Source organism: Argopecten irradians, chromosome 9 (assembly GCF_041381155.1).
Source record: "Argopecten irradians isolate NY chromosome 9, Ai_NY, whole genome shotgun sequence".
NCBI lineage: Eukaryota > Metazoa > Mollusca > Bivalvia > Pectinida > Pectinidae > Argopecten > Argopecten irradians.
The window spans coordinates 25,097,102-25,169,190 of record NC_091142.1 but is presented as its reverse complement, the minus strand read 5'-3'; the positions used below and the strand labels follow the sequence as shown (position 1 = coordinate 25,169,190).

Genomic DNA, 72,089 nt, shown 5'->3' with positions numbered 1-72,089 from the left:
GACTTTGAAGTAAAAAAAAATTGGTAAAATTTTGCCTCTTTACACAACGTAGTAACAACAAATTTTTCAAAAAGGTCACCAAATGGATAATTACCTAAAACTATATATAAAAAAAGCTGCAAACAATAGAAGTATTTTCCATGTACATTATGTAGCAACTTGTCACATATAGGGGCAATTGTATGTGTAGTCTTTTTGGGTTTTTTCTAAATCACAAAAACATTTTTGAAGATTTCAAAGAGACTGAAACCTCACCAGAGAAGACTCTCTGAAGTGTTTGAATTCTGAACATGAAAAATCTACTGAACATTTACTTTACATATACACTTGTACAAATGAGAGGCCGAAAATGATTTTTGACAATACTGCCAAAAATCATTTTACTAACATCTACATACAGTCAGCCATGAATCGAAGTAGTGGTCAACAATTTCATTTCACATTGGTACTTATAAAATAATTTCTGCTTGTATGTTTTCGTTTATACATGCATGAGGCATAACAAACAAGACTTTTACAGTGCATACATTGTGTGTTATAACTAATGTTTACAAGGGATCATGCTTTTCACAGCTTAATTCATCAAACCTTATGGTTTTAAATAGATTAATGTAGAAAACAATAGCATCTCAACATTTCCGCCTCGTTATGGCACATATAACTAAAGGTTGTCGGTTCCTCTCTTTATAGACATGAGTGTGTTAGTGCTGTCTATAAAGACCACTCAAGGGACAATAATTAATTTTCTCTTTGTTACAGGCTCTCTGATTGGTCTATTCATTTTTTTCATTCTACGATGAAAAAAAAAATCCCGACGTTATCATGATGTCACAATAGAAGTATTGACGTTGCGTATTGATTTGGAAAAAATAATCCCTGGGAAAAAATCAATGGAATCGTACGTGTAAATGTATTTCATTTTATAAAGTAGCCTGGGAAATTAATTATAAGTATTGAAGTCACTATTTTTTAATTTCATAGGGGTATGAAATAAATTGTGTTTGCAAACGTTTGTGAGAATCCGCTACGCAGGTATTTTTTACAAATAGGTAAGTTTGATGTTATGAAAAAACAAGGTTTTCAGTAAAACGAATAATCGTTTATAATGAAATAAAACCCATTTCCCGACGACAACACTATTTAAGAAAATAATATAATTATATAAACATTTGCACTAAGAGAAAATATGATGAATTTGTATACCGAATTTATGCGCGCATCCACTCTCCTCATTTTCTAAGCAATTTTACACTCTAATAACGAATTGCCAAACACAGTACGTTTTCAGCTCTCTTACCCCCAAAGGGAGTGAAAGATTATATTAATCCCTTTTAAAGGAGAAGAGGGTTTTTTCAGAACTTTTCCTTATTTCACGGAAAATCCTGGTAAACTGCTGAAGACTAGTAATATATAAGTGAATCGAACACATTATATAAAGAGATACGAGTCGTATGGCGTTTAGTTTATAGCAAACGCTCTGTCGTTTCGTTGAGACATAACGCAGTGAATATATGGATGTCCTTGGACAGTACAGCTTGGTTTCGATTAAGATTATGATAGCATCGCGTTTTATCGAGTTATTTACTGCATTTTAACTGAGAGATTATTAACGAAAAATTAAACCATTTACAGTAAAACACGGTTATCACGAAACTATGGGGACACATAATAAACATATGAACTGAAATTAACGGAGAATGAAAAAAACGAGCACGTGGTTTTTCTCCGGGCACTCCAGTTTCTTCCCACTCAGGACCCCTCGCGCGCTTTCATCCGTACCATCGAAAGTGATGTATATAATTTACATAACTTGTTTTGCAATCGATGTAAAATTATTAAAGCTTATATTTATAATGAAAAGCACTGCGTTATAAACACGAAATTTGAAATCGTGTGCTATAAACATGGTTTGCTGTTCATGTTTCCGTTTGCTAACATCATTTTAAAAGCTACTAATCACAACAGTGCGACTAGGAAACACGGCACCCGAGTGGTTAAGGATGTACACCTCTGAAAAGTCAATGTTTTCCAATATTAAACTTGTTTTCTTAGATTTTTGGAAATAGGAATTCATACCATAGAAGAAAATAGAAGGTAAATCTTGTGTCTGTGTGCTCGTTTTGGAGCACTTGCCTCCTCATTTTTTTTTTTTTTTTTTTTTTTTGCAGCTATTGGATTTCTTGGAACCCATACACCGTAAATCAAAGAGGGATTTGTTTGATATGTATGGATGTTTGCAGAATTTATTGTGGTCTTCTTAAAACATTTAACATTTCAATATGGAAAAGGTTGATCTTTCGAAATCAAACAGAAAAAATGGGAGGTCCGTGAGCTTATGTTTTTGCCCCGTTTAAATATTTTTTATATTTTTCAATATTTTATAGTAAAAAATAAAAGTATTAAAAGTACACTAAATTGTAAAAATAAGGTGACAAAAATGTATTGTTATTATTTCCCACATTTCTATTAAAATTTCAATTACAACGAGCCTTGTTAATATTTACTGCAAGAATTAGCTTGATACAGCAACAAATGCTGTCGCAATGATGTTTTAAGTAGAAATACGGGGCGAAAAGACGAAAATTATCATATGTTAATTTCGTGGCGAAAAGACGAAATGGCACAAATCCGCCACCGTAACAAACCTAAAATATATTGCTTCGAAGATGGCGAATTAAAAAAAAAGAGTTTAAAACAAAGTAAAAATAAAATAAGTTTACATATAAAAAAAAATGCAGATTGGACTTACCTTATATCTGTATTTTGCAGTATTCCTTGATTCATGGCGTCTTCCATAGCGATAGTAAAGGCACTTGCCGTCCTCTGAAATGACAAGGAATAGCTCGCCCATGCATTCATCCATATCATGCCTGCAGTAACATTAAGTCCAGTTGAGTAACCAACGCATAAAATGTAAAGAATATAAAACATCTTCCATTTAATGTGTTCTGTCATGTTGAAGTATACAATGTATCTAATTATTACAAGTAGAGATGGTTTATGTAAGGCATAGAGTAATATGCCCTGTACTGTCTGTATCCTTTCTGATGCTATCGTTTATACGCATGGACAAAACGTTGTTATAGTCACACGCTGGGTACCGTCACATTACAAAGAATAGTATGATAACTACATGACGGTCTATGAGAAGCCGAGCCATGAATGGCTAACACAAATTAGAGGGAATTGACAGAAACATGTCGATCTCAATCCATTTAAAACTCGGTATGGCTACCATAACAAAAATGATTTTGATAGATACACGTCGGTGGCAGGTAAGAGGAGGGATCTGATTGAAACACATTGATCACAGACGAATCGGTGTGTGTGTAGGCTTGTTATTGAAAACAGGTATTTAACAGATGTAGGCTGTTCTGAGGTGGGGAGGCGTATGACAGGTGTGTTGTGAAGGATATAAGTGATGATATGTCTGTTATGTACAGATAATTACTATACCAACTAAAGGCTTGTTTCAGCGAATCGTAAGAAGTTTCGCCATGCCCAGTGCTTACTCAAATAAATGTGTGGCAATACCCGTTCATCAAATAGATATGCTAGAATAAAAAATACTTTAAATATGAATGCAGGAAAATATAAAGTTTGCAACCAAAATTCAGTTCATAACCTGATGAAGAATTGATTTACGATTTAGAATAAGATGTCATTGATTTTCCAATGGATTAATATTCAAAATCTTTCTTCATAGTGGTATGAAGAAAAAGAATCGGCCAATCGGAAAGGCGGATTTCGTATGAAAAATGAATTGTTTGGTAATGATATCATAAAAGTATGTAAATAATGATCACTGAACAATTATTCAGAAAAAAACATCAGTGAATGTGTATTTGTTATCATTGGTCCGAGGAACTGAACTTTATGTCAGCTTTAAGACCACCCATATTAGACATAACCGCTGTTGATGTGACATAAACTCAGTAGTTATATAATAAGTGATATTTTATTCTATAATGAGTTCATAATTGAAATGATATGATATCAATTGATTCTTAACCAGTTTATGATTTTATTCACTAAATGATGTTTTATTTTTGATGATATTACAAAATGATTCATCTAAATCAGAATTGCATGTGTCGGCAAATATACGTTTATTTTCTCCTTACCACGTTTATAAATATATATATATATATATATCAATCTGCTAAAAGCTGATGTTATTGCGATAGAAGCAGGCCATACATCATCCATATCCATGATTGTTGAATATGGGATTTATTCTACGCTTGTTATTCATTTATTTATTTTTTTATAAGTCAAAAAATGTATTTACTAAAGCTTTTTGTGACTTTTTCAAATATAATTCACGCGTAAGTAAACACTTTATATATCCAACATCCAATGTTGTGTTATATCTTTTTATCAAATTTTAGCAGAATTTAAGTATTGTAAAAATTCTAAACACGTGATTTAGGCGTCTTCATGATAGAAGAGTTTACTGAATAATTTTCAAAAATTCTCAAAATTAGGAAGCCAAAATTGTTCACACGCTCTTACTATTTCGCATGAACGCAATATTCAGTTCGCACGTCAAAGCATTGCGTTCGCATGTAAAAGCATTGCGTTCATACGCAATAGTTATGCCAACCCCCTCCCCCTTCCCCGCATACCCTGCAATGTTTTTCAGTCACCTGAAATAGTATTGTGTTACCACGTAATGTTATTGAATGCTGTGGAGTTCAAAAGTATTGTGTTTATACACATTAACTTTACATGTCATATCCTTTCCAACTTTTTTTTCTTTCCTTGAAAAATTCTAAATCAGTTAGATAGTTTCCTGTTAATGTAATATCAGAAGTATTTTCGCTACGAAGTAATGTCTATTCCTCACAGTATACAGAGAGCACCAAGTGCATGTATTATTGATCGTCGACCTTCAATTATTGGAATAAATACCGAAAACGCAATAGACAAAGTCTAATCACAGAGGGTAGATCAAGTTCAAAACCATCACTTTGATATTACGGTTAATGAACGGACATGGTATGACAGAAATGAAAAACAATACAGTAACACAATTAAGTGTACAAAAGGCATCGACATATCGCCACATGGTATACAATACAGATTTAGTCGAATCGAAAACTTAATTTCACTATACATATATGTATTATTTCGTGAAAGTTACTGTTGTTTATTATTTTTCCACTTCTGCCCTTGGCCTGTAGGAGATAAAAGAAAGGTATTTTTTTCATCGGAAATATTTTGATTAACCTAAATAATGTATGTATAGAAGGTGTAAACCTGTATGACTATTGTCTGAGGAAGACTTTGAAAAGTTTCCAATGCATGGAATTAGATTGAAATCTAACTATTATTAAAATCAACGGAATAAAAAAAAATAAAAAAAAATAATTAAACTACAGTGATTATGTTTATCAAATGTAACTTAGTGAACTCTTATTCCGTCTTTGCATATTGCAGAGTTAGCTCCCTTGCGGGTAGGTATCGATTGTTGCGTCATTATTTTAAGAGCGCAATTCACGTCGTTTTCTCCGAAAAGTATGACGTTACAATCGCAAACACATGCCATCACAATCGATACCTATCCGCAAGTGCAGATAACTCTGTAGTATGCAAATACGGAATACTGTTACTGTAAACAAATTTTCTTTTCGAGTTTGAACAATAATGCCTTGTTGTCTGGTAGATCTATATTTCAGAAAATTGAAAGGCCGCAAAACAGAAAATAGCATACCTATGGCCAAATTTACAATATACATTTTGTACATGTAGTTAAATACTTAATCATTAAGGTAGCTCCATACTTTTGGGAAAACCATGTCATTTTTCCTTACAGGTCTTATTTTCTTGCATTTTTCATGCAGATTTCAAATCAATATGGAAAATTGGGTGTTCTCGAAATATTTGACCTTGAAATATGCCATCCATACAAATTTTGCTGGCCGAAAATAGAAAAATTAATAAAAATATGTTTTCTTTAATATTAGGGTGAATGTAGCCTCAATCCTGTTGATGTTCCGTCCATAATTTCTAACAATAGAACAACATACAAAAGTATTGTTTTTTTTATAAATTTTCGTTATTTCCAAGGACTGTTTCTTTACGTAATTATCATGTTTTGCCGTATTTTCGCCCCTAAAAAAATCAATGAATAGGCAAAAAAGGAAATGAAAATCCATGTCAGTTTCACATTATTTGTATATGATATGCCCAAGGAGATATATTTTTCAAATATCATATAAAAACATGGAGTACTCCATCAAATTTTCACAATTTTGTAAGCTTGAAGTTTGTAACTAACAACCATACCCTATTTCATCCAAGGCTAGAATAGGTCATGTCCTCAAATCTGGTGTTTTAAGGAAATCCGTGAATTCCGGAATTTCGGTCCGTACGGGTCCCTTCTTACAGTGTATCATTTACAATTCATCATTTATAGCAATTTATTTGATCTTTATGCTTTCTACCAATTTATTTACATACACTAGGCCTATCATACAATATTACTTTGAACTATATATACAACGTATTTTGGATGACTCTAAATAACGGAACTGTTTTCACTGGGACCTTTTGAACCAAGGCCTGCTGTTTGACCGTACACCGCCCAAAAGAGAGCGACTGTATCATCATCAAAAATGGGGCAATTAATCAAATTCCTAGTTGTAATTTATATACAAAATCAAAGAAATCATCATCTATAACCCATGAACAGTAGATATAGATGCAGTCGAGGAATAAATACCTCTTATCGCCAACTGATTACGTTGAAGCGTGTTACCATGGACGCCGCCATTTTTTACCGAAAGTAGTCCAAATTGGTTACTACTTAGGTCCGAGTCTAGTTTCGGAGAAAATGACGAGGTGATCCGATTGGTCCGATTGCATTTATAGCGACGAACGTTACACCCGGTGTTTGAAAATTCCATTCGAATTTACGACAGGGACCGCAAAAACTTCAGAGATAGCTTCAAATATTCACTTCATTGCTTTTATTTGATTTATTCAATGATTTCAAACATTCAGTATTAAACGTAAACAATTTTCACCTATTGAAAAAATATTCATTAAGTGGAATATAGTAGCATATCGAAAACCATTCTGGAATTCAAAACAACCCCGGTAGCTTCCGGTTTAGCGTCAAGTATGGACCTACCTTAAATTGTCTTCTTGGGGGATTTATGGTCCTATAAATCTCCCAGGAATGCAAACAAATTCAATAACGCGTGTTAGCTCGTTATCAAATTACTCGCTGCCCCCGTCAGTGAAGTTTCTTCTTGTGACGTCATAAGGTTCTCCGACGTCATAAGAACTCCCGATGTCATTCGCGGTAAAAAAAAAGTCCATGGAAAAAAACAACATAAAGTCAACAGTACACTTTCAACATTTTAAACAATATGTCCCATCTTTAGTATATTCAACATTTCAAAACCAAAACTACAAATATTGTTGCGAAAAACATAGAACAATTGGGGGTTTTCATTCTGGTAGAATATAAGTACGCACAACCGTCATGACGTCGCTTATATCAACGTCACAATACATGTTATACATATTACTACACCAACGGGAGTTATAGGAGAATTATGACCTCATAAATTTCATTTTTTGGTTGGTAAGGTTATATAAAAATGTAGTGTCAGTCCCGAGCAAAAGGAAATATAAGGTAATCATAAATCCCTGCTTATCTAGTCTGGTCTACATATGGACTGACAATGAAGCAAGGTCATAGCTGAATATTAATTGATATTTTTTCTGAAATTGAATTAATGAAAGGTTATTAATTATCTTTTATGTCCCTTCTTTGATTTCATACTAATTCTAATACGAGTTCCTGAATTGCCGATGCTGACGTTGCGTATTGATATCGAAAAATAATCCCTTGATAAATCAACTGAATCGTCAGTAGTCAGAACAAATGTTTATGTTGTAGTTTCTCACACTACAGTTTTAATCTTTTTCATACCCTAATGACTTTGAAAAATAGTGACACCAATGCTTAATGGCACGCTTTCTTCCCGAAACGGCTTTTGATTTTCAATTTTTCTCCCTCTATTTTCATACTATAAATTCGACTGATTCGCCTATTCTTTTTCTTCGCACCTCTTTGAAGGAAACAAACGATAATGGGGCATAAAGCACGTGTTCATGACGTCACGATAGAGACATCGACGTTGCGAAAAAATAATCCACTGGAATACCAATGGAATTGTATGCTTAAATGTATTTTATTTTACCAAGTAGTCTACAAAATTTAATTATAAGCATTGATGTAACTATTTTTTTTATTTTATCGGATTATGAAATTTCGCTTTTTTGTTGTTATGTGCAGTAATTGCTTACTAATGCGCGGTAATTAGGGCGAAAGCGGGAAATATAATACGACTCGGGTATTGAAAATTAACATCAAAAATATTTTAAATGGATTCGACATCAGGTTACGTCTATTTAAGCTATTTCCACCTTATTTATTTACGCATACATCCTGCATCATTATGTAACTTGTCATTTGGACTAGCATACTTAGCTGGTGTAGTCAGGTTTCCAGACCACACAAATTTTAATCACTATAACTAAAGAAGGAAAATGTCATAAGATTTACTGGATTACACAGTGATTAGAGTTAATTACTTTATCCCGCCTCAGACAAGGATCTCATATTCCTATTGGTTAAAATGACGTCACGTGATATCCAAAATATAGTCGTATTAGGTTAGTATATATCGTATCAGGTTTGGACGAAAAAGTTATCGTTCTTTGCCCCTAACATCATTAACAACAAGATGGCGGTCAAGTCACGCTTCGCGACGACGGTACTCAAAGAGATGGAGACAATCGGCAACACTTATTTAGGATTATTTAACAGAAATGGACCATGGCATCGCATTCGAGTATTCAATGAGGTGAATATTGTTTTAAGTCGTTTTGGTTTCCATACTCAGTCCATATTAATGCATTTTGCAGTTAGTTCATTGAAAGGGTCGTCGACGGGATAAATTCGTTACACAGTTTGTTAGTGACGTCACTAACAAACTGTGTAACCAATAATCTACAGATTTATTTTAATATGATATCAGTTCTCTATATTTGACTTTAACGGTAATAATGTGTTATAAAACACGTGCCTCAAGGCATGTATTGTATTATACTGCTGTAAAGTTCAATATTTCTTTTATTAAGTATTTTCACTTGGTTTTATATATATGTTACGTCATAATGTTGAAATGACGTCGAAGTATATATCGTCATATCTGATTGGCTGATTAAAAACGATTGCGTACAATTTCCAAGAGAAAAGTCCCTTAAGAAAATTGGAATTTCGAAAAAAAACCCAAAAACAACCCAGATTTATGTATAAGTACTATCTGGAATAGATTTTATGTTATGGATTAATATCCGAAAAATGACACACTTAATCGGCACCATGTCAGGGTCATTTCCGGCAAGTCGCTAACTCGCACTGATAGAATTTGAGAAGTAATTCAAAATGAGGCGACCATCTTTGACTTCTGATCGACTCGGAAAAAAAATCAAACTCGAATGTTTTTTTTTCAAATAACCTTAAAGTCCCACGCTTGCTGTCATCATATGAATAGGACCTGCACGCTTTAATAAATAAACACAAAAGAACTAAGGCTGTAATCCTAACATCCCTATTTAATATGGCAAACGTATTGTATATACCCCCGATTATCCTGACTGTTGCGGTGTGAAATCACACCACAAACGAATGTGTTTAATTGCTTCAATACACAATCGACTATATATGTACTAACAAGCGTAACGATGCTGTCATTATCTATGTCAACTCGGACATTGGAGGACGTGTGCACTTACATCATTCCACATAACATTTCTAATTTGATTTATGAACTCTTTACATATAGCTGTTAACGTATATTTGTAGATGATGATGTGATGAAAAGGGATCTACACTAATGATTTTGTATAGAACATCATTGCTAAGACATTTCCATCGGTTACTGTAATCTACTGCTCTATAATCCACCAGAAAAGCTACAAATCACTTCTTCTACGTGACTTCTCAATGCAGGAAAGGTCTTTACCTGATGAGATAATGGTGACACGTGCTACAGCTAATAGTACGTTTGGGCGTGTATACAGTTGAGTGTAAGCTACTATTATAACATATTACAGCTACACGTTTGGGAAACTACGTCACACACATGGCCGCCATTTCAACTAACAGTGCACTACATTTGAACTAAGGGTAAAATTGAAGTGCACTACATCCAAACAGGTGATCGACGTCAAAACATCAACGCAGGTTATGTGCAATCTCCAAAGCTATACCTGATATAGAAAAAAATAGAGCAATGAAACGTATTGATTATACTACATGTTTTTATATCATCGAAGTCCAAAATATCCACCGCGGCATTAGAATCTAAATTAATTGATTCCCTATAGATGCCATCATTTCGAGTCGTTCACTCTCGCCTTTCTGTATCTGTATGTGTTTCGTCGTAGAACCCGTTGACCGTTTTTTTCACGACGGTAAGAGAGTGCCTAATTGTTATTGGCCTTGTTCTCTTAGTGCGGTATTTAAGGCACCAAAGGACTCCGCGCATGCCACATTATGTGGGAGGTGGTTCAACTGCATAATTGTCTTTACAAAGAAGAAATGTTTGTATTAATTTTTTGTACTATCCGCTATTTGGAGGCGGCTCTGTTGTTATTACACACTTGGTTTTAGATGATGTTGCTTCTGACACAGTCGCTGAAAGTCTTTGTTTTAATTTGACGTTCTGGTCTTCTTTTTGTTAAGAAGTCTTGTGGTAGTAATGTTGGCACCAACCCCTCAACCACTTTATATAACAGTATTAAACGGAGGGTATCTCTGCGTTCTTCTCAAGACTCAATCTGCAGTGCTTTTCTCATTTTTGTGGTGGTACCTGGCTCTCTGTTTTTGTAATTTTTCTTCATAAATCGTATACCTCTGTTTTGTATTCATTCCACTTTGTCTATGTCACATTGTTGATATGGATTCCAGATTGTTGCTCCATATTATTGGATGGATCTAACTAAAGTGATATAGGCTGTTCTTTTGCATAGTTCCGGAACATTTCTAAGGTTTTTACTCAGAAAGCCGGGCGTTGTGTTGGCTTCACTGCAGACTCCATTAATGTGTAAGCTCCATTCAGGTCGTTAGGTATCTGGAGTCCTAAGTATGGACTGTCCTTTACCTCCTGGAGTATGTGTTTGTTTAGCTCATAAAATCTTTTGGAGCGCTTGTTCATGCTCAGGATGTAACATTTTTTGCGTTATATTTCATGCCCTAGTTATTTGCCCATGTTTCGATATTGTTTAGGTCTGCTTGGAGTTTTAGGTGGTCGTTCTCCTTTTTGATGGTTCTATAGAACAGGCAGTCTTGGGCAAATAGACGTACAGATAATTTTACTGGTTGATCGTTAATATGGCATAAGAACATAATCTGGCCTAGAACAGTACCTTGAGGAACTCCTGAGTCGACTGGTGTTTCCTCTGAGCATACTCCTTCTACGATGGTTTTCATTTTTCTGGTGGTGAGGAAGTTTATTAGCCATAGATGGATGTTACCCTGAATGCCGTACTGGTGTAGTTTATATAATAGTTTGTCGCGGGGCACAGTGTCGAATGCTTTCGAGAAGTCTAGAATTGCTACATCTACTTGATTGCCTTTGGAAGTCATTTAGGGTGGTGATTAGTTGGGTCTCTCAAGAATATTATTTTCTTAAGCCATGGTTTAGGTTTGTTAAAATTTTGTTGTGTTCCAGATGGTTTAATATATGTCTGCAGATGATATGTTCAAGGATTTTGTATGTAACTGATGTAAGTGACACTGGTCTATAATTTTCTTGTAGGTGTTTGTCTCCTTTTTTAAGATGCTGGAGATGTTGGCGTTTCTCCAGTTTTCGGGTAGTTCTCCTGTGTCTATTGATGTCTGCAGTATAATTTTCAGTATGGGTGCTAATTTTCCAGCACATTCCTTAATAGCATTCGGTTTGGTATAATATTATCACTGTATAATACTGTCACTTACTAAGTTGGTTCCTTTCTTTAGCGATGAAATCCCCTGAGTCTTGGTGTTTGGATTTTACATATTTCCAGAAGGCTTTTGTGTTATTGTTGTTGAGTCCTTCTATGATGTTTGAGATGACTTAGTTGGACTCGGCTCTACGAAGGTGTCTTTTGCAGATCTATAGTTGGACCAGTTTTTGGTTTTTCGTGCCTGGTTGTAGAGTCTTTGTTCTTTTTAGCATTTTCCGTTCAATTTTCTTTATCCATACTACAGAGTATTTGGGTTTAACTTCTTTGCTTGGGATTTTCTTGTTCATAGTGTGGAAGGTATGATATTTGAATGAGTTCCAGAGTTTGTGTACATCTCCACCTTGTTTTTGTTCTGCCTCAATTGTACTTCTTAGTTTTACCAGGTCTTTGTCCATACTTTCCCAGTCTGCTTTGTTGTCGATGTAGAATTTTCTAGTAGTTGTGGGATGGTGTTTAACTTTTGTTTCTAGGTCTGTCATAATGATGTCGTGATCCGATATGCCAGGAACGTTTACCTATGACTTTACAGTGGTTGCGTTGGTCACAAATACCAGGTCCAGTAGGTTGTTTGCACGTGTTGGTAATTCGTAAATTTGGGTCAAATTGTGATCTTCCATTAAATTCACTAGATCTTGAGTATTTCTTTTATCTGGACCTTCGGATAGTAATTTTCCCCAAGATATGTCTGGACAGTTGAAGTCTCCTGTTAGCACAATTATATGACATACGACAAGAGTAATGTTATTCATTGATTGGGCTACTCATGTCAGGTCAGATGTATTATATTAAAAAATGGATTTTTTTCGTTTAAATACAAATTAAGGCATTGAACGCGATTTGAGTAATTTAGTAAGTTGTGCAACCAAATGTCACCAACCAACACTGTGATAAAATAAAGTCATTGAATTTTGACAACAGACTCCCGTCTATAGAATGTTCGCGAAAACTGAGCAGTCTAATCCACATATGAATATTTGGCAATGACGTCTGACGTTTATAAGCTACGACTTGACTTGTGTTGCCCATCAGGTTTGATAACTTACCAGTACGTTTCTCATTTACCGCTTTAGTTTTCGTCTCGGCAGATACTTTGTTTGTTCGTGAACTCACCACGTCAAACCACCTGATACCCGGCGCTGATTTATATACATTGCGATACGATTTTCATGGTGATAATGGTCACCTTTACTAAACCATTCCTAGATATATTGAATATTGTCAAATTTAAATGACTGTCATTTTAAAATCCAAGATGGGGGTTTAAATGACCTATATAAAAGTGCAAAATTTTCGTGTTTTTCAGCCCAAGGATTTGTAAGTAGGATCTCACTTATAAATCCTCGCACAAGCGCAATGTACACAGAGTAACGCCTCAAGATTCCCTGATCCTGATTTAATAGCTGTCGTTATACAGGTAAACACCAAGCACTTCAGAAGGCGATATCTCGGTACTGAAATGACCGATTTTGATGCGGTTTCCAACATTCTTGTCAGGATAACAAACCGAATAACATATCAAAACATAATGTTCCGGCTCGTGTACACTTTAAAGGTAGAAAGTAAAACTCCTCTGGTTTTATACATAATTTTCATAAACCACTCTCTGTATGAAGAAATATAATACCTGGTTAATAAAAAATATTTCGTCGGCTGCTAGCTAGTTCATATTATTTAACCCGAGGTAATGGAAATCAACAAATGTTATATTGCAAAAGTGCAATATAACACTTGCTGATTACCATCACCAATGCCCACATAATCATGAACAGAAACACGTTTCACCATTATTTAATTTGGTCACATAAATGAAAATGCACATCCATACAATGGAAATGTACATGTCTAATCATAGAATGGAAAAGTATAACCATATAAAGTTTCTATGCAATAAAATAATGACGTTTATGAATAACGTGAAGTGGAATCATACAATGGTAAAACTGAATAAAATAACGATAGAATCAAATCAAATAAAGATGAAATTAAATGATATAACGATAAAGAAAATAATACAATGATAACACCAAATAAAACAATGATAGATGTAAATCATATAAATATGTCACCAAATCAAATAATGGTGAAATCGATTGATATAATGATACAAGAAAAATAATACCGTGACAAATGATAATGAAACAATGGTTAAAGCAAATGATACATTGGTCAAATCAAATCAAATATAGATAAAATATATTAATACGATCAAATCATATAATGATAAAACCATATAATAAAATGAAAACACACATTCGTAGTCCACTAAAACACACACACAAACACAAAAGCACAAAAAGAAAACACAAAAATGAATAAACACAAAAAAAATCATAAAGGTTAACAAACAAAAACACATATACAATATACATGTAGAACATACAAATGCAGTTTCATTCAACTCCGTGGTTCAGCTTCGAACCATTACATCGATAATATGACACAATGTAAAAAAAACGACATCAACAAACAAATCATTGAGGATGGTCATTAAATTGGTTCGTTTGATGGTTTTACAAGATCAAAGCGGATTAATATTACACAAACGAATTAATCTCCGATAAGATACCATAAATTAAATCCAATCGAATGTTAAGTGTGATTAAAACTGAAAATCATTAGTATTTTTCATCCCATCTAATGTCATAGCTATCTTAAATCATACATGGACTTCATTCGTTGAATGTATTTTATTTGAGTTAAAATCGTGATAAAAACAATGCTATAGACATTCCGTTTATAGATCTTTATATTTGTTAGTTTTCTTGTATTCATGATTCCGATATTTTTATTTGATAATTGAAATGCGTATGCTGGTAATTGCTCATAAAACATAAACTTTTTGGAACTTCTAGTTTATCATTGTAAATATTCAATTCAATTTTGCTTGTAACGAGCATTTTCGTTGACTTAAAAATTTACTTTATAATCCATTAAGGGAAACATTTCGTCGCCGTTTGTAACGTCGCTTCTGATTGACGTCGTTACGTATTCAAAGAAAATAAAGTTTCAAAATGAAATTGTGATTTTAAAGATAATTTCTTTAGCAAATTGAATAATAAAAAAATTCAAATATTATTTTATGTAATGGATATAACTCAAGATTCTGAGTGTAGTCTCATCATAAATCGCTTCACAGTTTCGCTTCACGGTTCTTTTGAGTACATTCAGATTTGTGTGTAATATCTCCTAGCATAACGTAAAAAATAAACTTAATCCTAATTTAATTAATTTATTTGTTTATAAATCATTTCATTCAATTGATATAATCTCATTTAATTTTTTTTTGAAAATTATGTAACTAAAGTATTATTATCTTAATGTTACTATGTATATTTGATACTGTAATATTTGTTGGTGTGAGAAAACTCGAAATACTGTAAACCAACTGATTTTTGTGACGACTTAATTTCGCGTTTTCATACCAAACGTCATTTTCCCGCCGATTAGTTATCGCGATTTGCGGGGGAACCTTTTGCGGAGATATATTTTCCCGGATTCCTAAAATCTCGCAAAATACGCGAAAATTTATTTTTCCGGAATCCTAAAAGCCCGGAAAATACGCGAAAATAAATCGCACAGGAACATAACTTGGTTTTACAAGAGAGCGGAAATCTCGGCGATAAAATTCAGTAAATAACTCCCTATCTGGGACCCAGTCCAAAGGCAAGCTCGTGTATTATATATTGACGGTTTATATGAGAACAATGATGCAATATATTGTGATTATTACTCGATGAGCATGGGTATAAAGTATGAACTATTTTATCTGTGGAGCCGCCTTTCCAGCAACTAAGGGCCAGTCTCGTCGGGTTTATACAAAATAAATTTCTCTGCACACAACCATGAGGCACACCAGATCTAAATATACAACATGTTTAATCATCCTTTTAGTGGAAAAAGAAAAAGGAATTTTGAATATTCCCCATTTCACCCCCACCTTCAAGACTGGAACCCGAGGTTCAGAACGATTGGATAAACTTGTGACGACGGGCGGAATGTATGTTTTTTCATGTTTCAAATGTCTTCATTTTCTTACAATTTACTTTCTTTATTTTTTAGCTTTGACCCTATAAGGAAATCTTACCATAATCTTCATAAAATGCTTCTACGTTTTGTACACAAATTAAAAGTTTAACTACTTTATCGCCCTGATGACCGTCTGCGTACAAAGTAGCTACAAGTCATTCATCTTCACATGTCAATGCAAGATCATCCATTTTACTCCTTACTAGATCATCGACGTATGTCGGTATCGCTTGGTACGCGAAAGTGCAAGAAATTAGGAAGAGGGACGATTGGTTCATCCGTTTCATTATATACTGTTAATTTACAGTTTGCTCCTTTGAGGATATATATTGTAATATGGTGGTTGTGGTGTTCGGTATTCTCGCAGTTTGCCTCACCGAAGCATTATTTACTGTTATTTAGAGGTGTTTATGGAATCGAATATGGACAGGGTCATGCACATCGTCATGACATCGCTCCATCGTTCTACACGATATGGTACGATGACGCAAGGGTGTGGTGCGTTTGGCCCTATTCGGATTTAAAGTAGTATGCTTTTCACGTTTAACCCACAACTTTCTCCCATAAGTTATATATTGTACCTTACAAATGTGCATATCTTCCCCGTTACGTGACCCGTACAAAACGTCTACATGACAATATAATGTTACGGTATAAAGTTACAGATTAAAAGCACGTGGACGATGCTGCATTAACACGTGTCAGAAAACACTATAAATAGGACCATTTAACAAGATTAAAGGTAAAAGAATATAAGTCGGGTGATCACACTTAATTCAAATCTAGAGGATCTGCCAAACACATTAACGTTCGGTACCAATTACCTTGTGCATTGTGTGACCCAGCGTGTTTAATTCGAGAGATTGCTCTCGGAATGTAAAACTAATGGGATAACAAACCTTATTCGTCTTCATACAAACACACTATCTATAACAAATGGACTGCGTTCAACAAGTGAACGCTGTAACTACCGATCGGTCATTCCAGACGACGCTTTTGTCCGCGCATAGTTAAAACGTTACATATATCCGTCATTATGGTGTTTCTATAAAGATTTACCTAAATGGGTTCATTTACCTGTACATTAAGATATATTTCTGCACGGAATTATCTGTTACTATGGTAATATATTGGATTTCGCATTATTGGATTTTTCTACACCGCTAAATGCACTGACAATAAGAATTGATCATTGATATACAAGTCCGTAAGGTACCAAAGGTAAACTGTAATTAGTAATCCCACGGATGTTGGTGATCTAATTATTATCCTAAACACGATGTCGGTAATACGGTTAACAATTAATCAGTATTCTACCGAATGATTAAATACACATGTTGTTTATGCGAAATCGATGGTAACATGTGATAGATAGCTATGTAGGTTGACGTGTATCACAGGTTTTTGTAGTTGTATAACTGACATTAATTAATTCGGAGCTGATTTGACACGTGGTTTTGACGACAACAAGGGAAAAGGATTGATTGTTTGTTTTGTTTTGGTGGTCATCAATAGTTTTAGGGACGAACTATTATCTATATGTAAAGAATCGAAAACAAAATAGCCAAGGTTAAAAAATAATATTTGAAATGAATTGTAAACAGCTGAAACGATAACATTTCGACAGCGTCGACTTTTCATGCTGTGGAAAAGTTCACTGTACGTGAAGAAAACACAATAAAACGCAACATAATGCCGATGATTAGTTCACAAATTGTGACTGTGGTGATATTATTAGATGAAATAATCACAGATGTTTTCAAATTATTTTAACACGGTCTGGTTTTGCTTACGTAAGAGCTTAATTTGATTAATTCTGGCAGAGCAGCCATCATAGGCAGCACTATAACTGTCCTCCACAATCAACACACTTTCTACACCACCGCATCATGGCCATGGCTATTACATTTATAACACCAGGGTGGTGGCGGTACATGTAGTGTGACGTTATATATGAACGGTAATCATCCATACTTCTTCGGGAAAAGCCGGGACAAACCGATAGTGCATATAAACAAGAGGCCCATGGGCCTTAACGGTCATCTGACTCATGGCACAAAACAACAAAGTCACAGTATAAAGTATTGGTTAACGATTAATATAAACAATACAAGGAATTCCTTAGTTGAATATTTAAGTTTCTGAAAAAGGTAAATGTCATTTGTTGAACAAACTGTGTAGCCCTTCATCCAAATATAATCGAAACCCATTCAAGGATTAATATAAGGAGGAGTCAGATTTTAAAGCCAAATTTCAGCAAAGCTCCTATTTTGGACATCGGTCATACTATCCCCATGGGTCTTACCTCGGTCCTTTATAAAATATGATTGTCCTTACCTAAAGTTCCCCCTTCTGAATCAATTAAAGCCGCTATAGACCAATTTTCATTGAGATCGGAGACTGAAACCTTAAAAAGGAAGTGGGCCAGCTACCATCTTGGAATACCAAAATCTTTACGAAAATGTTTGCATATTGATTGGCATCAATTAAAACCCCTGCCGACCAATTTTCATTGAGATCGGAGACTGAAACCTTAAAACAGAAAGTGGGCCAACGGCCATCTTGGAATACCAAAATTTTTACGAAAATGTTTGCATGTTGTTCGGCATCAATTAAAACCCCTACCGACCAATTTTCATTGAGATCGGAGACTGAAACCTTAAAACAGGAAGTGGGCCAGCGACCATCTTGAAATATCAAAATCTTTACGAAAATGTTTGCATGTTGTTCGGCATCAATTAAAACCCCTATAGACCAATTTTCATTGAGATCGGTGACTGAAACCTTAAAACTGGAAGTGGGCCGGCTAAAATTAAGAAAATTTGCCCATTTGGGACCCCATCCCTTGCCCCTAGGGGTTGGACCACGCTCATTTACATCAAAGATGATTATCCTTCCCCAAGAATGTTTTACACTAAATATAGATGAAATCCATCCAAGAATGAAGGAGGAGTAGGATTTTAAAGCTAAAATTAAGAAAATTTGCCCTTTGGGGGCCCCACCCCTCAACCCCTAGGGGTCGGACCAGGCTCATTTATATAAAATATGATTGTCCGTCCCAATTAAATGATGTTTCACACCAAATATGGATGAAATCCATCCAAGGATGAAGGAGGAGTAGGTTTTTAAAGCTAAAATGAAGAAAATTTGCCCTTTGGGGCCCCACCCCTCAGCCCCTAGGGGTTGGACCAAGCTCATTTATATAAAATATGATTGTCCTTCCCCAATAATGTTTCACACCAAATATGGATGAAATCCATCAAAGGATGAAGGAGGAGTAGGATTTTAAAGCTTAAAATAAGAAAATTCGCCCTTTTGGGGCCCCACTCCTTAGCCCCTAGGGGTCGGACCAAGCTCATTTATATAAAATATGATTGTCCTCCCCCAATAATGTTTCACACCAAATATGGATGACATCCGCTTAGCGGTTAAGGAGGAGTAGCGTTTTAAAGGAAAAAGTTTACGCACGACGGACGGCGCACGGCGGACGGCCGACGACGGGCGACGACGGACAAATCACGATGACTATATAGGTCATCCTGACCCTTCGGGTCAGATGACCTAAAAAGCAAGCATGCCTATACAAACCAATGACGAGCCAAATAATAGACGACGGAAACTGTTACAAAACTAATATTATTTGTGAAAGATTAGCAATGATCGCAAATACAGCAGACGTTAAAAGACGTCAATATCGCCTATATCGGCAAGATAGACTCCCTACCTATGTGATACCAGCTGTTTATCGTTTGACCACTGGTCCCTAAAATAGCCTAAGACAACCCTTATAAATAGTAGTCTTCAATGTAAGTGATTAATAACCACATATACCTATCAACATGTTTTTATAACAGAAAAAAATCGCGAAGATCATGGTGTTTTTCCGGATGATAGATGAATGTTTACGTAACTTGGTTGAATATTTCTCTCGCTTATCTATACATTTTGAAAGGTACTGATGCTTCATGGTCTCGTAATAAGGTGAATTCCTCTTTCTTGATTGTCCAGCCCTGTCCACTACAATGTCTGGAAGTACGCCGACGTGGGTGATGAGCTCCTATCACGGAACCACTCAATTGTACACCACTGTTGTTCTCATAGTTAATGTTCATACACAACTGATGTTACTGGTGTTGCCTACTCCACTGCCCCTCTCTCTTCTTCCGCGGCCACATTGATGCCACATTAGTCTCTCTACAGAGCCGCCCTATCAATCTTCTCTCTGTATCAGTGATACCGATGATTCGCATGGCCTTCAGCATAGACTACCTAACTATGCCTCTAGAGGAAGACACCACATTCTCCGCCATCGATGTTTAAAGTCTGCTACCAAATATATTTGGTACCTGGCCAGTAGACGTCGTGGATACGGTCCTCCCAAGGTATTGTCAGCACCACCAGCCCAGCCTGCTTGGACAATAAAGACCTAATTTTAATTACTATGTCTGGCCATTGACTGATGATGGAAACTTCATACGACCATTCCGATCCGCTCTCAACTGCCAAACACCCGTTATACTCAACACTCCGCTGTCTCCCACACAGCCTTTCCCACTCAGTTCCCCGGCCTTGGCGAAATTAATTATTTTCAAGCAGTCCTTGTCATGATTTGGTCTCTTAGATTGTTTCTTTCTATATTTGTCCCTTCTTCAGTACTAGGCTTCTGCACTTAGATGGTTTTATTTTAGTAAAGGCCCAAACGATCATATCTTCAATTTCCTGAAGAGTCCATTTTGCCTGGATGACTATCTTTGTGCTGATGGCCATGCCATCCATAAATGCTCTCAAAGGCCCACTATCTTTGCGAAACAAAAAATTAAAAGTTTCTTAAAAAACAATAATAATATACGAAAGTGTATATTCATGTCCTAAACGGATATTATACACCAACAAAATGCATGATTCCCTGCGTAAACTTTGTTACCAGTGAAGATTCGTGTCGCTGTTTTGCCGTCTGACGCAGTGATCATCAACCGACGCGCGCGCGCGATAAATAGGACGACGGCGAGAAACATAAAACGACTCGCGTTATGAAAATGAGCATTTAAAAAATGTATTTAAATTAAAATGTTTAGAAGGTTATGGTAAGTTAAGTATTAACGGTAAGTTAATAACTTTTGTGATAGAATTATCAATTTCGTTTTACGTTACAACTTTAAAGGGACAATTCAGTCTAAGAGAACATTAAAATTATTGTATATCGAAAAAAAAACACCATTTATAACAAGAACTAGATCAGCCGGTTTTACTGTGATATGCCAGAAAAGCCCATGGTGGTGAAATGCGTATGAAACGTTCATTATCGCTCGCTGTCCGCCATTACACGCTGTAGTCGAACATCTTGTATGCCGAACCCTGTCCCTTGCACGTAGAGCAATGAAACTTTTGTCTATAACTGCTCAAATCGCTCTGACAGTAGTGTGTTTACCTTACTAGGTAAATTGTCTTGCCTAAAAAATCATTTTATCACCTCCTCAATGGTTATGTAGTTCATTTGTTTGACGTGTGTGACTTTGGCTCTGGTATGGGTGCAGCGTACATATTGCACCTACTTAATCGTATTGATATACGATTTGTAATTACAATGGTATCAATTAAAAAACTAAACAATAATGTGGAATTTGTCAATATTTTATGTTATATGTTTCATAAGAAATGTCGAACAATACATTTATGCCATATTTTGCTTCTTGGTTATTAATTAAATTACATCTGGTTACACCAGTTCTCATCCATGTCAACAACTTCGCAAGCCAAGGGTATTTTATTCCGATTCTCTTCCTACAACCATTGGCAGATCTCACTTCAAAACTAACATTTTTGCTATCAAATTCTGATTGGATGCGGCTAGGTTCAGACGACCAATGAAAACGCGGCTTTGAACTGAAACTAGTGGACCCATGGAAGGATTTTAAAAAATATATATATATTATTTTCGTGTTTGCAAATTCTTTTTTCTCTAGGAACGAAAATATTTGTTAAAATTATCTTCATCTGCTGTTGTCGTAATTATGATAGCGTTTGGGTTTTATTTGTTTAACGTCCTATTATGATTAATAGCCAGGGTGATGTAAGGATGTCAGATTTATTGGTGGGTGAAAGCCGGAGTACCCGGAGAAAAACCACCGACCAGCGGTCAGTATCTGGAGCTGCCCCATGCGGGATTCGAACTCGCGACCCATAAGTGGGAGCTTTTGGTAACATGCCGAGAAATCTTAACCACTCGGCCATCGCGGCCCCAATATTATTAAACTATTATATTTACAGTTTGCACTGACATGGACACATTAACCATGCTTTCTAGTATAATCATTATCAGTGTATAATGTTAGCATAACACGCGCGGCGATTCAATTGTTACGTGAATAGTCGATGGCGCAGCAACCTGGGGTCATGACCCAACTTTTGGTGGGAACATATGAATGACTCGATTCCAATCAGATGTTCAATCAAATGCGTTGACGATGACGGGAGAGAAAAAAATATGTGTATTTTAATAAAAAAATATGCCGCGGGAATAAATGATATTCATTTACTTGAAAAACTGTAAATATAAGGAATAGATGTTTATTTTGTTGAGGTTATGAGGGTATAATGATAATGGAGCCCGTGTAAATTTGAGGTTATGAGGGTATAATGATAATAGAGCCCGTGTAAATTTTATGTAACCCGGCTTCGCCGGGGTTACATAATTTACACGTGCTCCATTATCATTATACCCTCATAACCTCAACAAAATAAACGTCTATTCCTTAAACAATATAATTATTTTTTTTTCTTCTCCATATTTTTATGGGTTTTTTCCAGACTTTCTGACTGGATGATTCTTTCATTTCATAACTATTTATATATATTTTCACTACAGTCCCACTATGTTAACTTACCAGCAAAGTTGGCAGTCATATGAACTATGAACTTCAATGGCTTATCATGACGTTATTATAATTGTGACGTCACAATTGTCGTGCCAGAGATCACGGAAAACAGCTGTTCAAATAGCTGTTCAATCTTTGACGATAACGAATGATAAATTAAGCATTATGAATATTGTCTGCAAAGCTCTGGCATCTATATCCTTTCGACGGCCGGCAGGATTCGAACTTGACTCAATTTTGATAGTAGGTTATAACAAATGCCATCCATGAAAGCAGTTTGCATCTAGATTTCGGTTTGATGCCATTTTCACGATGATAACAAACAGCACACATACATAAAAAACAAGCAAAAACAGTCACCGGAAGTCCCCTAAAGGTCACCACGCACGGGCCGGGTCATGGGAGCAGAAACCTGCGCGTGGGACTTTTTTTTTTTTAAATCGGTGCTATTTTCCCCTTCCTTTTCCCTTTCTCTTTATTTTCTCTTACTTTGATATCTCTTCTATCGTTTAAGACCATCTGCATGTCTGTATCTTGATAATTAAGCTCACAGCGACAGGTTTCCGGGCACACACTAAAATCCGGATTTCAGACCTCATTTTTTACTTATTTAGGCATGTTCACAGGTGATTTGTGACGTCACTAATGCAATGACCGAATCGATATTGACATGCTATATAGGGATGAACATCTCCTTTTCCAAAAAATAGTATTTAGTTTTCAATGGTCCCAGTTGGGCTCCAGAAGGGTGCATCAAATTGGGCAAACGTTACGGCCGTCCAAAGGATATATATAGACCATAGATGTCATAGGAAGATAGTTGATGTTTATATTTACATTATTAACTAATTTTTGGGTCTCTGCATAAGCTAGACCATGCAGGAAAACCATTTATTAACGACGATTAATCCACAAAATGGAACCGCCATTTTGACGGTGATCAGTTGACGTCACAATGGTCACGTTTTGGGTGTCAGTTACACCGTCACATGTTTCACTTCACCTTGGTTAGTTTATATACATGTAGTAGAAGTGACAAGTAAATGTAAATATTTCATTGTAAATGCAAAATCCCTTGGTTTTTCAATATACCAGTTGGCGTTCATTTTGACTATGAATGCCAACTGGAAGACGTTCAATGCTTAGGCTAAATGAAGAAAAAATCCGAGAATGTCGCGAAAACATGACGTTATTGTGACGTCACAGGAGAGAAGTCGATGTTGCGTATTGATTTGGAAAAATAATCCATAGGAAAATCAATGGAATCGTACGTTTAAACGTATTTTATCTTATCAAGTAGTATGAGACATTAATTAAAAAACATTTTTAACTTCATCGGGGTATGAATTTTTTGTTTGCAGACTTTTGTGAGAATCCGCTGCGTGGATTCACGCAGATTGCAAACAAAATAACTTTCAATATATTGTACCTCGATGAAGTGGCATCAATACTTATAAATGTAAAGTTAAATATTCTTGCATTTTTTATCTGTATCTTTTTTTTCACATTTCCCTTCGTTACCTAAGCTTTCTTCTTTTCTGCTTTTCCCTTTTTCTCTTTTCTTCCTCCTGTTTCAAAGTTTCTCTTCTCGGGATGTTGTACATCTATGGATTTCGCCATTACTAATCAAACATATACAACCAAGTGAACTTTTAAAGCCGGCCAATGACAGCCGAAGTCTCGCTCATGCATATTATATCGGCCGCACAGACAGTATGAATTTTAATTAGATGATTTTCAAGATGTTTGTCATAATGGGGCTTATATAGTCTTAATGACGACACTTTGTATAGATGTGTAGTATGATTTTGAATGGAAAATTGTCGCTCTTTCCAACGGTCGTAACCGTTTTTATGACGATGTACTAGAAATATGTTTTTATAGCCGCTAAAGGTAGGCGGGTTAGAAATTTTGAGTCTGTGTGTTTCCACCCTTCTTGTATATTAGTGCCATGAATATTTAAAAATGATTTTTATCGTTTTTTATCAAGACCTTTGAAACGTCTAAAAATGATATCAGGGCACTCTGGTGGGTCCAGGATTATGTAATCTGTAACTAATTCTCAGATTCCTGTGATTATAATAGCTACTATCCCAGGACGGTAGCAATAAACCAGAAGAGATCTCACAAAAACATATGAAGTGATGTGGATTTTTTTTTTCATGATTTTCAAAAAATAGCCAAATACATATGTATATACATCGATTTTTAGGGGCGAAAATATGGCAAAACATTATAATTAATTTCCATTTACTTTGTAGATTTGTGACACATCTAGAAAACTACAAGGTCTTGGGACACTTTGTAACTCGACTCTGGCTGTTCAGCAAAGTTTTTATAAATTTTACAAAAAATGTACTTTCATTTTTCTGTACATATTATATTTTATTGAAGTAAAATTATCTTCAATTTAGAAACGACTATGATATCTTTTCCATGTGTTAATAAGTGTGACGTCTTTGATACATCACAGGAAAAAAACCGGAATTTTATGTCGGAACCCTTTTGCTGTATGCGTAACTTTACGAATTTCCGGGACATGCGTAGACACATACAAGCCAACTTCCGTATTTATTTCAGAGAGCCTGTGGCTGTCTGCACAACGAAATGACATCAAGCTTAAGATTAGGTCTGTGAAGTCATAACCAGTCAATCAGACACGCAAAACGATTGATCATCCATAATTCAATTGGTTTATGTGGCATGTGTCGGAAAAGTTTGAAAACGAGTTATGCAATTTGATTATGATATTGTCGCTCAGTTCCACCATTCACTCAGCACAAGAGACTCTGGCCCTGACGTACACATCTCTCTGTCATTATGTCTAAGTTTGGTATCAGGGCCAGAGTCTCTCGGGCTACTCCATCATCTCCATCATCTGATTCATAGACATGACATAGTCCATGTGCATTTTTTTGCAATAGTGACACTGTACAGCACCGCATCGTATCTGACATGTCAATGATAAATATATTTTATATGATAGTGACACTGAGTGATACAACACAAGTTCAATGATAGGCATGATACAAGATCTGCAGACTTATACAGAACAAGAAACTACATCCACATCATCCAAGGGTTCCGATCACTTACGACCTCTACACCCCTGGGTTATATGGCTATCTCACAGAAAAACTGGAGGCAACAGAACAGGTACATCTAGTCAGAAACATATATACATAGAGATTGGCAACTCCGCCATTTTTTACGATAGGCAGATGTACCTCTGTATGTGTTAGGGGTTTTTAGATAAACTTTTAAATAGTTAAATACAGCAGAATAACTTTGATATGTTATAAAAGTTCAGTAATTTTCAATGACAGATATTCCGTTTTTGGTCAGCTGATCATATTGATAGGTGGTCTAAATCAATTGAACGCTTGCAAATAAAGAGCCATAGCACTGAGCTTCTGCAGGATGAAGATTTGTCAGATCAAAAGAGCACTTGAATGGGTCAATTATACAATGAGCTTCCTTCAAAGCACCATATCCATGGTGATAACCCATAATTCCCCTCCCCATATAGGAAAAAATAGCGGCCACAAACTGAAGCTGTCATTGTAAGGGATTGGATTTCCAAGATTTTGTGTTTTCTTATATTTTCATGCATATGTAATCTTAGACGTGCTTCACATTTTGCCCCTTTGGGCACATAGGGCTATGCCCTCTTTACATGTGTTTCGTTAAATATAAGTATGGCAATCTTTTGTAAAGAAAATAAAAATGTGCCACAATTTTACATACAGTCGAAACTCTTTATCTCGAAATTCAACGGACCAGCGAAAATGATTCAACTTTTCCGGAATTCGACACAAATGTAATGTCATTAGGTTTGACCAGAACGTAATTTTTAACGGTCCTTATCTTATGACAGCCGGGTACATGTCTATTACCGTGACCAGCATATTATCGTGATTTTCCAACTTATAAGGTCATGTCTATGTACAGGTGATTCACAATTGTAAAATGACACTAATTAGGAAGCCAGACTTGAAAGGATTATTAAACAATTCATAATTAGCAGTCATTGTTGTAGTATGTTCCATAGGTCTGTGTAAACTGATCGTGATGCTGGTAAACCAATCATGCATTACGACAAACCACAGGGGAATTTCAATTGTTTGTATGCATTGCATATTTACGTAATTGATTTTTTTAATTCTAAATTTTGACTGAAATTAAATTCGAGATAGCGACTATTTTTTTTCACTGAAAATCCGTTCTAGGGACCAGGAATTGACTTTGACTCAACCGGAGTTTCTAGTCATCGAAATTCGAGTCATCCGATCATAAAATACATATACCAAGAAGGAAAAAGAAAATAGACTTCAAAATTATTTCGAGTCAAGCAATTTTGAGATAACGAGTTTAGACTGTATTGTAAAAATGATGTCTTGTGGGTGATAAGATATCATTAATAATTGTTATGTTGTTTTTATGCAAAAATGATATATATATATATGCATGGATTCTGTATTTGCATATAACAGAGTTATCTGTCCACCTGGAAAGTTATTGAATGTGATGTCATGTGTATGCAGGTGTCAGCTCATACTGTTTAGAAAAAACGGCATGGAAAATAATGACATCACAATGGATACATACCCTCAAGGGAAGCAACTCTGTATTAAGCAAAGACAGAATAACCATGTCAGAGCTAATTGGAAATAAAAATGATGAGACTGTGTCTGAGTGATTCACTGTGACAGTGTTCCACTAGCACACATAGGGATCATTTTGTACCTGCTCAGAAAGCGTAAGTTAACAAAAAAATAAGCTAAAATTTTATATGTTACCTGTATTGTACAATTTCACAGACCCCTGTGGTACATGCAGTGGCAAGAATGAGTACATGTACTTGGTGAGAATTAGTATTGGTCGCCAGCCAGTACACATGTCACAACCTTCGTAAATGTATTTGAAAGAGTTATGCAAAAATTACGAATATTCATAACTAATCGTAAGTTATGAAGCTCTGTGCAATGGTACATATACCCTGTAGTATATTATAATTTGTTCTTCACTCTTCTAATAACAATTTTTTTTTTCTGTTTCAGATATTCAGATATGACCAGATACTTCAATTTTGTTAGAAGCGACAAGAACAAACCAAGTAAAAGGAGCTAGAAGTGAAAGAACCCTCTACAACAGAGCTTAAGTTATAATCATGGTAGCTAATTCATCAATCAAATGATAATTTTATAGTGATTCAAGCAGTTTTGAACTTAGATGGATGATGTCAGTCGAAGCCAATGTAAAGGAGATGACAGTAGTGATATATTGTATAAAACTTACAGAGCCGGAGGAAAAACAATGTCGTCATCGTATGTGTTCACATGCAGCAGATCTAGAGGAGTGTAATGTTGAAAGGGTCTGTAGAGATAAAGGGGATTAGATATGAACTCTGGTCCCTAATGAACATATATAAAGCAGTGGAAGACACTACATGTACATACATGGCTGATAGATAGGCATTCTTGTGATACATATCTGAATGAGGCAGACAAACTAGCATAGAATCTTAAAGAATCTACTTTACGGGAGATGAAAGGTATGATTTAAGAGTGATGATCAGGTAATCATGTCTGATCTTAGTAATCAAAATCCCATGATGAACTCGGGAGAGGAACCTAACAGGAACAATAACTGTCACAGACTTAACTTACCTGCGTCTGAAGACAAAATGTGTACTGATCGGGAAATATATAGAAACACATCAAACGATCCAAAAAAGTATCTAGCAACATATGTGGAGCAGAGACAATATGCAGATGATGCTAGTGGAATGATCTTCTTACGTAAGCCAGACAAGCTTGGCCTGCCTATCGGTACCTCTGTCGCAGTACACTCTGGTGAAGAAATGTACATGAGCAATACAGGTGAACAAGGCCAAACAGAACCTGGTCTTGATCAACACATGACAACACAAATGGAGAAGAAAAGTGATGAGGACGGACTGGATAATGATTGTGACAAACTTGATACCCTTGACACTGACATACATAGATATGCAATGGCACGAATGACTGGAAGTCCTTGTAATGAAGGTGGTAGTGGTGAACTGGTTGCTGATACTGGCTATTATATTCAGCAGGTGACGGAATATAGGGGAGGAAAAAAAACTACGGAGGAATACAATAGTAAACTTTTAATTGGGTCTTGTAAGTTGGACCAGTCCAAAAAGAAAAACAAGGGAGATAAACCATACCAGTGTAATATTTGTGGTAACAGGTTCACTCTGTGTAACAGTCTGAAGAAACACCTCATGATACATACAGGGGAGAAACCATATGAATGTAAAATTTGTGGCAGCAGGTTTATTCAGTGTGGTACACTAAAGGTTCATCTCATGAAACACACCGGTGAGAAGCCATTTGAGTGTGATGTCTGCGGACAGAGGTTTACTCGCAGTAGAGGTCTGGACAAGCATCGTATGATACACACTGGAGAGATGCCACATGAGTGTGAAATCTGTGGAAACAAATTTAGTCGCTATAATGCGTTGAAGACTCATCTAATGACGCATACAGGAGAGAAGCCCTTTAGCTGTGAAATCTGTAGCAGAAGGTTTTGTCAGTCGTCCGACCTCAACAGACATCTGAGGACACATACGGGGGAGAAGCCCTATAAATGTGAGGTCTGTGGCAAATCTTTCAGTCAGTTGTGTACATTAAGGAGACACAGTGGTATTCATACAGGGGAGAAGCCCTACGAATGTGACATAGAATCTTGTGGTAAAAAGTTTAATCAGCAAAGCTCTTTGAAAAGACATCGAAAGACTCACGAAACAGAAATCAAGGAAGACGTTGCAAGTTTGGTGTTTGTTCCAATGCAAGAAATAGATTCTGATCATGATAATCCTGTCTCCGAGACAGAAATGTCTCAGGATATGGACATAGATTGTGAAAGAGACTCACCTCATGAATGTAGTTCTATTGTGAGAAAATAATACTAAACATTAGTTTAGTATGTATTAGAAGTATATATATTATGATTAGAAGAGCCCATGGATGGGTGAAAGAGCTCACAAGATAAATTCAAGAAGTGTATATGTGTACAGAATAACCCCTCTAACTCGAACTAGCATTCTTCAAATACCCTCCATTCATCCAACTGATCCCGTGTAATCTCGTGTAACAAAACCCTGAAAAGCTCAAACAGTTATTCATTGAATGCCCCTTATTCCTCGAATAGAAATATATTCCCTTTCCTTCAAAGTCATAGTATTTAAAGATGTTCCACCGCCGACGGAGCATAAATGATATTCATCATTTGAACAATAATTGGTGTTTAATCGTGTATACATATGTCTAGTTAACTCAAAAAAATAATATAAAATGATTTATTTTACTTTTGGTGCATGCACAATCAGTACTTCATTCCATATAGGATATAGTGACATGGAATCTTTTCGAGATGCAATTAATTATTTTTTATATTTTTAACTTTAAGTAATATTAGAAGCTCAAACTTTTCAAAGGTGGAAATGGTGTAAAGTTTGTAACTTTTGTAACTGAAGAAAAATACTTAATCATCTGCTTCTATTTTTGATAGTGAAAAAATACCATTCGCCAGCGGTGGAGCATCTTTAAACCATCTATTTGTCAAACAGGTGGTTGACCCTATTTGGATTTGTTATCTTACATGTAAGCATTTTAATGTGCATTTCATCAATTTTTATCCAATATTATTTTCACAACGATTGAAAATCACTTTTAAAAATAATCAAAATGCTATAAAACCAAATGTTCAAATGTCATTGAAATGGATAATTTGTCATAATTTTAGATAATAGTCAATGACTGTCGATGCCCAACCTCTGATTATGCACAACTATGAACCAGGTCCCCTGTAGTTCAAGTTAAAGCGGTTTTACTGTAATTATAACATCTGATGATGACCAGCTTTGGAACACAGAATCAGATATAGCTAAGCTTCTATATTTCTTATTGGTGGTAAGAGTTCTGTTGGCGAGACTTTAGATATTTTCTGCAAGCAGATGGGCTCTTCTAATTACTGAAGAAAAATAATAATAATGCACCCGAGATTAAAAATAATAAATATGTCAAAATTTGTTTAAAATCTTGAGATTTATAATATTTTACCTTATAAAAGGTTAATTTTAATCCCCTTGAATGAAGGAAGGTGAAGGTCAAATGGTCAATCATTATGGTCAGTCCTACCAAACATACTGTTTAAGCTTGCAGTCATTGTGCAATATATATTGATACATGGAGAGGACAAAGATTTGAGTATGCTAGTGTTTGAGTTTGACCCAGTTTAACTTACAAGTAACACTGTTTGAACTTTGGTAACCTTTCACAACAGAATGGCTCAGACCCAACATGTCCTCTTCATAATGTAATCCACTGTAATCGGTGACTCTCGACTTGGTCAGATACCATGGTATCTGCAAAGACAGATTTATAAATGTCTGCTACTTCTTATCGCCAATATGATTAGTTAAGGAGCACACCACATGTATACAGTTAAACCGGCTGCCAAATTCTGTTTTATAAAATTTTCCGCTGCGCGCCGCGTTTCCTAAAAAATTAAAGCACGTAATATTCAAATCTTTGATAATGAAATTTCAATACACAAGAACTAGACTAAAAATGTCCATCAAGGGATTATACTATTTCAAAAAATGCTTCTTAAAAGATTAATTTGTTTATATGTCTTAGCAAGACAATCAATTCATTATTATTTTGAGTTACACAACAATTTGCCGATGGTGTGAATCCGGTATGTTCAGTTGCATAATGGTATGACGACACTCACAATTATCATTTCTAAATGCAGGTAACTTTAAATCGAAAATTTTCTTGTTAAGAACGCTTTAAAATCTTCAAAATACATTATAAAACTAATCTCAGCCATTTAAAATCGTAATTTCTCGGGGGAGATCCACGGACCACCAAACAACAAAAATTTGCGCCTTCAGCGCTCCCAAATTCATCAAAATACATCGTTTAACTAATCTCAGCTATTCTAAATCGTAATTTTTTCCGGGGGAGACCCCCGGACCCCCCCCCCCCCCCCCCCCCCCCCCACACCAAAATCACGTACCTGTGGCGCTCGTAAATTCAACAAAATGCATTGTAAAACTCATCTCTTCCATTCAAAATCGTACAATTTTTTTCCGGGGATAGACCCCCGCACCCCCCAAACACCAAAATCTCGCGCCTTCGGAGCTCGCAAAATCATCAAAATTCTAAATCGTAATATTTTTCCAGGGGATACCGCGGACCCCCCCCCCCCCAATTCCCACGCTGTATTCATTAATTTCCTGTTAGCGACGCCACTTTCTATATAGAATTGATGTGTACAAGGATTATATGTAATGATACATGAAAAAATCAAGTATCTCCTGCGGAGCGCGAGGGGGGGGGGGGGGGTCATCTTCCTGTGATCGGAACCCCTGGAGTAATATCTATGATGACTTTTGTTGTGGTTAGGTTTAGCTTATAACCTGTTCCCGAGACCTCCGGGATCCGTTTTCAACACGGACTTAGGACTGGCTACGGCGGAGTTTTGCCTTCATGCTCACTACAATACTGCAATGTCACCATAGTTTTGACTCTTGAAAAAAAAATGAGAATCCGCCATGCATGTTTTAGTCCAAATGATTATGGGTCCATCATGATATTGAATTAATTCAAAATCGCATTTCTTTATGCTGTGTCATCCCTCCGTTTTAAAAGCAACTTTTATCAATATTTCCCAATAAGTACTGAAGGAGCCTTTCTTTCATGGATAGATTCGCCTTTGTGCCCGATTGTGCATGTCACTTTTTGGGACCGAAAGGATAACAAGATGGCAGAGAGAGCAATCTTTATAGCAAATTCTTTTTACAATTTAATTTTTCTCTCGTTATTTTTCACAAAGTACTGAAGGCCCAGACCTCTCTCAAATACTCATGTCATATGTAGGTTCCCCTTGGTGCTTATCTTGGATTTTGACATTAATGGAAGAAAAAAAGAAGAAGAAAAAGAGAAAAAAACAACACTTTTTCCCTTGGACTTACATAGATCATTCAATGGCGGGCGCCAAGATCCTTCTGGGATCTATTGTTACACTGTAAGTCTAATTGTGATTCTGCCTCTTGTACTGTCTGCTTAATTTGACTTGACTCCCGAGATGCCGCCATTTGCACACCGTACATTGTATCTGATGTCTCTTCGCAATCTCGAGTTCTCAACTGTCTTAATTAACGTTATAATTATGAAATAGTCTGTAAATAATGTCAGAGGAAATTGTGGTCTTGTCCTGAATTTTAAAAACATTGCTTCTAAACCACTGCCTAATTCCAAAGCACCTTCTAAGCAAAGACCGAAGCCGTTCAACTTATACGGGGGTTTCGAGACAGCAAAACGACGCATATCATGCGGGTAATGCACCATCGATTCGCTCCATCTTCCGGTGATTAGGACGTCACAAAAATTACGTAAAAAGATATCACCAGCACCGGAAGGTAAGGATTACTAGTAATCGACGGTACATTGTACTTAACCGACATCGTTATGGTATCTCGAAACCACCGTATAGGATGATATCGTATTGTTGACAGCATGTGACTCATAAACCAGAATCATGTTGAGGTATACAATGGTGTCGTCAGGAGGATCAGACTGGGTCTTATCACTAAAACCCGAGGCGTTCTGAAAGATACATCCACAGGATCCGATGTTTTTTTCCCATCAACTACAACAGACTGTACTCGGTTGAATTATAAGACCTTAAAATCCAGGGCTTTTAAAAAGTCAAATTCAATGACAAGAAGAACATCTGTCTGTCTGTCGTGTTCCTGAGCCTTACTGGATTTGTCCTCTTCTTCTAGAATATAACTTCTGTTCATTCGATTTTCATCTCTTTTACTTCTGGAAGCTCTTCCGTCTATAGGCTGGAAGATTCTCTGAGAAGACTTCTCTTCTTAGAAGAGAACAAATCGAGTTGAGCTCTGGTGATGTCCTCAATGAATTATAACAGTGGCGTCGCGCAGGGATCGCTTCTGTAGTCTGATAGAGGATGTTATACCTTTCCGCAAAGCTCAGGAATACTGATAATGTCGCTGGTGACAAAGTGCTCTAGAAGCTTAAGTTTGCAACATACATGTCAAGGAAATGCATGGGTTTATGATCTTTCTTTTAGATACAACTGACATATGAGTGCATTGGCATAGCAATGTAGTTAACCACCTTTATATACGTCAATGCCCATATTTGCATGATGTAATTTACAATATCATCATTTGCATTAAAGCAGTACATTTCAAGTTTTAAAATGGGTTTACATGACAACATGTATACATGTAGACTCGCCCTTAATAAAGCCAAATTTGGTCAAACAATTGATAGGAATACCTGATGTTAGACATTAGGCATTAGTAAGCATTATTTTTTTAAGGTGGTTACTAGGTGATTTTGTCCCGAACTCACGTGCAGTGCACTGTTCTCCTGAAACATACATTTTTCACATAGTTTGCCAAAACGTCTACACAGCTGAACAATTAGGTGCCGATAGTATTATCTATTGGAACATCTATCATATATAGCAAGCCTCGTGGTGCATGAACGTTTGTTTAACTTCACCAAAGAAGGGATTTTATAACCTTAAAAATATCACTAGATTTAAGAGCATCCTCAATACTCCAGAGGTTACTATCACTGACGTTATATCCACCCCTGGACTATCTCATAGTAAAACTGAAGGCAGTTCAGGAGAATAAATCTGACCAATCACATATGCCAACACAGTTCGCTAAACCTGACTATATTGTTCGACTTTTTTGTGCCTGATATGTTTGGCAAAAAAATAAAAAATAAATAAAGATTATTTAAAAAAAATACGATCAGAAACATAATCAGAATATACATCTAATATATGTTTCTGATACAATGTAGTCAATAATGTTATAAATCTGTAGAATTTATTTGTAAGTTAACAGAGTCTTTGCATTCATGTAATAACTACTACATTCATGTAATAATTACTACTCACTGACACAAACCCATACAATCAGCTGGTATACTATTCCAATAGCACAGGGATCTGAGAATTAGTTATAGATTATAAAATCATGGACCAACCAGAGTGCCCCGAGACCATTTTTAGACGTTTAAGAGGTCTAGATAAAAAAAACACGATAAAATTCTTATTCTACATGGTACTCAAGGATTTATAAGTCATATACGTCCTCGATGGTACTATATTCGAGAAGGGTGGAAACTCACGGACTCAAAATGTCAAACCTGCCTACTTTTAGCGACTATAAAAACACATTTCTAGTACATCGTCATGAAAAACGGTTACTACCGTTGGGAAGAGCGATAATTTTCCTTTCAAAATCATCCTACATATCTACACAAACATCCTCGATACTCCAGGGCTTCCGATCACTTACGATCTCTACACCCCTGGACTATCTCACAGTGAAATTGAAGGCAGCTCAGCGGAAAACATTTGACCAATCACGGGCTAGCAAATATTTCATTTGAAGACTACAGAGAGAGCGACGCCTAACATCAAAGCCACAGATTCAACCACAGTACCGTTAAAAACGGCTCTTTTGATGAACATCAAATGACTAAGTTACCTGTTCTATTCTGTTGCCTCCAGTTTTACTATGAGATAGTCCAGGGGTGTAGAGATCGTAAGTGATCGGAAGCCCTGGAGTATCGAGGATGCTACACAAAATGTACGTCGTCATTAAGACGATAAAATTCCCATTATGACAAACACATTGAACGTCAGCTAATTAAAATTTGGTGGTGTGTCCGATATAATAGGCATGAGCGAGCTCGAGGCTTCGGCTGCAATCTCATTGGACGGTTATAAAAGTCTATCTATTCGGGACGTTCATCTATATATGGATTTCGCCGTTACTATTCAAATATATACAAATGTGGACTTTTCATAGCATGTAGGATGATTTCGAAAGGAAAATTATCGCTCTTTCCAACGGTAGTAACCGTTTTTATGACGATGTACTAGAAATGTGTTTTTATAGCTGCTAAAGTTAGGCAGGTTAGAAATTTGGAGTCTGTGAGTTTCCACCCTTCTCGTATATATACCATGAAGAATATGACTTTTATTGTTTTTTTATATAGACCTCTAAAATGATTATATAATCTGTAACTAATTCTCAGATCCCTAGCTGTGTCCAATTGGCCCACAGACAAAAAGTGTGTGTGGGGGTGTACATATATTTGAAATACAAAACATGCTACATGTACATGGAAGGATATCATAGTGCGTTTCATTTTTATGAATTTTGCTCTAGAATTACAACCTGATAATGTATTTTGTACATTTTTGTATGGTTATGTATTACATGTATATAGTCAGCAGTTACTGGACTGAGTTTGGGCACAGCGTACAATAAATCGCAAAATATAGCAGGGTCAATAAAACGCTTGATTTCCTACTTTCATTTTCACTAACCAGATGACAGCTGCAGGATGTGTGTACATTAACTCATAAACCAGTATGTCGTCTACGTAACTGCATTTCAGGGGGTTTAGGAGCATGCTTTTGTCCTTTTATATCGTACCTTTGGTTAAGATATGGATGTCATGTCTAAAAATGTGCAATATTACAATGTACTTCTGCTGTACTGCTACTGGGCCTACACCAACAATGTTAGAGGTATAGCACGACGAGACACTTTTGATCATTACGTCGTGTCTCGGTATTGCACATCAGAAGTTTCTCAATATCGAGATCTAATATTATTGGATTACTACTGGGCCATTGTCATGCCCATGGGTAGTTTTAGTTGTCTGTGTTTAAATTTGTCACTTTGGTATTATGAAAAAGGCAGTTTTAAAATGTCTATGCATGTACTTATCAGTTCTTGAATGGTCAACGTACTCCAGGAAATAATCACTCCATAATTAATAAAAATATAGTTTAAACAATATTTATTCATATAATGATACATATAATAGTACAGTAAATAAACACATTTCGGGAACGGAAAACAAGCTTAAAGTTTATATAAATTCCTTTCCCTTTCACTCCATAATTATACACGACCTTATATCTACATGTATTTTATGTACATTGTGCCATTCTCATAAGAGATTATATATTATGTATCTAAAGATTTGTTTTCATGAAGTCTGACTAATCAACTAGGTCGATCATTTAAATTTGTCTCTGTCCAGGTATAATTTAATTAAGGTTTTATTGTAGCGTAATCAGTAAGACTTAGGACTGATGTTTGGAAATCTTGGCACGGTTACATGAACTTTCGAACCCAAGACTGGCCACATACATGTACAAAAATGTACATTTAATTAAGTGTCGCAAGACAACATTACCACCTCTGATACCATAGACATCGCTGCCATAAAACTCCAAAGAGTATTAGGACTTATGACATATCAAATGTTTGAACTTGTCTCATATTTTGTGTGTATTGATAAAGGGGCAGATCACCTCGAAAATTTGACAATTGTTTTTTTTTTCCACATGGTTGGAATTACTTCTTTTTTTTCCCATATTTACCATTTGAAGTAATTCGTATCCTTACAGACTTACATTTGAGGGGATCCTGTGTCATCTGGAAAATCCTTTTGATATTACTTCCTTGACCCCAACTTGTTTGAATGATATACATAGCCACTGATCCCTTTGTTTATGCAGGCTGCTAGTCTGAGTTGTGCTGTGATGTCCGGCAATGACATGGACAGAGTTGTCCGTGAGGAACTGGGACTTCCTGATCTGACAAATTTAGGAGCTGCCGGGGGTGGCTGTATCAACCAGGGTGTGGCATACAAGACAGGGGATGGTCGGAAAATCTATGTCAAAACAAACAGCGGGTCTGAGGTTTGTTTATTATGTTATGATTCTGGATCAGGTCAATTGCCGACAATCAGGTCGCTCTGACAATCTGTAGAACAGCTGTATGATAGTAAATTAAATGTATTGCATGGAACAAATTTTCACATGTTAACTGAACAATATAGAAAAAAATTCTAAAAACGGTCTAAAACAAAATGGCACTTTTTTATAATCATCCAGACCTGGCACTCTTATTAGGGAAAATACAGTACCTAATAGACAGATACTTCAGTTGTTGTGTCTATCTATATCACACAGGCCAGACTGATGTTTGATGGGGAACTAGATATCTCAGTCATTGTTTCTTTTTATCACACAGGCCAGACTGATGTTTGATGGGGAACTAGATATCTCAGTCATTGTTTCTTTTTATCACACAGGCCAGACTGATGTTTGATGGGGAACTAGATATCTCAGTCATTGTTTCTTTTTATCACACAGGCCAGACTGATGTTTGATGGGGAACTAGATATCTCAGTCATTGTTTCTTTTTATCACACAGGCCAGACTGATGTTTGATGGGGAACTAGATATCTCAGTCATTGTTTCTTTTTATCATACAGGCCAGACTGATGTTTGATGCGGAACCAGATATCTCAGTGACAGTCATTGTTTCTTTTTATCACACAGGCCAGACTGATGTTTGATGGAGAGCTAGCTAGTCTACAAGCTATACATGACACAGGAGTCATCCGAGTACCTAAACCAATAAAGGTAAGGTCTGATCTACTTCATTCCGATATGATCAAGGTGAATATGTTATAATGTAAAATATAATTATTTTGGATTCAATGTAACCACAGCTAAAATTTGACATTTTTGGGGTACAGGTGATGGACAACCCCAGTGGTGGGGCAATGCTGGCCATGGAGTATTTAGACATCAAAAACCTGTCACATAAGGCTGGTGAATTAGGAGAATGTCTCGCTCGGTAATTAATGACTTATCTCCCTTTGTTACAACATGTTCCCATAGAGACTAATTTACTGTTGATCTTGAGTATATCAATATATTTATTAACATTCCTTTTTCTTTGTAATTTGTTTAACATTTATCAAACATAAGTTTTTCCGATGTTCCAGATTATCAATGTAATAAAAGTAGTTATTTGTTTACATTTACTCTGATGCCCATCATTCACATTAGGACCTTGGAGAATTAAAATATTTTCATAACTTAACTGTTTTTTTATGTTGTTATTGTTCCTTCTGTTATTGTGATTTTGTGTGACCATTATGTCTTTTAAATCAATATCACAAGCTCCTTACCTTTGATTTATTTCCAGACTCCATCTGTCTAACTCTGAGGCTGAGAAGAAATCGGAGAAGATGGAGGGTTATGTAGGTGGTCACTGTCAGTACGTGTCAGAGTTTGGTTTTGATGTAACAACATGTTGTGGATACCTCCCCCAGGAGAACACATGGGACAAGTCCTGGGTGGTAAGTATATAATATATATATGTGAATTCTCTTAATTGGAACTCAATCAAAGGGGTGTGATAAAATTTTGAGTTATCTAAATGTTTGAATCAAACAAGTTCTCCGGTACAAGTTAGTATTGTACTAGTGCTATAGCATAAACTGATGTAAACACAGAAGTCATCAAAATCGTTGACATTAGTTTCAAAATTATTTATTTTCATGAAATAGAAATTAATATTGAAAAATGATTTATATCACAACAATTTATTTAACACACATATGCAAAAAGAATATCTAAATACATGTTATTGTGTAAAAGAATTGTGTCTATTTGACATTGTACATAGTGCTACAAAATGTACTCAGCTGATGGAGCATATCCTTCCTTTGAATCTTTGTTATGAACATGATTGTAATTTTAAAACCTGGCCTTTGCTAAGTTATAAGTGCAAACATGTAATAAAACAATAACACTTTCATTACAGTCCTTCTATGCCAACAAACTAGATTTCCAGTTAAAAAAGATAGAAAAAGAGGTAAGAGAGAAAATAAAGGAAACTGATGAATGAAAAAAAATCATTTATTAAATATAATTGTAATATATATTAATGTACCCCTACTGATTTTAGCATCTTGTGCCCTCACATCATTATGCTAATTTAAGTACAGCGCTAATTTGATACCTCGTGGAGCGCTAATTTTAAATGTACAACTTTAAGTACACTTACATTTCATGCATATAGTATATTAAACATACTTGTTTTGCTGTGATCAAATTTTAGTATAAGATTATTTTTTAACATATAAATTAGTGCATTGGTTCACTACAACTGAAGACCTGGTTTGTTTAGATTTGTCATATTAAAAACCACGGTTATTTAAGGATGCAAAAGTCAAATAGTAATACTTAACAAAATACTAAATTAGCTTAACTGAATAACATCTTCAATACATGTAGTAGTCAAACACAAATTGAGTTACATTTTTTTAAGCAAATGCTTTTAATATATAGACAAATAGAAAATAAGGATTAGATAGTGACTGTAAACGACTTTAAATGATTTTTGTAAGATGCAAAGTTCTGCAAATTCAAAAATGTGCCGCAAATATTTGTATAAAAGGTATATATGAATGCATAATTATTAGTTAGGAGCCTTTGATCACGAATTTATATTGAATAAAATGGTTTACAGTGTAGGTGGTAATTGATACTTTGTCATTTTTCTTCGATATTGCAGATTACAATATAGTAGATTCATGATAACTGTTGTCTGATTTGTATTTTTAGTACAATGATAAACAAGCTAGAGAGCTGTGGTCAAAACTTCAGTTAAAATTGTCAGACTTCTTTGAGGGGATAACTATTCAGCCTGCTTTAATGCATGGGGACCTATGGGGTGGAAATGCTGGGGAATTGGACATCTGTCCAGGTAAGGAGTTCTCATGTTGAACAAAAAAATGTTTCTAAATTATATTTACAGTTAGAAGAATAGTTCTAAAATATTTGGAAATGTCTGATTCTCTCCTGAATGGGATGTTTTTTAGTTTTATCCCTTGGTAAAGCATTGATAATATTTGCTTCTAATATTACAATATTTCATTTAAATAAACAATGAAGACATACTTTTAAAAGTATATCTTATCCCCTAAGTTTGCCCATTGTCAGTCTAATTTAGCCGTATGTTAAATTTTGATGTCCCACATATCTCGATTAGCTGAATGTGTTAGTGATGTAGCTCTATGAATTTGGTAATTTATATGTGTTACAAATATCACAATGCTTTCAACATATATCAATCTAAAGCAGTCATCATGATTTTTATTTCCCTTTTACATCATATATAGTGAAGGCTATACTTCTTTATTCATGGCTGTTGATGGCATAGTCAGCAAAACTTTCTTGCAGATCTCTTTTGACGAAATTAAAAATAAGGCAAGGAACTCTTAAGACCATGTAGAAATATTTAATGATAGGACATGCGTTGATAATGATAATAGTAATTGGCCGTGTTGAATGAAGTGCCGTAAGTTGGGATATTTTGGCGTCTATTTTTATATCAACGGATGATCATAAATTTAAAGGTTTATTTGTATTCCACAACGCAGCAACCCATTTTGTCTAGATCCCACAACAATAAAAAACTGACTTGGTGATTTTTGAAGTAATATTGATACAAAGAAAACTCTTTGAAATATAAAAATTATTGCTCATCAATAGAAATGACACTGAAGTACATGTTTGCACAATGTAAGAGTTACCAGAAGCTCACTTGACAGAACATACCTCAAAAGTAGAGTTGTAACACGTGAAGAGAAAATGTAGAAGCCAGACCTGGATTCGAATCCAGAACATCCGAGCACAAGCCGGATGCTTTCCAACAAAGTTTCCTGGTCACCAATGATTGACCAATCCCGCTACAGAGAAATTTACTGAAAGGGTGTGTTCACATATCAAGTAGTTAATAAAATGTAGCTATATATCTAGTGATCGGTATATACCAACTATTAAATAATAGTCTTAGTGTATTAATAATCTCTGGCGCTTTTAAGTCAAACGCCACATAGGCCAAACTATGACCACATCCAAAATATCCCAATTAACGGTAATACCTGCTTAGTATACACTTTAATGACATAATCGTTTGCTATGAACAATATTTTGTAGAAATATAAAAAGTTGTTTGTTTCGTTGCAGTTGTATTTGATCCTGCAAGTTTCTATGGACACTCAGAATATGATCTAGCCATAGCACAAATGTTTGGTGGCTTCAGCGATCGATTTTTCCAGTCCTATTTCAAATTATTACCTAAACAGCCTGGATACTCAGATAGACTAGATCTCTACAAATTATTCCACTACTTAAACCACTGGTATGTTTATTATGTGACAACACATGTACGATGCAACTTCAATTATGATTCAAATACTGATGTTCATCACATCTTGCGTTTTGGCGTGTGTACTACGTATACATTGCCAATATATTTTGATACTTGATATAAATATCATACACCTAATAAAATCTTTCATTAATTCTGGCTTACTTCCATCTGGTACTATTCATCACTCTATCATTTGGTGTGTGGACTTTATTGGAATATTGTTGTTATTTGTAAGACAATTACATAGCTTACAATAAAATCCTTCATTGATTCTGGCTCACCTTCATCTCAGCTGTTGCATCCCTAGGATTTTGACAAATGTGTACCGAGCCTTGCGATCGACCTCCTTGGATTTGGTTGTGGCCATATTATCTTCATTCTAACTTTGACCCATACCCTTCCCAATGTACGCCTTGTAATCGATCTCCCTGGGTATGATTGTGGTCATGTTACCTTCATTCTAACTTTCATCCATACCCTTCCTAATATACGCCTAGTGACCGACCTCCCTAGAAATGATGGTGGCCATTTTATCTTCATTCTAATTTTGACCCACACCCTTCCCAATGTACGCCTTGTGATCGACCTTCGTGGATATGTTGATGACCATATTATCTTCATTCTAACTTTTGACCCATACCTTTCCCAACGTACGCCTTGTGATCGACCTCCCTGGATATGATGATGGCCATATTATCTTCATCGTAACTTTCATCCATTACCTTCCCAATGTACGCCGTACGATCGACCTCCCTGGATATGATGGTGGCCATATTATCTTCATTCTAACTTTGGTCCATACCTTTCCCAACGTACGCCTTGTGATCGACCTCCCTGGATATGATGATGGCCATATTATCTTCATCGTAACTTTCATCCATTACCTTCCCAACGTACGCCGTACGATCGACCTCCCTGGATATGATGGTGGCCATATTATCTTCATTCTAACTTTGGTCCATACCCTTCCCAATGTTCGCCTTGTGATTGACCTCCCTGGATATGATGATGGCCATATTATCTTCATGCTAACTTTCATCCATACCCACCCAAATGTATCTCTTTTCTGGCTGATAAGCTAACTTTACCAGATGTTAAATTTACAATTGAAAAAACTGGCAGTTGTAATTTTGTTTTTCTGTTGTGGTGAGAGATAAAAAAAAAACAAATATTACGATATTAATAATAGACTTGAGATGTCCGATGGTCTTCTCGACACTCTTGGTGTAATTTTGACTGTCGTTATATTCACTCTGAAATACATTTTTGTCAGAGCAAAATTAAAAAAACAAAAATGAATGTTCTGTGTGCGACCATAGATGACGGGTAGCTTATTCCTCAGATCTTTGATTTACATCAGAAGAATCGATAAACGATTAAACACTTTTATATCTCATCATATTAAATCACTAATATAATAACTGATATTAAATGTGCGACGTTGGCAACGTTGACATCGTTGATGCACGACCACAGGTACCTAGCTCGCTGACAAAAATATACATATGTCTTATATATACTCATAAGCATATGTTTTTGTCAGCCAGCTAAGTACCTGTGGGCACGAGGTGATGTTTCAAAAGTGTCTCATCGTGCTATTTTGCTAACATTGCTGGAGTACATACTTTATAACCAAATTTTTCTCATAACAATCATTGATATCTTTATCGCATTTTTCATCTATTGTGTCCAAATCATCTCAGATTATACCTTGTAGTTCTGAATAATCCATCTGCAGTTACCTGTTCCAATATCACTCACATTGAACTGTCAAACTATTGTACTTCCTGGTGCCATCAGTTCCTTTCACTATCCTGCTCATAAGCCTGGTACCTACTGCCTCTATCTCTATAGACCACGACCATCTCATTGAATTGCTATTTACTCGTTTTTTCTTCAGAATATCACGCTGGTCCCATATGCAATATTATAAATGCACGTCAGTCTAGTTATACTGCTCGCCTATATAGTAATCACACTTGTCTCTCTGTCGTTGGACACTCGATCGAGACGTTATCACAATAGAGTCACAAGAAGAGATATGTCTCATGGTTTCATCTTCCTGGAATCAAATAAATTACTTAAATGAAAATTAGAAGTTTACAAATATAAGACTGTATTCGCAGATAGATGTACTAGTAATAACTTTTCTCGCTAGGATTATGTATACAGTTCTTCATCCTATATCATCCCATTTTGTTTAATATTCCATTACAGGAACCACTTTGGAACTGGCTACAGAGGGTCAAGTATTTCTATCATGAAGAAGCTTGTGAAATAATCAAATATTAACTATATGGTTGGCCATTTATGATGTACATGTACCTGACTTCGTGTTCAGTTATTCAATACGCATTTTGACAACGGGCTTATCAGTATTTCGTATCCACAAAAAATCGAAATACTATAAAAATGGCCAAATGCAAAATACATGGCACTGTCCAAAGCAATAGCCCTTTTAATTTGTACACATTCAGATACTGAAGAAGGTAACCATATAAAATGAAAAACGTTTAATTAAGATAGAAATTTTAATGTAAAATATAGATGCTGCTGGCAAAAATATTATGCATCTCTTTCTCAGTTGTGCTTGTTTTTCTTTGAAATGAAATTTATTATAAAGGATATGTTTACATTACAATTGCTTGTACGTGCGATGTGCCTATTGTCTTTGAGGCCACCACTGTGTAGTTACTGTCTTTTGGACTTAAAAATCGTGTTGATATTACGTTTATAGTTTGTTGGATTTTGGATAATAAACTAATAAAAAACATTTACTGCCCTAGAAACCATTAAATGTATGTTAATCTGTAGTATTATTACCGATTATCTTAACGCTGAACAGTATTGTTTTAAGCCTCTGTCAATGAAACTTTAGTGTTTGTCTCCGTCTTTCTGTCTGTCCAGATATCCAGATGAACTGGCTCCAGACGATAACAGGAGAACTGATTGAAGTATTCTGTTAAAACTTCATATGACGGTAGCTCATTGTGAAATATATGTTGGGTTTTAATTCGAGGTCAAAAGGTCAAATGTAAAGGTCACTGTCTCTACAATATGTTGTTTCGGCCAATGTAATAACTACACATATAGCTGGGATCATCAATATTGTTTCAGCAATCACGGAATGTTTGTTTAATGTAGAACTATTATATAATACTGGTTTGTATGCAATACGTAATTACGTTTTGCAGCGTCAGCATGTCCATTTGAATTTCATCATAAATATTCACAACTATGGTAATTTTGTCTTTTATCAGATTATTTTATTATAGGCAGTTTATGGCCCAAATAATTGTCATAATCTATTTGATGATGCTCTAGCGACTCTTTGTTTTATTGCATTATAAAATGTTAATTCATGTGAGACGATAGTGTTGTAATGTATGTTTCTCAGTCTCTAATCTAACAATTAAATTTTGTAAATTAAAGTGTCTCCAATCAGACTTAGAGTAAGTAATGATTTTAAAAATACGTTTATCTTATATTCACGGTGTTTTAATTCTACGTATGTATATGATGTTTATTCATTCTTATCATAAAAAACACAGCATGGGTTAAAATTTTTCGCTATGATGTTCAAATGGCTTTGTTATCATCTTGCTTGCTACATTCTTGCACATGTGTTTCTTAATATTCGCAATATTGAGAAAGGGTATAAACAGAAAACGGTCTATTAATTTAAATTTAACGCATTAAAGACAGTTCAATATTTCACATATAAATAAGCAGTTTCAGGCTTACTTAAAACACCGTCCCATTTTGTGTTAATATTGGAATGTTCACATTCCGCTTTACTTTTGAACGGTTACACTAAACATAAAGTATGATTAATTTAGGTCTTTATTCCTCCAATATTTGAAGAATTACGGTGGATATATATGCATGTATCGTTATTACATGAACAGAAAAACAAAAGAAATTAAGTAAGATAATATTAAAGCTGACAATGCAAGTTAAAATTATTAAAATCATTGGTTTTAAGATAAGTGCACTCGTTGTTCTAGAATCGTTTATGAGACATTCCCCGGTTGAGGACAGCCATTTTTGTTTTACATTCCGACGACTCACCGACCCCTATATAAAGCGCGTGAATCGACACACGTGCGCTCATTCATGTACCCATACTCCTAGCAGTCCACAGTATATATCACCTACAAATAGGTAAACAAAACCCTCACCTGCAAAATTATATGGGACTTTTTTTTTAGCAAGAAATCATGTCAACTCCTCTAACGGAAAAATACGGTAGTACAAATAATGCAAGGCAATGGTCCTCACTATAACAAATATGTCTTTAAATTTCAGTTAGACTGCCGAGGAACACTGATATTTGACCTTACCTTGAGGAGTTGGTAAATAAACCAGACGTGGTAGACGTGTACTTGGTAGTCATTGAAAAACTCGATGAAAAATGATAATAGAGTGATAGTAATGCATGACAACGGCGGTCTAGCAAAGAATGCGCCACTGTCTCATACATAATCATTTAATCAATAGATATATGAAATAGATTTTTTCACAAATAAATATAAATGCTATGAATTGTAATTATTTTTGCATATAATGTCACAAAGTAATGATCAAATAAGTTTTTTTTTGTTTACAACGTATTGAGTGATTTTCCTTATTTACATTATTTTTCACCGTACAAGTACCTAATATGGTATTTATCAACAGCTTGGTGGACAGGATTGTTATGATTAAGATTGTTATTGTTACGATAACATTGGTGTCTAAAGGAATTTGTATGCATTCATGTTGCTAAGTGAAAAGATATGAATTTATTGAATGATATGTCGGATAAGTTTGCCATTTTGTAATAGAAAATATAAAATGTCAATATTCAGAATACAAAATGTTTTTTTTTTCATGACTTTAAAGAGAAATGTGTGTAACAATGTCTTTGGGAGAAATATTCTCGCATGTGCCCTTTCGCGTTGTGATTAAGTCTCGTAACCAAATGATCACTTCAATATCAATTGCAAGGTCATTTATCATTACGGCACTAGACTAACACTCTCCTGGATGACATCGCCAAACCATACTGTATCCCAGCCTTTTTCATGCAATCGAAATTCGCGGAAGATCATAATTAGCGAAAGTAAAACACTGCGTAAATGTCTCTAATACATAGAAACCGGCACAAATTAAAAACGCGAAATTAAATTGCCGCGAAAAGAGGATGGTTTACAGCAAATATGCTTATAACACAACCGTATCTGATGAAGGGACATGTATGGTTATTCATTTGCAGTTTAATTAATTAGCAAAATACACAAACGAATGACCGAAAAGTTTAAGCTTACTTTTCGTTTTTCATCCATCTTAATAAATCATGGATATGCCCAAACGTTTTGATGCAAGGCCAAGCTGGCAGTGAGTGTCTTTATATATGGATATGGAAGAGTGAGCACAAAGTACAGCTCATATCAATTCCCATCAACCGAGATATATACATCGACGAAATATTTTTAGGTTGCCCTATTGTCATTGCGCTTCGTTTGTACTCGTTCACATGCGTGAACTATTGTTCCAGCCAATAAAGTGTCCGAATCAACTACATACTGTTTGTACAAACATAGACGTGTGTGCATGTATACAGGTACGTTGTGTGTTGTACCTAATCAGCACACGATATCATACAAAAATATCTTCTCCCCATGCAAGATATATTCACCTTACTAAGGCCTGGATGTACAAAAACAGCAATGCTAAAAGTAGACACATGACACCCTTTTAGAAGTATCTGCTTGATTGATAATTTTCAATTTCATATTCATGAGGTTATACAAACGCGCCGTACAGATAAACACACATGAGTGATTTAGGTGACGAGTATGAACACAGTCTGTTTATTTCTAAATTTGTACCGAAACCGAAAGAACGCGGAGGACTGCTTTTCACGGAAAGATTAAGGTTATTTTTGCAACAAGCGTGCAGTAATTTAATATGGAGAATGAGGAGGAATTAACCGATCTGCTAAAGGAAAAACTCGATTTGAGCAGTATGACATTTATAGAAGACCGGAATGGACTTATTAGCGAAGGGAAAGTATATCAAACGGTTGGAGTGAACAGAATTTTTGTTAAAGTTAATAGGAAGCAAGGGGTAAGTAAGCGACTATATAACATTTAAAAATCAAATAATGTTCTATCGAAGTAGAAACATAATATTGTCGCGGGATTAGACTGAGTCGATTAACAGTGACCAGATAACTTTTAAATTGGTTGAGCATCACACCAATTTTCGGAGATCCAGTGGATGTAGCCCAGTTTGCAACATAATGAAATGATGTCGGATCCTGTAAGTGTGTATTTTAATCAGTTTAACACACATAACGGGCATCTGTGCAATTTTTCTACCGAAATATCGAATGATAAATCAACCGTTGAATCCTATAATATAACAATATGCCAGTGCAAGGATACTTTTCAATGGTGAGTAGGGTGGGGCGTGTCAAAGTGTGTAAGAATGATTTGGTCATGGCATTCTACATTGTACCTGCACAAATCTTGCTTTATAAAATAGCTATTGTAATTTTAAATATCTCAACATTGTCATCAAGGTTGCAATTTATATCATAATGAACAATGATATATGATTTGAATTAATTAAGCAAATGTTGACTATGATTCATTGATTATTTATCTTCATTTGGTTTACATGTCATATCAATGTATATTGATGTATTAATCCTTGAACTGGTGTTTCATGGTGTCATACATCAGACCAGGAATAAAAGTAAACCTTTGTTTACAACTGTTAAGCTGTATTTTGTACTTTAAAGGCACGGCTCATGTTTGAAGGTGAGGTTACCAGTTTGAAGGCTTTGAAAAATGCAGACCAAGTTCGAGTGCCGGATCCCATTAAGGTATATACACACAAGCACCCAGTAATGACATATTTTCGCCGGCCAAAAATTCCCGATTTAGACTTAAAACGTGTTAAGTTGACTATGCTAGATCACCGAAGGTATTTTACACGCCAAACCATGTCAAAAACATGACAACCAATGCTTAGATATCCCATCATTTCACTTCGTACTGACGGAGTACTGAAGGGAAGTAACTCTAATAAAAATGGAATAATTCCTGTTATACGGTATATAATAAACTTATGGGGAGGGTACCCAAAGTAACCATATAGTACTACCTGTTATAATCTTCTGTCTGAACAGATAGTCGACATCCCTACTGGTGGTGCGGCGCTGGCTATGGAGTTTATAGACTTGACCGAGATCTCCAGTCAGCATGAAGTCCTAGGACACAAACTGGCACGGTAAGATACCATTCTATGCAAAATATCAATGGTAAATGGTTAATGACAATATCATTTAATTTGTACGTGATATCTGCTTATGGATTCCGTTATCTTCAACAAAAAATTAAGTAAAAGAAATACGTATGCACGTAATTTTGTGGTACATTAATCAAACATAAATTGCAAAATGTTTTTGAATGTTTCCTATGGCAAATGTGGAAAATATTTTCATCGTGTTTTCGTCACAATAACGCTATACTTTGATGATATGTTTGACCACAATTTTATATTCATACCTTTATACTTAAACATACTGTGGACCCAAAGCCTATTGTCATCACACCATGATGCCAAAACTTCATATTTGAGCAACTGTTTCCGTGCATCGAGGTTTTGCATTACAGGTTGCAAGCTGTAACTTGCCATCTGATTCGACTTTTGATCACATTTATTGAAATTCATATCTGTTCTATTACCTTAGCTTGTCATTATAGTGGATCAAAGTTTGACACATTTATTTTTCAGACTACACCTCCATAATGACATATTAAGGAGACGCTCTCTAGCGAAAGAACGTACTATAGGTGACTACGAACGAAGTCCTAGAGGCGTGGATAAGTTCGGATTCGACGTTACAACGTGTGTGGGATTTATACCTCAGCCTGTGACTTGGTCTGAGGACTGGACGGTAAGGGTTTTCACTGGCATAAACCCTGGCTCCTCTAATATTGCGTCAGTTATGAATCGAGTTTAGTAGGAAATTATGGAATGATGAATGGCAACTGGGTAACTGCAAACTTGTTAAAACATGCTAGCGCTTTAGTCTAATGAACTTAATTTGTCGTTAATCAGTTGGTATCTATTCTCCTATACTTGTGAACTAAATAAAATTCAATGCTAATATTTACATCTGATGATAATTTTTTAATACTTGTGAGAGACTTTGTATCTATAATGAATAAACAAATCACTGACACGACAATTGTGACATGACAATATCCAGATGACAGTTTATTTACTGAACAATGCCTACTGCATTTGGTAATGATACGCAGTGGGGTTGGAGTAAAAATGTTAATACATTTTGTATATAGCTTTCTTACGATTAGGAATTAGAATTAGATAGAAATTCGATAAAAAATAATTTTTGACAAAGAATTTTATTTATTTTCTACGGTAGAATAAGATTAGCACTATTAGTGTATATAGGAAATATGGCGGTTGTATTCTACTGCAGGCTATCTTCTCTGGGTTACCTCAACCGAATAGTGACTTAGGCGTATTTTCTGGCTTTCGGCATTCGTTTACCATTACTTATGACAACATCACAAAGAAAATACCGGTCTCTACAAAATACAAACAAATCCTTTAAAACAAACGTACATGTATTGATGTCCGGATAATGTTTTCAATCGTAGATGACTATAAACAGTGATAAATATTTTAAACTGCCACATGACAATCATTTACATAAAAGTATCGAGTACTAGTAATTTAATGTTTCTAATGTTTACAGCAAATTACAATAATATCTATTTATTTAACGGATACAATAATAATATATGTTTCTTCTTTTAGATTTACTTTTCAAACTTACTTGAATACCGGATTAGGTTGATTGAACTCGAAGCTTCCTCAGTAGTCGATAAGGTAATAGTGGCTTCGTCCTTTTCTATCCTAACTATAACCTGGAATCTTTAAATTATTTCGTTTTGCCTTCGAACAGGATTCTCTTGGTTAAATTATGTAACATTACTTTCGATGTGAATGATTAAGTTTATTTCTATGCATCAGATATCTAGAGATTAATTGAAAGAAATTCCAAATTTTTATTTGAGAAATTTGGTTGTTCAGCTAACCGTCACTTGAACATTGTCTTATAAGTTCGAGTATGTCGTCAACAACGATTACATTCTAAATGAACATGGCTAAAGAAAGCAATAAGATTTGCTTTTTACCGGGTGAGTCTCAACCCTTCAAACGTATTGATTGAAAATTCATGAAACATGCATTGATTTGCGATCCGCATCTTTATTCCCAAGTTGTTATCGTGTACAATGTGTCATCACATTTAAGGATACATAGTGTTCTGATCAAACATAATTCATATTTTCATCTTTTCACTTTGATAGATCATGAATATTGAAAATTTTGGTAAACGTTAGGGTTTGCTTGCATTATGAAGGTGCGGGATTGATTTAGAAGGATATAATTGTTTCATCGCTGAATAGCATAAAGCGATTGGGGATAGAGGTAAACTGTCTTACCCACGATCATAGCCACTAGACCAGCCGAATGTCAAATTTGTTAGCTCACCTGGTCCGAAGGACCGAGGTGAGCTTATGGGATACCGCAGCGTCCGGCGTCCGTCGTCCGTCGTCCGGCGTCCGTCGTCCGTCGTCCGTCAACAATCGACTTCTTCTCCATAACCGCTGGTCGAATTTCAACAAAATTTGACTGGTAGCATCCTTATGGGCTACTAACTGAAAATTGTACAAATGATGGGACTGATCCCCCGGGGGCCTGAGGGGCGGGGCCAAAAGGGGTCAATTTGGCTATTTCCATATAAACGACTTCTTCTCTGAAACCAAGCATGGGATAGCACCCATAATGCAATGGTAGCATCCTTATACGGTGGGGATTCAAAATTGTACAAATGATGGGGCTGACCCCCCAGGGGCCTGAGGGGCGGGGTCAAAAGGGTTCAATTTGGCTATTTCCATATAAACGACTTCTTCTCTGAAACCAAACATGGGATAGCACCCATAATGCAATGGTAGCATCCTTATAGGGTGGGGATTCGAAATTGTACAAGTGATGGGGCTGACCCCCCGGGGGTCTGAGGGGCGGGGTCAAAAGGGGCCAATTTGGCTACTTCCATATAAACGACTTCTTCTCTGAAACCAAACATGGGATAGCACCCATAATACAATGGTAGCATCCTTATAGTGTGGGGATTCAAAATTGTGCAAATGATAGGGCTGACCTCCCGGGGGCCTGAGGGGCGGGGCCAAAAGGGTTCAATTTGGCTATTTCCATATAAATGACTTCTTCTCTGAAATAAAGCATGGTATAGCACCCATAATGCAATGGTAGCATCCTTATAGGGTGGGGATTCAAAATTGTGGAAATGATAGGGCTGACCCCCGGGGGCCTGAGGGGCGGGGTCAAAAGTGGTCAATTTCCATATAAATGACTTTTTCTCTCAACTTAACATGGGATTACGCTAATATTGCAATGGTTACATCCTTATAGAGTTTGGATTCAATATTTTGCAAATGATGGGGCTGACCCCCCGGGGGCCTGAAGGATGCGGTCAAAAGGGGTTAATTTAGCCATTTCCATATAAACAACTTCTTCTCTGCAACTAAGAACGGAAGAGCACTTATAATGCAATGGTAGCATCCTTATAGGGTTGGGATTTGAAATTGTACAAATGATACATGCTGGGATGAAGGGCTACCAAGTTTGTTCAAATGAATGACCTTGACCTTCATTCAAGGTCACAGGGGTCAAATAGGCTAAAAGATTTTAAACAACTTCTTGTGAATAACTAAGAGGCCTAGAGATCTGATATTGGGTCTGTGGCATGCTAGAATAAATGGCTACCAAATTTGTTCAAACAGATGACCTTGACTTTCATTCAAGGTCACAGGGGTCAAATAGGCTAAAATCGTTAAATAAGTAGCCTAGAGACCTGATATTGGGCCTGTGACATGCAGAGATGAATGGCTACCAACCTTGTTCAAATGAAGGACAATGACCTTCATTCAAGGTCACAGGGGTCAAATAGGGTAAAATCTTTAAATGACCTCTTGTGAATAACTAAGAGGCTTAGAGATCTGATATTGGGTCTGTGGCATGCTAGAATAAATGGCTACCAAATTTGTTCAAACAGATGACCTTGACTTTCATTCAAGGTCACAGGGGTCAAATAGGCTAAAATCGTTAAATAAGTAGCCTAGAGACCTGATATTGGGCCTGTGACATGCAGAGATGAATGGCTACCAACCTTGTTCAAATGAAGGACAATGACCTTCATTCAAGGTCACAGGGGTCAAATAAGGTAAAATCTTTAAATGACCTCTTGTGAATAACTAAGAGGCTTAGAGATCTGATATTGGGTCTGTGGCATGCTAGAATAAATGGCTACCAAATTTGTTCAAACAGATGACCTTGACTTTCATTCAAGGTCACAGGGGTCAAATAGGCTAAAATCTTTAAACGACTTCTTCTCAAGAACAAAAAGTTCCAGGGTACTCATATAGGGTCTGCGGCATGCTTGGATGAAGGGCTATAAAGTTTGTTCAAATAAATTATCTTGACCTTCATCAGGTCAAATAGGCTAAAAAAACTTAAAGGCCTATAGAGACCTGATATTGAGCCTGTAACATGAATGACTACCTTGAGACTGGAAATTGGATTTGCAGCATGGTGGGGATCAAGGAACCTTCATTCATGGTCTAATTCATTAAATATATCAGGACCTGCACTTCTTCCAATAAATGAGTTTTTTTGGATTGCCTAAACTGTGTGCCACTTCTTTATTCTTTGAGGTGTTGTATTGTGCCAATAGTCAGATGACCGTTAAGGCCCATCGGCCTCTTGTTCATAACCTAATGGAATTTGTCCCGTTTAAAGGTAACAACAAGAGTTATCTTCCCTTTCTCTTCTATTCATTTCATCCGCGACACTCCTTCAGGTGTCGCCCAACTAGTACAAATGATAGGGCTGACCCCCAGGGCCTTAGACAGCAATAGATGCGAGTTCAAAAAGGTCAATTAGGCTACTACTTTCATATAAATTACTTTGTCTCTGAACCTATGTATTGGATAGCATATTTGTATGGTATCAATAGCATCATTGTATGGTTGTGATTCAAAATTAAACTTTGGGAGTCAATTTTGCCTATTTTTCTAATTGTCAGAGTCTTGTGATAATTACTAACAAAAAAACCAGGTGAGCGATACAGGCCCTCTGGGCCTCTTGTTCTTAAATGCATTTCATTTAAGTGAAATGTTAAATGTGTAAAGAGTACATCCTCGATACTCCAGGGGTTACTGTTGTCACTGTTTTCAGATAAGGAATCCATGGGGATGAGGGAAAACTGTCACCCCTTTGCAGCGTTATATATGAAAGACATTGTATATATATTTCTTTTGCAGTGTAGATGTTGTGGATTTTTTCCGTTAATCCATACAGTTTGTTATCTCATGTGTTTCTAATTTAAGTAAATGCTTTCTCTGTACTATGTTACAAGGAAATCGCTCGACAAGTGCGCGAACTGTGGACAGATATACTGAGATTTTTACCTGGTTTATTTCGAGACTTGGACATCAAACCTTCGCTGCTTCATGGTGATCTCCACAGGTACAATGCAGGGGAGACAACTCTTGATGGACCAGGTATGTCCACTGCTGTAATATAGATCTATATACTAATATCTCTTATAACATTCTAACGTATATATATTCTGGTAAACTTAATGTTTGATTCAAGATTTTCAGTAAATCACGTGAAAATGTGTTACATGCATGCATGGTATCTAAAGAAGTAGGTAGGCATGGCAAGGTAGACATCCAACGAGAAAGGCATACAACAAGTCCATGTATACAACGTTTAATGTTTTACAATGTTCAATTGAAAGTAATTTACTTTCGTAGAAAAGTTGCTAAATTATTCATAACTGGTTTTTCATTACTTCAGCGGTCCATTGATTTAGCGTCTTCACACTAGTTGTGGTAGTAACTAATATAATAGTTCTATCTAGTCATTGAGAATCATTGTATTGTAATAAAGCACGTAATGCTACATTATAAGCTTCGATATGGGTTCAAGTTGTGAATTATTGCATGGATTTTTGTCAAAATGTTTCAGTGAAAGCGATATATAAGTTTTGTATGCGTGGTCACTGTTGCCCGCATCATGTCGGAAATTAAAAGTGTGCAATAACATTAACGACAATCGCTACAAATAGTGTAGAAAAAGGGAACTAATTAAGGACTATTAAGTGAGGCTAAGTCTGTGACATAACCACGAACCAAAATATGACATATATGTATCGTTCTACATTCCTTATGAAACATTTACAAATGGAGTGGTATCACTTTGGGCCGTTTTACGGCCATTCATTGATAAGCAAAATATTTTGCATGAAGATACCTTAAGGTCAGCTGCATATTGAATGCTATTAAAAAAATCCTATTTTTTCTGTGCTCATGGTTATAATTGCAGAGGTCAAATGGTGAAAATTCACATTTATTTAAGTCCTAATTAATTAAATATTATGATAGAGATATTATTTTTTGCAGATTTTGCCTGTAAATATTGGGTTTGTGGAGTTCAGTTCAGAAAATTGATGAAAAATTCAAAAAGTAGGTCATAGTGACCTAGTTAATGTTTAGTACTGCATAAGGATCTTGACATAACTGCTTAATATTAATTCATCGGGTAACATTGGCTAGGTCACGTGCATAAATTAGGTCTTATTCAATGAATGGTATCATCTGTCCACTAAGCATATGCTGTTTTCCTATGTTTAGAGTAGGAATTTAAATTATTTAGACTTGTTTTATGAGCTTAATATCAGAATTATGCCTGCTGCCCCACTGCCTGATCGTGAAAGGCGACTTAATTTGGAATCTTAATTTCACGGTTATTGAGATAAAATATTTAATTTTTTCAACTATTTCAAAGCTTTAGAGTAATGTTTAGCACTTGATTTGTATTTGGTCAGATCTCCTTAAGATTATTACATCCTAACGTCACATTTGCTGGGTCCCGTGTATAAATTAGGTTACATTCAATGAATGTTATTGTCTGTCAACTAAGTATCTTCTGGATTTTTCATGTTAAAAGCAAGTGTTTTAGCTATTTAAGTTTATTGTTTATTAAGAGAAAATATTAAGCAACACCTACATTACAAGTATGATGTTAGAATTGTGCCTGCTGCCTCATTGCATGATCGGAAAAGGCGATCAAATCTGGGATCTCAATTCTAGTGGCTACCTAGATCAAAATATATTGGATTTCTGTCTCAAATATCACTCAGAAGGTTTCTTTCTCATGAAAACTTTCCTGTCACTAAAAATGCTTGAGATTGTCTAATAGAACAAACTTAAATAGCTTAAACACTTGCTTTATATATAGAAATTACAGAAGATACATAATTGACAGAATATACCTTTCATTTAATATGACCTAATTCATCCCCGTCACCCAGCTCATATGACCGTAAGCTGTCATCATCTTAACCAGATCATTATAGAACCTTATCACTCTGAAGGTATGGAATGGAAGAAAATGTAAACTGTTTTCATCTAGGTAGCAATGAAATTTTAAGATTCCAAATTAAGTCGCCTTTCACGATCAGTTGCTCGAAATTAAGCTCATAAAACAAGTCTAAATGATTTTAAATCCTGCTTTAAACATGGGAAAACAGCATATGCTTAGTAGATATATGATACCATTCGTTGAATATGAACGGATTTATGCATGTGACTAGCCAATGTGACCCTAGGATGTAAATCATCTTAATCAGGTCATGTCAAGTACTAAACATCAATTTCAAGCTATCAAATCTTTGAAAAATCTTAGTTTTGAACAAAAATATTAAAGTTTTTAATGCTAAGATAGAATAAATGCTTAACTCGGTCACTGTAACCTTTGAACTTTTCATCAGTTTTTTTAACTGAACTTCACAAACCTAATATTTACAGGCAAAATCTGCAAAAAATGTTATTTCTATTCTAATATTTAATTAATTAGGACTTAAACAATGAAAATGTGAGATTTTTCTTCTTTGAGCTTTGACATCTGTTGTTACCATGAGCGCAGGAAAATATAGAATATTCTGAAAAGCATACAATATGTAGCTGACCCTAAAGGATCTTCATGCAAAATAATTTGCTTATCACTGAGTGGTCGTAAAACGGCCCAAAGTGATACTCCTCCCTTCACGACATTGTTAAGTATTTTGATTGATGCCGTTGAAATTTCAAATCGTTGATCAATACGATTAAGCAAGTACAACATGTAAGCTGTACCCATACCCGAGCCAAAGTCACGCAATAATAACCACTGAGGAGTTGATGGAATTATTTTTAGACAAGAACATGCATCTAATAAGGTAAACACACTACGTACATATTGTAACAGCGATTTGAGTAGTTCTAGACAAAACATCATTTACTATGCTGGCAAGGGCCAGGACTCGCCATACAAGACATCCGACCAATATGTCTAATGGCGGACAGTAAGCGAGTTTGAACATTTCACTTACATTTCACTACAGTTGGCTATTCTGGCATATCACAGTAAAACCAACTAATCTAATTTCTATTAGAAGTGGTTTGTTTCCTAGATATGTGCAAATTTTAATGTAATCTTAGACATGTCTCTTTAAAAACAAATTTCGCTTGGCCATAGTTATTGTTAGCTATCGGACATGTAATAATAGAAAATCATTGAAGTTCGCGATAGTGTTACCTGTGTGTTAATATCCTATAGTAGGGATGGTGAAGGTAATCATTCTTAAGATATTTTAGAGATGCTCCACCGCCGACAGAACATACACCATACACATCATTTGAATAATGATTGGTGTTTTCTCATGTAAATGTATGTCTAACTAACACACAAATATAATCTAAAATAACTTTTTGTTTTTGGTGGATGCCCAATCAGTATCGACTTTGTCGGGACGCAATAAATGATTTTAATATTTTTATCTTGAAGTAAAATAAGACTCTCAATCTGTTCAATGTTAGAGTAACATTTGTAACTGAAAGACAATACTATTAATGAATGCAGAATGTATGTCTATATTTAAAGATGAATTGGAAACGACTTAAATAGGTGTAGCCTGATGCCCAATCCATTTAATGTATATAATATCAATAAAATCTTGTTGAAATTGAAGGAAAATACTTGTTCGTCTGTTCCATTTTTATAGAGAAAACATAACTTCAGTAGAGTAGTATCTTTAAATATTTATTATTCGCTGAAAACCAGATCACCATTTTCTACAATATTTGATATACGAAACCACACAGCTCCAGGAATTGCATTGAGGGTTTATTGGAATTTTTAATGATTCTCAGACCTTTGTCATTATACCAATTACATTTTTAGGTCATCTGACCGAAGGTCAGGATGACCTATTGTCATCGTGTTTCGTCCGTCGTCGTGCGCCGTGCGCCGTGCGCCGTGCGCCGTGCGCCGTGCGCCGTGCGTCGTGCGTAAGACTATTTATACAAAAGCCTACTCTTCCTTAATCCTTGGATGGATTTCATCCATATTTGGTTTGAAACATCATTGGGGAAGGACAATCATATATTATATAAATGAGCCTGGTCCGACCCCTAGGGGCTGAGGGGTGGGGCCCCAAAAGGGCAAATTTTCTTATTTTAAGCTTTAAAATCCTACTCCTCCTTCATCCTAGGGTTGATTTCATCCATATTTGGTGTGAAACTTCATTAGGGAAGGACAATCATATTTTATATAAATGAGCCTGGTCCGACCCCTAGGGTCAGAGGGACTGGGCCCCAAAAGGGCAAATTTTCTTAATTTTAGCTTTAAAATCCTACTCCTCCTTTATCCTTGGATGGATTTCATCCATATTAGGTGTGAAACATTATTAGGGAAGGACAATCATATTTTATATAAATGAGCCTGGTCTGACCCCTAGGGGCGGAGGGGCGGGGCCCCAAATGGGCAAATTTTCTTAATTTAAGCTTTAAAATCCTACTCTTCCTTCATCCTTGGATGGATTTCATCCATATTTCGTTTGAAACATCATTGGGGAAGGACAATCATATTTTATATAAATGAGCCTGGTCCGACCCCTAGGGGCTGAGGGGTGGGGCCCCAAAAGGGCAAATTTTCTTAATTTTAGCTTTAAAATCCTACTCCTCCTTTATCCTTGGATGGATTTCATCCATATTAGGTTTGAAACATTATTGGGGAAGGACAATCATATTTCATATAAATGAGCCTGGTCTGACCCCTAGGGGCGGAGGGGCGGGGCCCCAAATGGGCAAATTTTCTTAATTTAAGCTTTAAAATCCTACTCTTCCTTCATCCTTGGATGGATTTCATCCATATTTCGTTTGAAACATCATTGGGGAAGGACAATCATATTTTATATAAATGAGATAGGTCCGACCCCTAGGCGCAGAGGGGCGGGTCCCCAAAAGGGTAAATTTTCTTTATTTTAAGCTTTAAAATCCTATTCCTCCTTCATTCTTGGATGAATTTCATCCATATTTGGTGTGAAACATTATTTGGGAAGGACATTCATATTTCATATAAATGAGCCTGGTCCAACCCCTAGGGGCTGAGGGATGGGCCGCAAAAGGCCACATTTTTATTTAGCCCACCATCATCAGATGGTGGGCTATTCAAATCGCCTTTCGTCCGTGGTCCGTCGTCCGTCCGTCCGTCCGTCCGTCCGTCCTTCCGTCCGTCCGTCCGTTAACAATTCTTGTTACCGCTATTTCTCTAAAAGTACTGAAGGGATCTTTCTCAAATTTCATATGTAGGTTCCCCTAGGACCCTAGTTGTGCATATTGTATTTTGGGACTGATCGGTCAACAAGATGGCCGCCAGGCAGCCATCTTGGATTTTGATAGTTAAAGTTTGTTACCGCTATTTCTCAGAAAGTACTGAAGGGATCTTTCTCAAATTTCATATGTAGGTTCCCCTAGGACCCTAGTAGTGCATATTGCATTTTGGGACTGATCGGTCAACAAGATGGCCGACCAGCAGCCATCTTGGATTTTGATAGTTAAAGTTTGTTACCGCTATTTCTCAGAAAGTACTGAAGGGATCTTTCTCAAATTTCATATGTAGGTTCCCCTAGGACCCTAGTTGTGCATATTGTATTTTGGGACTGATCGGTCAACAAGATGGCCGCCAGGCAGCCATCTTGGATTTTGATAGTTAAAGTTTGTTACCGCTATTTCTCATAAAGTATTGAAGGGATCTTTCTCAAATTTCATATGTAGGTTCCCGTAGGACCCTAGTTCTGCATATTGCATTTTGGGACTGATCGGTCAACAAGATGGCCGACCAGCAGCCATCTTGGATTTTGATAGTTAAAGTTTGTTACGGCTATTTCTCAGAAAGTATTGAAGGGATTGTTCTCAAATTTCATATGTAGGTTCCCCTCGGACCCTAGTAGTGCATATTGCATTTTGGGACTGATCAGTCAACAAGATGGCCGCCAGGTAGCCATCTTGGATTTTGATAGTTAAAGTTTGTTACCGCTATTTCTCAGAAAGCACAGAAGGGATCTTTCTCAAATTTCATATGTAGGTTCCCCTAGAACCCCAGTTGTGCATATTGCATTTTGGGACTGATCGGTCAACAAGATGGCCGCCAGGTTGCCATCTTGGATTTTGATAGTTAAAGTTTGTTACCGCTATTTCTCAGAAAGCACTGAAGGGATCTTTCTCAAATTTCATATGTAGGTTCCCCTAGGACCCTAGTTGTGCATATTGTATTTTGGGACTGATCGGTCAACATGATGGCCGCCAGGCAGCCATCTTGGATTTTGATAGTTAAAGTTTGTTACCGCTATTTCTCATAAAGTATTGAAGGGATCTTTCTCAAATTTCATATGTAGGTTCCCGTAGGACCCTAGTTCTGCATATTACATTTTGGGACTGATCGGTCAACAAGATGGCCGACCAGCAGCCATCTTGGATTTTGATAGTTAAAGTTTGTTACGGCTATTTCTCAGAAAGTATTGAAGGGATTGTTCTCAAATTTCATATGTAGGTTCCCCTAGGACCCTAGTAGTGCATATTGCATTTTGGGACTGATCAGTCAACAAGATGGCCGCCAGGTAGCCATCTTGGATTTTGATAGTTAAAGTTTGTTACCGCTATTTCTCAGAAAGCACTGAAGGGATCTTTCTCAAATTTCATATGTAGGTTCCCCTAGGACCCCAGTTGTGCATATTGCATTTTGGGACTGATCGGTCAACAAGATGGCCGCCAGGTAGCCATCTTGGATTTTGATAGTTAAAGTTTGTTACCGCTATTTCTCAGAAAGAACTGAATGGATCTTTCTCAAATTTCATATGTAGGTTCCCCTAGGACCCCAGTTGTGCATATTGCATTTTGGGACTGATCGGTCAACAAGATGGCCGACCAGTGGCCATCTTGGATTTTGATAGTTAAAGTTTGTTACCGCTATTTCTCAGAAAGTATTGAAGGGATTGTTCTCAAATATCATATGTAGGTTCCTCTAGGACCCTAGTTCTGCCTATTGCATTTTGCGACCACCATCTTGGATTTTGATAGTTTAAAGTTTGAAAAGCAGAAAAAAGAAGTGTAAGTTTGAAAAGCAGAGAAAAGATCACTCTTTCATTTGTCAGACATAGATCAATCTTTGGTGGGCGCCAAGATCCCTCTGGGATCTCTTGTCTTAATTTAAGCTTTAAAATCCTATACTCCTCCTTCATCATTCTTTTATCACCTATTTCAATCTCCCTGGTTTGTGCTTCTAATAATTTATTCATATCACCCATTCATCTTTAATTTTGGATTTGCCTCTAGCAAAAGCATTACTATTGGTACACATCATATTTATGAAATTTTTTCTTTTTTTAGGTCATCTGACCGAAGGTCAGGATGACCTATTGTCATCGTGTTTCGTCCGTCGTCGTGCGCCGTCCGCCGTCCGCCGTGCGCCGTGCGCCGTCCGCCGTGCGCCGTGCGTCGTGCGTAAGACTATTTATACAAAAGCCTACTCCTCCTTCATCCTTTGATGGATTTCATCCATATTTGGTTTGAAGCATCATTAGGGAAGGTCAGTCATATTTTATATAAATGAGCCTGGTCCGACCCCTAGGGGCTGAGGGGTGGGGCACCAAAAGGGCAAATTTTCTTATTTTAAGCTTTAAAATCCTACTCCTCCTTCATCCTTGGATGGATTTCATCCATATTTGGTGTGAAACTTCATTGGGGAAGGACAATCATATTTTATATAAATGAGCTTGGTCCGACCCCTAGGGGCTGAGGGGCAGGGCCTCAAAAGGGGAAATTTTCTTAATTTTAGCTTTAAAATCCTACTCCTCCTTCATCCTTGGATGGATTTCATCCATATTTGGTGTGAAACTTCATTAGGGAAGGACAATAATATTTTATATAAATGAGCCTGGTCCGACCCCTAGGGTCAGAGGTGCGGGGCCACAAAAGGGCAAATTTTCTTAATTTTAGCTTTAAAATCCTACTCCTCCTTCATCCTTGGATGGATTTCATCCATATTTGGTTTGAAACATCATTGGGGAAGGACAATAATATTTTATATAAATGAGCCTGGTCCGACCCCTAGGGTCAGAGGTGCGGGGCCACAAAAGGGCAAATTTTCTTAATTTTAGCTTTAAAATCCTACTCCTCCTTCATCCTTGGATGGATTTCATCCATATTTGGTTTGAAACATCATTGGGGAAGGACAATCATATTTTATATAAATGAGCCTGGTCCGACCCCTAGGGGCTGAGGGGTGGGGCCCCAAAAGGGCAAATTTTCTTATTTTAGCTTTAAAATCCTACTCCTCCTTCATCCTTGGATGGATTTCATCCATATTTAGTGTGAAACATCATTAGGTAAGGACATTCATATTTTATATATTTGAGATAGGTGTGACCCCTAGGGGCTGAGGGGTGGGGCCCCAAAAGGGCGAATTTTCTTACTTGGATGGATTTCATCCATATTTGGTGTGAAACATTATTGATGAAGGACAATCATATTTTATATAAATGAGCCTGGTCCGACCCCTAGGGTCAGAGGGGCGGGGCCACAAAAGGGCAAATTTTCTTAATTTTAGCTTTAAAATCCTACTCCTCCTTCATCCTTGGATTGATTTCATCCATATTTGGTTTGAAACATCATTGGGGAACGACAATCATATTTTATATAAATGAGTCTGGTCCGACCCCTAGGGGCTGAGGGGTGGGGCCCCAAAAGGGCAAATTTTCTTATTTTAGCTTTAAAATCCTACTCCTCCTTCATCCTTGGATGGATTTCATCCATATTTAGTGTGAAACATCATTAGGTAAGGACATTCATATTTTATATATTTGAGATAGGTGTGACCCCTAGGGGCTGAGGGGTGGGGCCCCAAAAGGGCGAATTTTCTTATTTTAAGCTTTAAAATGCTACTCCTCCTTCATCCTTGGATGGATTTCATCCATATTTGGTGTGAAACATTATTGATGAAGGACAATCATATTTTATATAAATGAGCCTGGTCCGACCCCTAGGGTCAGAGGGGCGGGGCCTCAAAAGGGCAAATTTTCTTAATTTTAGCTTTAAAAACCTACTCCTACTTCATCCTTGGATGGATTTCATCCATATTTGGTGTGAAACATCATTTGGGATGGACAATCATATTTTATATAAATGAGCCTGGTCCGACCCCTAGGGGCTGAGGGGTAGGGCCCCAAAAAGGCAAATTTTCTTAATTTTAGCTTTAAAATCCTACTTCTCCTTCATCCTTGGATGGATTTCATCCATATTTGGTGTGAAACATTATTTGGGACGGACAATCATATTTTATATAAATGAGCGTGGTCCAACCCCTAGGGGCTGAGGGGTGGGGCCCCCAAAGGGCAAATAATGTAAAACATTATTGGGGAAGGATAATCATATTTGATGTAAATGAGCGTGGTCCAACCCCTAGGGGCTGAGAGGTGGGGCCCCAAATGGGGAAATTTTCTTAATTTTAGCTTTAAAATCCTACTCCTCCTTCATCCTTGGATGGATTTCATCTTTATTTAGTGTAAAACATTATTGGGGAAGGATAATCATATTTGATGTAAATGAGCGTGGTCCAACCCCTAGGAGCTGAGGGGTGGGGCCCCAAATGGGGAAATTTTCTTAATTTTAGCTTTAAAGTCCTACTCCTCCTCCATCCTTGGATGAATTTTATCCATATTTGGTGTGAAGCATCATTGGGGAAACACAATTATATTTTATATAAATGAGTCTGGTCTGAACCCTAGGAACTGAGGGGTGGGGCCCCAAAAGGGCAAATTTTATTAATTTTAGCTGGCTCACTTCCTGTTTTAAGGTTTCAGTCTCCGATCTCAATAAAAATTGGTCTATATGGGTTTTAATTGATGCCGAACAACATGCAAACATTTTCGTAAAGATTTTGGTATTCCAAGATGGCCGCTGGCCCACTTCCTGTTTTAAGGTTTCAGTCTCCGATCTCAATGAAAATTGGTCTATAGGGGTTTTAATTGATGCCGAACAACATGCAAACATTTTCGTAAAGATTTTGGTATTCCAAGATGGCCACTGGCCCACTTCCTGTTTTAAGGTTTCAGTCTCCGATCTCAATGAAAATTGGTCTATAGCGGTTTTAATTGATGCTGAACAACATGCAAACATTTTCGTAAAGATTTTGGTATTCCAAGATGGTCGCTGGCCCACTTCCTGTTTTAAGGTTTCAGTCTCCGATCTCAATGAAAATTGGTCTATAGGGGTTTTAATTGATGCCGAACAACATGCAAACATTTTCGTAAAGATTTTGGTATTCCAAGATGGCCGCTGGCCCACTTCCTGTTTTAAGGTTTCAGTCTCCGATCTCAATGAAAATTGGTCTATAGTGGTTTTAATTGATTCAGAAGGGGGAACTTTAGGTAAGGACAATCATATTTTATAAAGGACCGAGGTAAGACCCATGGGGATAGTATGACCGAGGTCCAAAATGGGAGCTTTACTGAAATGGCTTTAAAATCTGACTCCTCCTTATATTAATCCTTGAATGGGTTTCGACCATATTTGGATGAAGGGCTACCAAGTTTGTTCAACAAATGACATTTACCTTTTTCAGAAACTTACATATTCAACTAAGGAGTTCCTTGTATTGTTTATATTAATCGTTAACCAATACTTTATACTGTGACTTTGTTGTTTTGTGCCATGAGTTAGATGACCGTTAAGGCCCATGGGCCTCTTGTTGATAAATTCCTCTGGTTTACTGCAACTACTCACATTTCGCAAGACCATTGCCTCCATCCACTTTCAAGATGTCTTTTCTACCCCTTCGAGAGTTTTTTTAATTGTAACGTTTAATGTTAGTACCTAATTGTAAGCCATCGAAACCACTGTCCCATAAAACTCATATCCCTCTTATATCTTATTTTACAATTTTAGCATAGTGTCGTTTGTTTAATCCTACATTGTGTCTATCGTTGTCTTTCAGTGATATTCGATCCCGCTGCATTCTACGGACATTCGGAGTGTGACCTGGCTGTAGGTTTGGCCTATCCTGGATTCAGCAATAAGTTCTATGAAGAATATTTTAGGCAGATACCTAAAACACCCGGATTTGATGAAAGGCTTGATCTTTATAAATTAAATCAGATATTTAATTATTGGTATGTATGACTTCTCTATCAAATTGCTTGTTCAAATGATCTGAAGTAATCACATATTTTTTATTTTTGTAATAATTTATTTCATTTTCATTTTTTATTCTTGCTTTCCATAGGCACCTGTCATTGGGTCGATAAATTGCTTATATAACTGTCACCCGTTAATATTTAACTTTGTTAGCATAACACCATAGCTACCGAGTCAAAGGCTTCCCATTGATAATTAATAATTCATATGGTTATGATATTTTCTGTATTTTGTAGGAACAATTTTGGTCCCAAACAGTCTCAACGAGCTATTGATTTGATGAGGAAAATAATCGCCGCACATTCAGGTTGACAACACTATTGTTATGAGTGTCATGTAATTTATATGGGTAGCAATGTCACAGCACAGCCATTGGAGCCGGTTATATGAGTAATGTGGATCGTTATCGAATGGGATTGACTGGAATCGATTCGTTTATTTTTTAATGCAGGACTTTAATTTTAATCAGTAAATATAATACAGGCGAATCATTACTTCTTTTTTAATTTTGCATTAGTTGTTTAGAAGAATACTTCTAGAAATTCTAGTGTCGAACTGATGCCAACTACATCGCATTATTGTACCGATATAAACTGTTAAACGGAAGAAATACGACACTGCTTCGTATACCAAATCGTATAAACTGGAAACTAATGTCATCAAATACAAAACATGCAATGCATTCATACTATTTACGCTGTCACATGATACTGACAAATATCGAACCAATCCTTGAATTTGTGAGTAGCAATCTCTGATTTTAAATTCTGTTAAAAAAGACCATGAAACAGAACGATGAAATAGCTGTCTTACAAGAAGTAATCTTGTCGCAAGATTAACATGAGAACATCATCTGCACTTTGTCACTTTAATATTGATGACATCATCGGCAAAGTACGTCACGGTTACACTGCATGCATTAATGACGTCACACAATTAGTATGCCTGAACATCATGTTCGAAAGATTAGCGAGTCAATCTATCATATCCTAGCGATTGACAGATAAATATGTCACGGCTACAACGGGTGAGATACAGCTTAATGGTGAGTGAAATGTACATAAGTGGAACGGCAAACATGGTTACTTAGGCAAAAAAAATGTCTTTTTAGTGCTACATTGGCAAAAATCATAGGGTCGGTAGTTCGGGAGGCTTTTTTTTTTTTTTTTTTTTTTGTCTTTTCTCTTTTTTTTCTCTAAAATAATGGCCGGAACCGCAATATAAGATCGAAATCCCGACTTTTAATTTTTGTTCGTAGCAAAGTGAAAAAAAAAGTCGGGTGTAAAAAAAGGATCGGTCGGATAACCCTAAACGGACATATTATTTGTATTTGCCTTATTGACATTTCGAAACATTATAGGCTAATCATGGATACTATAAAAGGTTACTATCACTGTCGTTATATATTAACCCTTGGAATGTGTAGAGAGAGAATCGAACAAAGGTACATGTACTAACGGTCAATGTACATTGTGTGGCTTTGACATTGAACTTCGCTCCTTTAAATCCCTAAAAGAAGTTTCTGCAAAAGTGTGATCGGTAATTTTATTTTCTCTGATCGCCTTTAGTTTTGCCATGACATATTACAGGGGTGGATATTACGGCAGTGATAAAGACCCATGGAGTATAGAGGATGAACAAAGATCAGCAGCATATTACGAAATGCCAATAAGTATCCACCCATTTAAATTCCACTCATGGCGTAGGTTACAAATAAACACATAATGACAACATACGTTATACTATACATTTGAATATAGCAATATTATAATATGGTATAGCTTCTGATCTTGGTTTTCCGGGATCATGGTGCTATCGAATGGGTGAATTATATATGATGTAGTCACAACACTTTGCGCTCAAACAGCATTTTACTATACATGTACTCGAAATCAGTTCTTTCGTAACGAACCCAAATTGTAATTATATACATATTAATGTAGTCAGAACACTGCTCACTGCTTATTATAAATTCAACATTATCAGCCAGCATTCCTCTATACATGTACATGTACTCGAAATTAGTTCTTTCATAAAGAACCCATGAATGCACCATACCATTTCCGGTTTGTACAGAACATACCTATAATACTCTAAAGAAAGAAAATGAGTTGGGAAAACAATGCAACGCATTAATTAGTTCATACCGTAAAACAGCAATCTGGAATAGATTATACAGTGGAACTTGGTTGATACAAACTCGGACAATTCGACAACCCGGCTTGATACGAAGTACTTTGCCGGTCCCGGCCGAATTCCCTTTTGATCTTTGTTTAAAGAACTCGGATAATGCGAATTCGGAAAACTCGAAGAGCTCGGATAATACGAAGTAAATTTTGGGTCCGAATGACAAAAATCATACATAAAATGTTCTTATAACTCGAAATGATATTTTTTGGACAACGTATTCGGCGAAAATGCCGATTTTTTCTCCATACATCTGCTGTATAACAGCATTTCAAAATATATATCTCGTTTTATTGTTATAATTTTGCAACTTCAATCGGCGATTTTGACATCTCTCTTGTTCACATCATTTTGACAACTTAGAACTGGTCTATATATAACCAAGTAAAGAGATCGTCAGTAGAAAATGATAACTCGCTTAATTCGAACACTCTGATAACTCGAAGTTTTATCTCGGTCCCTTCGAGTTCGTATTAACCGAGTTAATGTATCATCTTTATTAACCTCCCTCGTAAAGACTGCTAATATATGTGGTAAAACATATTTCAGAGTCGACTTTGTTTTATCATTGTTTTAACCCATTTTAAAGGGGGTAAAAGGGAAATCCGAGCTATTCGAGACAAGCACTTTTCAAACTCGAAATATGTGATAAATCATGTTTTTTAATCTCAAATGCATATATTTTGACTTGTCAGCTTTAACATTATGTTTCACATATCACAACATATGTTTTAGTATGTTGATATTATGATTACGTATAGTTAAAGGGACAATTCACTCACGCTAATTCTTTTACATAACCAAGAAGCAAAATATGGCATAAATGTATTGTTCTACATTTCTTATGAAATATATAACATAAGATATTGACAAATTCCACGTCATTGTTTAGTATTTTAATTGATGCCGTTGTAATTACAAATCGTTGATCAATACGATTAAGCAGGTACAATATGTACGCTGTACCAATATCCGAGCCAAAGTCACGCACGTTAAACAAATGAACTACATAAGCACTGTGGAGGTGACATAATGATTTTTTAGGCAAGACAATTCACCTAATAAGGTAAACACACTTCTGTCATAGCGATTTGAGCTGTTCTAGACAAAAGTAGCATTACTCTACGAGCAAGGGACTGGGTTCGGCATACAAGATATTCGACCACAATGTGTAATGGCGGACAGCGAGTGAGTTTGAACATTTCACACGCATTTCACCACCATGGGATGTTCTGACATATCACAGTAAAACCGACTGATCTAATTTCCATTAGAACTGGGGGTTTTCCGATATATATACAAATTTTAATGTTCTCGTCGAATGAATTGTCCCTTTAAATTTCTTCAGCATTGTGCACAGATGTAAGTCAATCATAGGTTTTTTTCTTCTTTAAAGCCACACTATACGTAACTATCAACAAAAATTCAAGGTTAATTCGACTCCGATATTGTTAGTATTTGTAGATGTAGTTGAAATCAAGATATATTAAAGAATGTTTATACCATTTTTTAATAACTTTGGTACAGCAGTTGTTGAAAGTCGATACATGTAAACATGCCTTCATTTTAAACTGGTCGCCATAGAAGTTACGATTATTGCCGAACGGAAGTCGGCAAGTTCATGACCCGTTTTCGGACAGACGTTACGTAGTTACGGTAGACACATGACGTTCTCGGCAACGACGTTACAATGTCGGCTAACTTCGGCTTGTTTGACAAAGTGGGACCCACTTAGCGATGTTTAATATTTATTTGATTTTTATCAAAATATTCCGAATCATTATCGCTCATCTTGACTTCGATTAAGTCCTGTCTCTGCATGATTTATAACAGGATTTTTTTTCAATATTTTTCTAACAATGAGAAAAATAAGAAAGATACGGATATTGGGCCTTTAAGAATCATGTTACCTATAAGAAATGATAAGCATTGTTTTCAACTTTTCAAACGCTAGCCTCCCTTTGGACATCAGTACAAGAAGCACATTAATAAACTGAAGTAGGTAACAAGTTAAACGTACCAACGGAAACTTCAAATGAATTTTAGGAAAGGGTTTCATACATGTTTGTAACTTCATAATAAAAACCACAAACTTGAGTAGAGCCCTTGAGGCAATAATCTGCCGTGAGGGATGTTCGTTAACCACAAATATCATTCAGTGAATGTTGATAGCATACAAACTTAACGTTAAGTTATCCGCTAATCTATAGGGCTTCGTATGTAAGATATTCCATTTCATCGTAAATGCCTCCTTTTACAAAATACACGAAAAATATTTTATGTGTGCCGTAACTTACCGAAATTTTGACGACGTGTTATTTTTTCTTCATTAATCTATTGAAAACAATCAGGCTTGAGAAATTTAGCAGTGAAAGTCATTCAAATACCTTCAGATGCCTCATAAATGTTAGTTACAATATAGAAATGATATACTTTAACAGAAATCTAGAAAATATGTATCACATTTGATAGTATTATATATGGTATTTGACGGTGGTCAATCAGGATGTGTATATGTATTGCCTTCTGCATGTGATGATGATTCAGCCTACAATTTATATTCTTATCAATAGTACTAGTTTCACCCAGAAATGTGATAAATTGTAACAGGGTCCAGTTTCTTGAGCATTCCCTTATTTCAAGGAATTCCATGACATAAAGTTTCCCATAGAAAATAATTACAAAGGGTAAAGGTTAAGTTAAGGAGCCTTTCTTAAAATCTGTCATACTTTCTTATGGAGAATCTTCGTTAAGGGATTCCTAAAGGCCCAGCGATTAAATCTTTATGTAAATCTAGCCTAAAAGATTTATCAGACTTCTATGGTATACTTCCTGTTCAAGTCCAGCCACAATTTGTCAGTATTCAATTAAAGATTTGAAAATATTGATTTCTATTGCCATAACAATTAACAATTTGCCAATATTTAGTCATTGTTCTGGTAATGATATTGTTCTTTCTTGTTTTGGTGGTAAACAAAGCAGTTAACTTCACATAAACTATTACCCTAGAACGTAAGTGAGGAAAGTGATTTGTATACATTATGTATATACAAATGTACTTCTAGATCATTTCAAAGAGAAGTTTTCATAAGCACTCCATCCAAAACCAGGAAGTTTATCTGGATATTGGAATTGTGATTGCATCAAAAATATGACTCATCCGTTATGTGTTACAGACGTGTAGTAAACAGAGATATATAGACTAGTATACAGTGTCTGAAGTAAACAAAGTGTAAATCAATAGAATTTAACGTGTCGTCAGCTGCATGATATTTTAACCATCCAATGAAATACAACGCTACTTAAATGATGACGTGTCAGTTGGTTTTACCAGTAGCCTGGAGGGTACGTGTTGGTTTACACAAAATTCACGTGATTTAGTGCAATAAAAGGATATGAAATGATCACGTAGGCTATGACATAAATGTGTATATATTTCACGATAAACAAACCAGTATGTCAGGTAAAATTATTTTCTTTAAAACGCAAACATGTAAAGTTACATTGCCGTACAAGTATAACACTTATCGGAGGTGTTTTATTGTATCGTGTTCAATTAATGCAAATTAATTCATCATTACAGAATTGGTTTTTTTTTCAGAATGAAACTACACAAAAAAACCATGTATAATTAATTTGACCCAGAAAAATCTAATTAATTACCAATCCTTTCTCAAAACAATCAATTTCAAATAAAGACGTCAGGATATTTTCCTGTTTGAAATACATGCAGTCAAGATAATCTCTAGGCTATTCACATATAGATGTATCATTGCTTAAATGTTCATACATTATGTATATTTAAGTTGCCCGTTGGTAAAACACATTTGCTATGATGTAAATGTTTCTAGCACCGTCACAACGAAGACATGTGATAATAGCAAACGAGCCTGTAGGGCGTCTGTATTTCTTTGATTATTATTATTTTCTTAAGTTGTATACGTAGTTTTCTGTATAACTATAACAATAAACCTTAGTCAGCGCAAACACGACAATGTAAAAGTAACGACAATGTAAAAGTAACGACAATGTAAAAGTAACGACAATGTAAAAGTAACGGGCTAGTGGGCTGATTAGATTATGCTACAATACTTTCAAGAAAACCTTAATTCATCAATCCTCGATATCCCA

General features: G+C 36.0%; 3 protein-coding genes and 1 long non-coding RNA gene across 8 annotated transcripts; 3 read left to right on the top strand and 1 right to left on the bottom strand.

The window, feature by feature from the left end:
- Nucleotides 1-25,479: 25,479 nt before the first annotated feature.
- LOC138331864 (zinc finger protein 554-like) lies at nt 25,480-31,038 on the top strand. Of its 2 annotated transcripts, XM_069279691.1 has the most exons (3): nt 25,493-25,563; nt 25,921-26,090; nt 27,995-31,038. In XM_069279691.1, exon 3 carries the CDS (start codon nt 28,519-28,521, stop codon nt 29,884-29,886), a length of 1,368 nt encoding a protein of 455 aa, XP_069135792.1. In that variant the 5' UTR covers nt 25,493-25,563; nt 25,921-26,090; nt 27,995-28,518; the 3' UTR covers nt 29,887-31,038. The 2 variants fall into 2 exon arrangements, with proteins under 2 accessions (XP_069135793.1, XP_069135792.1); XM_069279692.1 differs by lacking the exon at nt 25,921-26,090 and having other exon boundaries at nt 25,480-25,563.
- A 5,305-nt stretch (nt 31,039-36,343) lies between these two features.
- Nucleotides 36,344-46,478, top strand: LOC138331865 (ketosamine-3-kinase-like). Of its 3 annotated transcripts, XR_011209735.1 has the most exons (10): nt 36,438-36,584; nt 37,587-37,769; nt 38,415-38,498; nt 38,615-38,715; nt 39,070-39,223; nt 39,691-39,741; nt 40,494-40,635; nt 41,901-42,075; nt 44,305-44,526; nt 44,577-46,478. XR_011209735.1 is itself a non-coding variant. In XM_069279694.1 (9 exons), exons 2-9 carry the CDS (start codon nt 37,611-37,613, stop codon nt 44,366-44,368), a joined length of 930 nt encoding a protein of 309 aa, XP_069135795.1. In that variant the 5' UTR covers nt 36,344-36,423; nt 37,587-37,610; the 3' UTR covers nt 44,369-46,478. The 3 variants fall into 3 exon arrangements, 2 of the variants coding, with proteins under 2 accessions (XP_069135795.1, XP_069135794.1); XM_069279694.1 differs by lacking the exon at nt 36,438-36,584 and adding an exon at nt 36,344-36,423 and having other exon boundaries at nt 44,305-46,478; XM_069279693.1 differs by having other exon boundaries at nt 44,305-46,478.
- Nucleotides 42,070-54,835, bottom strand: LOC138331867 (uncharacterized). The gene is made up of 3 exons (XR_011209736.1): nt 54,663-54,835; nt 49,243-49,348; nt 42,070-44,149 (listed from the first exon to the last, which is right to left on the bottom strand). It is a non-coding gene; the product is annotated as an uncharacterized lncRNA (long non-coding RNA).
- On the top strand, nt 47,077-66,963 carry LOC138331866 (fructosamine-3-kinase-like). 2 transcript variants are annotated; one of them, XM_069279695.1, is made up of 8 exons: nt 47,077-48,198; nt 48,878-48,961; nt 49,268-49,368; nt 49,876-50,038; nt 50,929-51,000; nt 54,611-54,755; nt 65,572-65,746; nt 66,008-66,963. In XM_069279695.1, the coding sequence occupies exons 1-8, from the start codon at nt 48,040-48,042 to the stop codon at nt 66,081-66,083; spliced, it is 975 nt and encodes a 324-aa protein (XP_069135796.1). In that variant the 5' UTR covers nt 47,077-48,039; the 3' UTR covers nt 66,084-66,963. The 2 variants fall into 2 exon arrangements, with proteins under 2 accessions (XP_069135796.1, XP_069135797.1); XM_069279696.1 differs by lacking the exon at nt 50,929-51,000.
- The last annotated feature ends 5,126 nt before the right edge of the window (nt 66,964-72,089 follow it).

Excerpts from the sequence above, each read along its gene's own strand:
- LOC138331864 (XM_069279692.1), top strand. The coding sequence starts at position 28,519 with ATGTCTGATCTTAGTAATCAAAATCCCATGATGAACTCGGGAGAGGAA.
- LOC138331865 (XM_069279693.1), top strand. The coding sequence starts at position 36,465 with ATGCTTTTGTCCTTTTATATCGTACCTTTGGTTAAGATATGGATGTCA. Across the intron at positions 37,770-38,414 it reads AAACAAACAGCGGGTCTGAG|GCCAGACTGATGTTTGATGG; the intron begins GTTTGTTTATTA and ends TTTATCACACAG. Across the intron at positions 40,636-41,900 it reads GGAATTGGACATCTGTCCAG|TTGTATTTGATCCTGCAAGT; the intron begins GTAAGGAGTTCT and ends GTTTCGTTGCAG.
- LOC138331866 (XM_069279695.1), top strand. The coding sequence starts at position 48,040 with ATGGAGAATGAGGAGGAATTAACCGATCTGCTAAAGGAAAAACTCGAT. Across the intron at positions 49,369-49,875 it reads CTAGGACACAAACTGGCACG|ACTACACCTCCATAATGACA; the intron begins GTAAGATACCAT and ends TTTATTTTTCAG. Across the intron at positions 50,039-50,928 it reads CTTGGTCTGAGGACTGGACG|ATTTACTTTTCAAACTTACT; the intron begins GTAAGGGTTTTC and ends TTCTTCTTTTAG.